The sequence below is a fragment of the Homalodisca vitripennis genome, chromosome 5, assembly GCF_021130785.1.
Source record: "Homalodisca vitripennis isolate AUS2020 chromosome 5, UT_GWSS_2.1, whole genome shotgun sequence".
Taxonomy (NCBI): Eukaryota; Metazoa; Arthropoda; class Insecta; order Hemiptera; family Cicadellidae; genus Homalodisca; species Homalodisca vitripennis.
The window spans coordinates 125,430,808-125,502,896 of NC_060211.1; the positions used below are offsets into that span (position 1 = coordinate 125,430,808).

The 72,089-nt window shown below is 32.1% G+C and overlaps 2 protein-coding genes across 2 annotated transcripts; one reads left to right on the plus strand and one right to left on the minus strand.

Annotated features, from left to right (window-relative positions):
• The first annotated feature begins 16,888 nt into the window (after positions 1 to 16,888).
• LOC124362828 (neuronal membrane glycoprotein M6-a) lies at positions 16,889 to 29,086 on the plus strand. The gene is made up of 6 exons (XM_046817663.1): positions 16,889 to 17,178; positions 17,702 to 17,861; positions 19,334 to 19,493; positions 21,347 to 21,497; positions 21,827 to 21,975; positions 24,474 to 29,086. The coding sequence occupies exons 1-6, from the start codon at positions 17,010 to 17,012 to the stop codon at positions 24,600 to 24,602; spliced, it is 918 nt and encodes a 305-aa protein (XP_046673619.1). The 5' UTR covers positions 16,889 to 17,009; the 3' UTR covers positions 24,603 to 29,086.
• A 913-nt stretch (positions 29,087 to 29,999) lies between these two features.
• Positions 30,000 to 48,546, minus strand: LOC124363603. The gene is made up of 5 exons (XM_046818859.1): positions 48,178 to 48,546; positions 39,033 to 39,193; positions 37,768 to 37,789; positions 37,524 to 37,661; positions 30,000 to 30,182 (listed from the first exon to the last, which is right to left on the minus strand). Exons 2-5 carry the CDS (start codon positions 39,179 to 39,181, stop codon positions 30,000 to 30,002), a joined length of 492 nt encoding a protein of 163 aa, XP_046674815.1. The 5' UTR covers positions 39,182 to 39,193; positions 48,178 to 48,546.
• Between the last annotated feature and the right edge of the window lie 23,543 nt (positions 48,547 to 72,089).

Sequence of the window (72,089 nt, forward strand, 5' to 3'; positions counted from 1 at the left end):
AAGGCATCATATTTTCTTATTCGCTCGCTGGCTAATTGCTTACCAATTTCTCTGCTCGCGCCTTGAGTAAAGAGAGCCCGAGAGAATACGAGAGCTCGTTATGTAGTTGTACAGTTTAACTCTGTACTGCGGGTTGTATAACTGGGTCACGTTAATGTTTAACTGTCTCGTGACATTAGAATGAGTTGTCACATTTAAAACTTACTACTTACTAATGGAAAGTTTTTAAAATTGAGAAATCTTAAATTTACTAAATTTAAAGATTTATTGTTAAATAATGTTTGTACTTATTTTACGTGTATAACCTAAATGCCTATAAAACATCTAAATAAATATAAACACAAGGGTAAAACTTAGAATTTTATCAATTTAATTCTGCCCGCTGTTTATATATCGTAGCTTTCTCACCAACATTTGGTAACTTTGAAATTGTGAGATTTTGGGTCATTCTGTAATTAGAAATGATCCGGGTTATGCAAACTATATTGTGAAAGCAATTATTTATGATTAATTGTTCAGACATCAGTTTTTAAACTATCATAGCTTTTAAGATCGCGGTGAAAAGTGTACAGGTGACAAATTACCAAAGAAAAGTTTGAGGTGTTGTACAGTTAATCTTATTTGGGCTTGCTTAAAAATTTTCTAAATCTGACAGGAGTTTTATTCATGTTTTATTTTCTCTTAAAATTATCTTAAAAGGCTTTTACTGAGAATAAACCAGAATAACCTTATGGAACACTTATTGCAAACTTAAAAGAACAGTGTCATAATTTTATTCACATATTCTTGGTGTCATAATTAGTTTGTAATTAATTAATAGTAAAATGTTAGTGGGACGTAATTTTACGTTTTATATTTGTACTAAAGAGCCTCTATTACTTTCAAAATTTATTTATTCAATATAATTTCACATTGGTATTGCTCTCTTGAAGTAAAATGTCAGATTTATCTCCAGAAAAAACGATGATCAATGCCATAAACTGTATGATAAAAGTAGGGGGGAACGAATTGGTTAATAATTCAATAGAAAGTAAAATATTACGTAAAATCTCTAAGATTTGTAAATGTTTTTGAGATTTTTGAATTCCAGTCACTTTTTTAAAGTGAAATATTTTAAGTCAAATATGTAGACGGTATTATCCATTTTCTTTTAAATCTACATAAAAAGGCGCAAAAAGTTTTTACCTGTCACAAAGCAATTGAGTAATCATCACTCTCCTGCCAGACTCCAATCGGGTTTGTCTTACACAGGCTGTCACGTCCTTTGTCCTCCGATTGAAATTTCGGTCGCTTGACAACCTCCTATCTTTTACTATGTATATATTTTACATGTATTCCGTTTCCAATATTTTGTGAGAAGTATAAGTAAAAATTACTAGTAAATATATGAGTATTAAATTGAAAATTATAACACAAACTATTCTCTAGTCATCGTGTTGATGAGTAGGGTTTTAAATGATCTAAATCTCAAATAAACGGTTAAACTGTAACAATATCGATATCTTACTTTAACTATCATTCATTACATTGCATTATTAAATCATATCAGATTTTCAGTAATTGATATATTCACGCCCGCGCACGGTGTGGAAATATTTAAAAGTAATCAATTCACTCGGAACTCGAATGATGTTGTTTACACAGAAAACCGTGGTATTAATATTTAGTATAGCGTTTTTAAAGCTACATTGGGTGATTTTTTTTATTTAAAACTTAAACTAAATGAAAATTTTTGGAAAAGAAATATTTTAATTTAATTTTAATTAGATTGTGAAAAGTTAGAATCAATACGAATATATAATCCTTTGGCAAGTTAGTGCTGGTAACTTTAAATTATTGGGAAGGCGGTTCACTGCCTTGAATTGATGAGAACTTGTCTTGTGTACTGCAGTTACGTCAGATCTGAGAGGGCTATTGTTTCTCAAGTTAAATACGACTGGGCCAATGAGAGAACGCCGCGGATGTCCATCAGAAGGGGGTGGAAGGGAAACTATATAAACTGCCAGCTCATAATTTTCGGCCCTTTTTGGTAATTATCGTGAGTCAAGACAGTAAATGACAGTGCGCGCCGTGGTTCCAAATTTCTTTCCACGAGGGATTTTGAGGTAAGCGCGAAATTTATTGTACGTTATATTGAAATAGTCTTCCAGATCTGATATTAAATTAATGTTGTTGTCTTTTTTATAGGAAAAATTAAATTTAAGTTACATTTGGTTCAAACTTGCAAGAGAAGTGAATTAAAAGTTAACTTTGTTAATAACTTTGATTTAATTTTGGAAATGTAGTAATTTATTAATATTTAATTTGAACTGTTATATGGTGAATTTTTTATGTGAAATAATTTAACTTTAATAATTGTTTGAGAGTGTTGTGTCTTAATTGCAAAGGCTTGAAAGTTAAGGTACAACTAGAGGAAATAGAAATTTTATTTTTATTTTTAATTTTGGTTGAACTTAGTAGTGAACATTTTTATTTTAGTTATTTCCAAGTGGTATTTGATTATTATTTGAAAACTTTATTATTTTATTTCAGAAGAGAGCTCTGATTTTTAGTTTGACATATTTGACTGAAATTTTTATTTCTTGTCTAAAGACCTTTTAATATTACTAAACGGTTTGTCAATTCTTTTGTGGAAAATATAGAGTGATGAACTTCTGAAGCATTGAACTATTTAATTTGCCATTTTAAATAAATCCATTATTTTTATTTAGAACTGTGATTTTTATTTTATAAAAACCAGATAATATTTAATAGTTAAAGATTTAGTAATAAATTTTACTGAATATTTACTCAGAGCTTACTAATCAAAACATATTTTATAGTGTCTTGGATGTCTGATTGATAATTTTATTCGTAATATTCTAGAATATTAATACCTATAATCCAAGTCGTTATATTTAGGATGCTATGTAATTTTGCATTCTTATGAGGTTCATCATAAAATTAAAACTATCCTCATATTCCATAAAACAAACCTAATAGTTAATAACTGTAGTCATAACGCGCTTTTTACCTTCTTAGCATCTTTGCTGGATATACAGCAACTGTCTAAGTCACGACAACTGTGATAACAGATTCCACGATGGAGGTTCCAAAGAGAAGGTCACTTGTCATCAAGAGGAAAGGGTGACCTCTATTCTATTAAATTCCATGATACTCGTGGATTATTTGTAACTTCCATTGTATCGTCCTTGAAATTGCACTTATCTTGCAGGTAACAAATTACTATTCTGAACCATAAGATTGAGCTATACAAGTCCTATTCTATTAAATTCCGTGATACTCGTGGATTATTTGTAACTTCCATTGTATCGTCCTTGAAATTGCACTTATCTTGCAGGTAACAAATTACTATTCTGAACCATAAGATTGAGCTATACAAGTCCTATTCTATTAAATTCCGTGATACTCGTGGATTATTTGTAACTTCCATTGTATCGTCCTTGAAATTGCACTTATCTTGCAGGTAACAAATTACTATTCTGAACCATAAGATTGAGCTATACAAGTCCTATTCTATTAAATTCCGTGATACTCGTGGATTATTTGTAACTTCCATTGTATCGTCCTTGAAATTGCACTTATCTTGCAGGTAACAAATTACTATTCTGAACCATAAGATTGAGCTATACAAGTCCTATTCTATTAAATTCCGTGATACTCGTGGATTATTTGTAACTTCCATTGTATCGTCCTTGAAATTGCACTTATCTTGCAGGTAACAAATTACTATTCTGAACCATAAGATTGAGCTATACAAGTCCTATTCTATTAAATTCCATGATACTCGTGGATTATTTGTAACTTCCATTGTATCGTCCTTGAAATTGCACTTATCTTGCAGGTAACAAATTACTATTCTGAACCATAAGATTGAGCTATACAAGTCCGAAATCTACTGAAGGTTTAAAGATTTTAAACACAATGGAATAACAATCTCACAAATTGTTTGTTCTTATTAAATAAATGTTTTCGTCAGTAAAGACATTCTTGCGATGCAATTTCTGACCAATGCGGAACTTCGTTAGGGTTACAGCCGGTAAGTAGTTAATATAAACTTGACTATGTACAAAGATCTTACTGAATATCTTAAAACTAAAAACACCTCTGGGGTTTCTAATCTTTCATTGTGGATAGTACTAATTCAATTATAATATAACAGCACTCTTATAATATGCACCTTTCTAACATAAAGTAATTCAAAACTCTTCGGCAACGCTCATGTATCGCCAATTTAACATTCCTAAATACTATATCGTATTACTTAACATTAGTACAATTTATAGAAATTTGCGTGTGTATTTTGACATTACGTGCCCTTGCACAGCTCTCAGTCAGACCAAAGCAAACATAGGTCAACGTTATTAATTCAACTATACTCAGTTAACCAGTATGACACGTTATCTCTAGATAACTGATGTGGAATCACGTTTTTACTATGTAGAAAAGGCATTAGTAGGAGAATTCAATGAACCATGAAAGTAACAAAGTAATTTCATTGAAAGCAAAAGAAAACCAACTTTAATCTTGCAAAGCAAACTTCGGGTGTAAAAGTTTCGATTAGGTCCTTATGAAGTCAAGTTCTTGTTTACGTCCTACACTTCAGGTTAAGCTAGTAACAACATAACACAAATTCTCTCAACACCTTATTCTACTGTACTAACACCTTTAATTCTCGCTTCTCAGTAAGGCCCTGGGACCAACTAAACTTATTTTGAAACTCTGACATATTAAACTCTAACTTATAAAAAGAGGTAAACAGTTCTTTAAAAAATAGCATTATTTCTTAAATAATTTACAAGTGTATTTCTATAGAATTATTACGTAACTAAACAACACTTTTCAATAAAGAAACTAAATTATTATGCTTTTGATTCAACCCCATTACTGAAAATGGGAAATATTCTCAGTACAGTATACAGGGTATACCTGTGTCTCTGGCCCACTGATTGTAGCGGGATAACAAGAGAAGATAGAAACTCTGTTTTTACTGTAACCCCCTTTATTTTGTGGCAAATAATTTGATAACATTATTTTTAACCCCTAAACAAATTTATAAGGGGTATTTTTGGGGGTTAGGAATTGTTTGATATAAGTGTGGCTCCTCATTTTAAAGGTCTTCTGGCAAAGATCATTTACAAAATTTATCTCGCTGTAAATAAACAGGGTTTAAAAATGTGAAAAATAGCTTTACCAGGTTTTATATTATTTAATTTATTAAACAATTTTGAAAATCCGAATGTCAACCAAAATAGTCCAGGACCTTTCCTGGCAAAAGAATCACTAAGAAATTTTAGTTTCCAAATAAATATAACACTCAAAATAATTTAAAATTCTAAAACACTTTTAAACATGTGCAATGACTCTTACTCTTGCACATCTACCGGTATTTGTTAAGATTCCAAGATAGCGACTTTCGGATTTTGGAAAGAAATGTGCCTTAAGGGACCTGGTTATGTAAAACAACAATATGCTCTACAGTTCTAAGTTTATTTACAATGCCTGGTCAATGTGATTTATGTCTCGTAATATTTTAATATTAAACATTTTGAGAAGCATACTATATTATCGAATCATTAAAATATATTAAGGATTGTAATTTTGGACAGTGACAAACAAAATCTATATGTTTATAAACTACCTGTTATTATTAAAATATTTATATCTTAGACGGTTTAAACATTATGAAGTATTATATGTTTTGTATTAACATGCCAAAAATGAGAGTCCACAGACCATCGTGTTGTAAAAATTAACCTCAATAACTAATAATGTATCACCAGTTTGGTATGTTAAGATGGCAGTCACGCGCATTCTCACTGAGCCGGAAGGAATATTTATATACCCAAATAAAAATTATGTGTAGAATATTAATTAATCATGAATGAAATATATGTATATATATATTCAATATTATATATATATATATATATATATATATATATATATATATTGTATTATATACATATATTTAATTCAAAATTAATATTCTATATATTACATATATATATATATATATATTACAAATATATTGAAATGTGTAAATGTTTAGCAGAATGTTAACTAAAATGGTTACGATGAAACAGTTAAAAGGTAATTACAACTTGAACTCTAAGCTTCATTAAAAAGTGTAATTGAGCGTATTATATTTAAAAGCATTCATGGAAGGGTGTAAGCAACAAAAATAATCACTTCAGTAAAACTAAAATGATTGTAGCTCATAGATTATTGGACGTATATGTTTAAAACTGTGTGTTCAGTTTGAGGTTACACTAAGACACTTGTAAATTATATAAAAGTCATACATTAAAAACGTACTGAAATGTTTTAGTATGTGGGTTAATAGGCGAAAGTAAATAAAAAGGTTTTTCTAACACTGTGGTCTATTTTGGTTCATCTAGCGTCTGTATGTTCGTCTGTGTTTTTAATTTAAAATAATCATAACAGAGAAAAGGTTCGGCTTGCTTATTTACATGTTTAACGTCCTATTAGGGTTTTACGTTCTGCTGAAAGAACAAACCATATGTTAATGGTTTCAATTTTGCATTTTAAAACGTTCAAAGCAAAATTTAGGGAAAAATTACGAGAAGAAAAAACTTAACATGGCACGTAAAAGATAGTTTCTATAAATACAAGAATGTGATGCTTTGTTATGAACGGGTGATAAATAACGGAATAAATATATATTTAATATTCTCGTGCAATATGTATCTGTATACCTATTGCATGTTGTGGACTATAATCAATTGATTTAATAAGTATAATATAATATTTCAGCAATGATAAATTATTGATCTAAACACAGTATAACCATACACCCCAAAACAATATAGATATGTTAGATACATTGTAAATTTTTGAAATTATCGTGGTTTAGTTTGAATTTGAACATGTATAAAAGGAGTCGCGAATCTCACTCAATCAGCACAAGGGATTATGAATACAACAGTTTCCTTTGAAAAGCACAGGGAATCATTAAAAAAGTCATACGTTTTATTGTTTGCTACCACCCTCAGTTTGAAGCGAGAGAACAACTCTTTGAAATTAAAGACCGATTCTGATTAAGATTCGATTCTACTTTCTTAACTTCCTCTTTTAACCCAGCTTAATCTGAGCGTAAATCCTTTTCCAGTCCATCTTCGACAATTTTTTTGATAGTCTGAATATTGTTTAACTATTTCTGTGTGTGTGTTTCTTTACAAAAGCTATAGTCTTAAGGACGTTTCTATAGTTTAATTCATAAAAAATAAAACTGTTTTGGAATTTCATTTTTATTGTGAGACATTTGAAAAGAGAAATATTAATATTAATGAAAATTCGTTAAGTTTAGGACAGTATCTCCATTAAAAAAGCAATATATATGATATATCTATCAACATATATATCATTCTGGATATCTCATAAGTATCTCTGGAAAATCTTCTTTTTTATCTCAGATGAAACCAAGGATTATTTCTCAAATTCTTCCATTCAGATATTTGAGAAGTATGCGAAAATGGAAATTTCTCATACTATTTTACCCTGTAAATCAAACTAATTACATTAATAGCATAGTTCTAACAGCTCCACAATTACAGGAAGTCGAGTGTTTTCAATTAATGTTTGGTATCCTTCGAGGCATGATTAAATATAGGAGTTAGTCTCCTGGCCACCTTTCAGGGTTTGGTTATTACGAGCAGTAACATACAGTATATAATAAATTTAATATTGTTTTACAAAGCGTATGATGTACGGATGGTGTGCATGAAGTTGGCAAACACTATGTTTGTTATGATTCATGGTAATGCGTGTCAGATGATTTGGTAATTTTGCAATCTTTGTTTATTTTAACCTAGGATGTTGTTACTGTATGTGTTACAGTCCAGAATCAAAGTGACAATGACGGGAGTAAACACACAACCTGTTATTTTGTATGAATTTGATAGATATATTGTTTTGAAAACAAATCTATTGTTAAAGACATCAGTTCTGATGAGGTCAAAGTTGGTCTGATTGGTCTGATATAAGTTTTATTGCAGTCGGTCAAATTGTTTTAATTGCATTAACATTATTAAAATTGAATGATGTTTAATATCACTGATTCATAAACACCATAAGTTATATTGGAAAGCATTAAACTCCCTTCAATTTTCTTTAACGACAATCCTAATTAGCTTTAAAGTTCATTGCTTTGATGTCTACTTAGTTTTACTGACTGTGTTATATGACAGAAGAAAATCAGACAATAGACTTAACTGCTCTGTGACAACAACCGTATTATTTGGTAACAATTTAAATTTTCATTAAATACTACGTAAATGTTTCCTTAATTTTAATTCTTTACACCTAACAGATCTTTAGACGTTACAACTACAAGATGCACGTTTTTACAGACTCATGAGTTATCAAGAATCTTAGGAATCGTTTTTGTATATATTTATTTACTTCCAAAGAAAAAGAAGCAATATTATTATTGTATTTAAATCGAGCAGTGATGTAAGAACTCCTTCAGGCCATAACATTTAAGGGTAGACGATATACATATACAGGGTATCTGTTCACTTGTCTCTATTTCTTACAAACGAATAAACCGCAAAACACCGCATCAGTATTCCGTCAACACAGTTACATAATACATTTTTATTTCCTAAATTACAAGTCAATGGGCCCCTCCCTCACAGTTATTATCTTTATCATTACAGTATTTGAGACATGTCCATCCCCTTAGCTTCGTATCCAAAGATTTGCAAGAGAATAGAAATATCTTGTACCAATGTCTCAACTGGAATCAGAACTGTAGGATGATTATTTTGGACCAAACATTAAAGGCCCATTGACCTTTAGATTAGATAAGAAAATTATACGTGTATAGTTGGCTGAAACATCAGTAGGCCACTGAATTCACTACAAAACTAAGTAAATAGAAGCAACACTATTTAGCACTGCGAAGTTTCTTAATAAATTAAATTTCTCAATAAATAAAAATATTTTCAATTTTACTATCATTACTTTACCCTGTCCTATAATAATCATCTGTGTATAGTTAAAAGTTATTTAATTTCAAGACTTCTCTTTAGATAATGATAATAATGTTGTAAGATCACAATATGGAATTTTATTTTACTAACGACCCTTGCATGAAGTGAGGCCGAAAAAAGAAATGATAAACATAAGTAGTAGAGCACAAATAATGGACCTAGCGAAAACCAATGGAAATTTGTTTAACCATCTGTTAATGTCAAACTATTTTTAACCATCTGTGTACTCAAAGAAAATGCTGGTACATGGCGATTATTCTAATGTCCTCAACGAAATACAGAGAGAGCGGAGCTGGCTTTGAGCTTTGTCCCGCTCTGCAGGCGCTCAGACGTAGTGAAGTGCAGGCGGCACGTTATTGTTGGATCTGGAAAACTTCGTCACGCAACCCGCAAATTTTATTGTGTTATCAGTTTTAATACGTGTAGATAAAGATCCATTTGTCGTTTATTAAACGTTTGTTTGTAAGCTATAAAATATTTTACAACGCGGTATGACAACAGAAACTGATTTATTGTTGTGTTCTTTTATAAAATTCCAATTTATATTCTTTTATTTTTATTCCCTTGATATTTTATGCACCGCGATTATGGTAATACTCTCATTTATTTAATTTGAGACTACCACTTATTTTAATTTCATTTGACTAGACAATACCAATAAATGTAAACAAGAGACGAAGAACACAAGTTTAAAATTTCAAAAGATGTTTTATGTAAATGAAAAAATTAACAGTACAGTTCCTAATGTTAAGTTTGAATTTTTACTAATAAGCCATTTAAACGTCATAATTACTCTTAACATGAAATGAATAAAAACGCGCATTCAAACGACAGAGTAGATCAAATTAAATAACGAGTTCATTTAAATCTTTGTTTTCATTCTTCTTCCAAACTCTACATTGAAACAAGCCGTTTTGATATAGTATTCGATAATAATATAAACTTTCACAATCAACATAATCAAATACAGCTCGTGTGGGCTGTAGTAAAATACTTGTGACACAATTTATTGCTTTTAAATAGTAACAGTTTTAAATTGGAGATTAAGTGGTACAGAAGACTTTTAATTCCTAACTTCGCCTCTGTAAATAAAGACATTTTACATTTCGTTTCATTTAAATACAATGGCGAGATGTAGGTTTTAAAATAAGAAAGAATAGAATATGTTTTAAATGTTGTAAAAAAATTGATCTTTGTGTTTTTAGATGTTGTTTTGGTAATTGGACAATTTGACTAATACGTATACAGAGCTAATTGCATATTTGTGTAAAGTCCATTCAAGCCTTAATGGGGAAGTGGTATATGGCATTTAGGTAAGGTAACATTGTCTGCTACGGGTGAATTTTTTTCAAAATTATAAAATCTGCTCTTAACCTTTAAATTTAGTGTAAGAATTATATTTTTTTAAGATTTAACAAACATATTGGTGTTTTATACACACACGACACATTTGAGCATATTCGAGTCAACGATGAAACATATTCAGTATACATATGAATGTGTACACACACAAACACACACATACAGCACAGACACATGCATTTTTAAAGAATCGTAAAATATTTCTACATAAAATCTCTACGAAGGGATGTAAAAATAGTACACACACACACACACACACACACACACACACACACACACACACACACACACACACACACACACACACACACACACTATCATCTGAATACAATCATTCATCCTGACGTTCATATTTAGACAGTCAGTTTAGTACATTCCAAAATGTATTGTACAATCCCTCTCCTACTAGTTTACATTTTATTAAATATTATCGGGAGTAACAGAACATAAATAAAAATATTTTATTTCGTCTAAATATAAGTTCAATATATCCCGAGTTTAATTCAAGAATCAAGTATGTAAACATATATTAATGTAACATTTTGATTTTAATTATAGATACAACAAATCCGGAGTTTCCTTAGAACACACGCAGGGGCTTGTCCTACTTGATATAATCATCTGAAGTTAAAGTGACTGCATTGGCCTAAACATTGAGAACAGTACTGTAACTTATCACGCTTTATAATGTTTACTGTCGGTTATTTATTTACTTATTCCCACGGTATCAGCATTGTTATCCCCGGGAAGATTCAATTCTGGATGGTGTATACCTTCCAGTTAAACCTACAATGGTTACAGCATTAAGCCGTTATTTCACTTAAATCTGGGCAAGCTTATTGTTGTCTAGTATCGACACATCACTAACCGTAAATGTCGAGAATCTGGGGTGCAAGTGTAGATCGATAGGTCTAGTCTACTGTAAGAGATGACAGTTGGAGCTGATGGGGCTTCCTAAGTGTCAAAGGTTCTTGTTAGTCTAGACATAAGGGCGTGCCACCCCCTGCCTGCTTTGACTGAAGAGGATGGTTCAGAACTGGCTTCCCCTTGTTCAAATGAGATATGACTGAGATAAATATCTTAAATGTTTCATAGTGGTTCTCGACAGGAGGTGGCCCCTGTCACAACATTCTGTCACTCTGGAAGCAGCGTAAATATTCTTTTATGACTACGTGAAATTTCTACGTTTCTTCTCCTAAGAGAACAAAAAAACCTCACCATTGTTACAATAATCGTTATTTTATCTAAAAGGATGATTAACAAAAGTCTAGTACCACAAATATGTGTTAGCAAACTACAGAAATCGAGTAATAACATTTAAAAAGGTGTTAAGTCAAAGCACGAGGGTCCTTGAGAGTTTTTTTTTTTTATATTCAACGTTTTTATTTGTTTTTCATGACTTCGGCGAGTTCATAGTTACATATTTACTAGTTTTTTACAACTTTTTGCAATGAAAAATATCTAAAATTTTGCGTCCTTAAAATTATCGATTAAAAATCATGTCATGAAACCTTGGCGATAGACCCCCCCCCCCCCACCCCCCCCCCCCCCCACCCCCCCCCCCCCCCACCCCCCCCCCCCCCCACCCCCCCCCCCCCCCACCCCCCCCCCCCCCCACCCCCCATTTTAAAATTAAAAAATTAAATTTTTCAATTTTTAAAAAAATTTTTTAAAAACCCCCCCCCCTTTTTTTTTCTTTTTTTTTTGAAATTGGGGAAAACAAAAAAAAGTTTTTTATTTTTGTTTTTTTAAACTTTTTTTTAAATTTTCTTTGAATTTAAAAAAAAAAATTTGTATTTTTAAATGAATTGTGGTTACAGGGAAAATGAGAATTTTTTTAAAATGAATTATAGGTTGCCCTTTTTTAAAAAACCTGGTTTAAGATAAAAAATTTTTTTTTTTATTTGAGGATAACCTAAAAGAAAAACAATTGAATAATTATTGTACACGAAATGTTTTTTTTTGACCGCATAAAAAATCCTTTCTAGAAATGAAAATGTAGGCTATTTAAGAAATTGTTAAATTTAGTAGCCTTATAAATCACCTAAGCTCTTGTAAAAGTTAAATTAAACTTTAAATCCATAATAACTACATGCCTATATCTCATAGTAGAAAAGATAGTAGATAGGGATAGAGGATTCATAAAAGCCTCTTTCGATTCTTTTAATTACTATTATGTTTTTGTTTATTTTGTTTTACTGACAACTATAATCATTTTAAATGTTATTATTTTAAATTAACTTTGTATTTTCAATAGTAAAGAAATTGGATAATGTTACTATAACCCGCGAGAAACTCGCGCTACAAGAAGTTACGCAAGAACTCGCGTTGTTAGATCGAATCTAACATCCTCCAACCAACTAAGAATGGCTTTTTCATGGTCTTCATTCATTGCAATAATTGTAAAGTCATAAAAAAGCATTCTACCTACGAAATATAACTCAAAAGCAAACTGAAAAACAAGAAAAATCACTAAACTGATGGATTTAAACTGGCAGTTACGCGATCACACTCGTGCCGTTAGATCGCTCCTAACACTGGGCTGACGTGATCACTCGCGCTGTTAGGTTGAAAACTAATAACCCACTAGGCCCCCCCCCCCACCATGAAGCCCCACCCCAGCGACTTCTACTGTCTAAACATGATGCAATACGCAGCAGACACCCATAGAAGCATAAATTAAGGGTTCAGTGTTGTAAGATAACAAATAAAAAAAATGTTATATAACACAAAAAATATGTTAGATTCAATCTAATAGCGCGAGTGCTCCCGGGTTAAAATGCCCTGTTACCTAAAACCACCTGTTTCAGCCTTTTTAAGAAGTTTTTAAAAATTTCCGGCTATCCAAAATTTAGTGTTTTTTTGTTGTTTTTATAAATGTACTTGTTAAGCATTTTTTCTTCTAAAAAACAACAAATAATGTTATGTAGCCTAGCTAAAGTTGATATATCATTTAATACATATAGTAAATAGATAGACAGAGGATTACATTGTTCGCTACATTTAATATATTTGGTTACTATTTCTAGATTGTTTTGTCTTATATTCTTGTTTTCCGTCACATATTTAACTAAAAATGTTCACTTTGTAAAATGTTTAACCCTATGCATTCGAAGGCAATATTTATAATCTGTTCTTGAAGCTTGTATGGCCAGCTCTACTGGCCGCCACCATTTTTGTCGGAAGCGAGGATTAATTTTTGCTGTAATATTATGTCAGCTTGTAAGGCCAGCACCACTGGCCACTAAACATAGCAGTTATTTTTCTAATATTCTCTTTGTTTTATAATTAATGGTGAGCGCTGAAACCTATGGAGCAGCTTTATTTTCAAGTAATTTTTAGGTAAAGCAGTAAATTTTAAATTGGCCTATAATTCTTTTCTAAACATTGACTGTGCACATAAGACAAATGAGGCGTAGTGGGCCTACACACTAAAATGATACATGGAATAGAAACCTAGAAAATTTTACAAAAAGACATGTGCTAACTATTCTTGACTAAACATAGGTTGTGTATTTTTAATGTTTTATTCCGTAAAAAAAATAAAAGACTGAGATAAATGTAAAATACTTCATGTCTGAGTATAACATAAACTTCTGTAAATGCTTACTTTATAATATTTTATTTACATATAAAATGTAAGTTAACAATATGCGTGTAAGAGTTAAATTTCCTAAATGAATGTTTATCTTTGTATTAGAAAGGTTCATTAAAAAGTATTTTAAATTATTTTTCATTTCTTCTTTAAATGTTTTAAACTACTATGCAAATAACACGAGGATATTGAAGAATAATTCTTATCTGGGGAGGCAAACCACAAATATAGCCACCGAGCTGCCAATGAAAGTAGTGCGGCCATCTGTACTGGCCATACAAGTTACAAGGACAAACTGCGGCAAAACTGACACGAGCTGTCTGCAATGTTGGTGTGGCCAGTGCTACTGCTGCTGGCCTATCGAGTGCAAACGGTTAAGTAGTAAACCAATTGAAGTTCATACAGTAATTATAGAGATTTACTGTGTTGTTATTGTGAGGATTAGCTTAATTTCTCAAAATTCCTCATGTTACGTTGAAGAGATAAAAACCAAATGCTTAGTCTTCAGAAATTCCATAATAAATTATAATTCCATAACAAATGTTATTATTGCTCAAAATTTGACTTCATAAATGTTATAAAGCATTAATGTGCAGTTTTATACTGAGCATTGCTTATTACTTATGGGGCTGGAAAAATTGTAATGCTGTCTGTTTGTTTGCCCATCTCTGTGTCTGCCCGTTTTATATCTAATAAACAAACTGACCTGTTTACTTGAAATTTTTAAAGAAGCTTCATTTCTATAAAAGTAACATGGACTTCATTATGGTGTAAGTCGCTCCATGGGATTTGGCAGAGCATTACTGATCATTTTTACATTGATCTTGTGTATAATGTTGATTGTAACAAGAAAATTGCAGAATAGATACTGTAAACTAACTGAGTACAATCATATGACATTTTATAATGTGTCATAGTAACACATGTATCTCTATACCTTAAATGTTGCTTGCAACCTCAGCAAAGCCCTGTTACATCATACTACTACGTTATAGTATCCTGAAGTATATTGCAATGTATATTCTAATCATCTGAGATATGGTATAGATGAATTGATGGAATGTTTTGAAATTTTCCAACATTTAGTCCAAACACATCTGGATGATAGTCTGGTATGCAGTCATTAATAGTTTAGTTGGTTAAAATGGTACTTTGATATTATCCTGAGGCCACTATTTCTGAAAGAGTTTCTTACCGAGGACCTAAAAAAAACTGCATTATTAGAAAAAACAGACTTTACAAGGGGGTTCCCAAAAGAAACTAAAATTATTTCTTAAAAGCTATATATTTTCAACTTTTTTACAAAATAACCTTATTCCCTTCAAAATACTCTCCATTACAACTAATACATTTGTCCTACAGGTGTTTCCACTGTTCAAAACATTTTTTTGTACCTCTCTTTAGAAATGGCTGACAACTTCTCCCTCTTTTTTTTACCTCTGATGTTGTCAAATTAATGTCCTTTCATACATGGAATAAGAAAAAGTTGCAGGTTACTAGGTCAGGCGAGTAAGGTGTGCGGGGCAGCAGAACCATACCATTTTTAGCCAAAAACTTAACAGAAATTACTGTGTGTATAGGTGCTTTGTCATAGTGGACGAACCAGTCTCCTGTCTGCCACAAATCGGGTCTTTTTTGACAAACACTGTTGCACATTCTTCTTAAAACTTCCAAATAAAAGGTGTGATTGGTGGTTTGGCCTGTGGGAACAAACTCTGAATAAACTATGTCCTTGCCACCAAAAAAGCAAATCAGCATTGTTTTGATGTTTGATTTGACGACAATTTTTGAATGGGGTGACGATGATATCTTCCAATGGCTTGACTGTTGCTCTGTTTCTGTATCGTAACCATAGCACCATGACTCATCACCACTAATGATCTTTGATAGAAAATCTGGATCAGTTTCAAGCTGTTGTTTCAAAACATGTCATGTTTCAACTCAATGTGTGTGCGATGTAAACACACACTCGGAGGTAGGGTACCGAAAGTTAGTAAACATTTCTCTGCAATGACTTTGAGGTTACAGCTTCAGTATGCTCAAAACCAACGTCTTTTTTACCAAATAAGAATTTTGTTTGAATTATTTCCTGTTGAACATCATTAAATCAGTGAATATAACATTTTCAGCTCAATAAAGCAATGTTTGATATTTATACAGGACAAAAATCTCTTATAATGCTTGCTTTTAATTATGTGGCCACCTACTCTCTCTAGTTCAGTTCATCGCCTGATCATATCCCAACCATTCTGCTGATAATGGTAAAAATATTTCCTGTCACCAGTGTGCACGATTTGGGTATTTTATTAGACATGTTTGTCTTTGGTAAGTTTGGATCCTTTCTATTTTTTTTTTTTTTTTTTTTTTTTTTTTTTTTTTTTTTTTTTTTTTTCAGGATTAAATATTGGCTGTTGTTAAATTATTAGGCAAGAGAGTAGGTGTTTTTATGAGTGGTTAGATTTCAAGGAGTTCATACTTGTTGGTTTGATGTCCAGAGTCTTATCATTTATGAATGAATTTGAAAGGCTTATCTTCTAATTTTGTATTTGTTATTTAATTATTAACATTATTAATAACACGGGTTCCAAAATTATACTGTTATGATATTTCATTTGTAATGAATAATAGTCTTGATTTGATGGCAAAGATTTTATTTCATGAACACGACGTACCTCATGTTTGTACTATCAGAGCTTATGTGATTGTGTAAAAGCCACCTTTATGCATTGTGACTGTCTGAATTATGTTTTGTGTATTCTCATACAACATCCATGCTTCTGTGCAGTCTTATTGTGGTCTCTCTGCTATAGCTGTGGGCTTATTATTTACTAAATTAGGATTTATGGTAAACCATTCTTCTTCTTAATTTATCCTATTTTCATTTAGCTCACAGCATGCTAGAGTAATAATTTAATTACATGTTTCTTGTGTGTATAGACTGGAACATGGCTATTTTCTGCAGTCTTTTTCGATGTGAATAAAATAAAATCAGGATTGGCAGTGTTATCTTGGAACAGTCATATCACAACAGCATTATGGGTAGATCAAGAAGGGCCAGCTCAGTTGAAGAAGTGGAAATGGTAGAGCCGTCCGTAACAGCTCCGTTGCGCCGATCCAGATATGGACTCTCTCATGAAAGCATTGGAAGATTTTCTGAACATTCTTTACATCGTCCATACCGAATACAAGATTACAGGTCTTGTGGTAAGTTTAGGTGTAATAGTGTCTATTCTGTCAATGGATTTATGTAAGCAACTTTGGGCCCCCAGCATATCAAACATAGCTTTTTTTGTTACAAAATCAATTTTGTTCAATTAAAAATAATGAGTTTGTAGCCATTTTTTATACAAAGCAAAGAAACTAGTTGGTTTATATTATTTAGATCAGTATCAATATGTGGAGTTATGAAAAAAATTGTTTAAAGTAATCTTATCAATTTAAACTGTAACTTATAAAAGGTATTACTATTAACTCATACCTGAGAGGAATCTTCCATTCATATCATCTTTCAACTGCCCCACCTCCCTTCCCTTTTACTAATAAAACTAGGGGATTGATATTAAACTAAGAGCTATACATTTGTCTGTAAAGGTCTCATTAGGCCATACTAGGCAATATCCAAACATCTCTGTCAATGTAATCGTACCAACTCTATATCACATTTTGCTATGCTGTACCCGTACATAAATAGAAGTAAGATTGCAAGTCTGAAGGTCTGTTGTTGCAGGAGCCAGGTGTGATGACTGTCTCACACGAATCCCCTACGCTACTCTCATCGCCACCATCATGTGTGTGTCTGGGGTCGGCATATTCTGCGGGACCATGCATAGAGGAGTCACACTCACTACACTTATGCTGGATGAAGTTTTCCATATGAGACTTGGATGGTAGGGTTACAAATTTACTATAAAAATAATAATAATAATAGTGCTATAATCCAGCTATTAAATTAAACAATGTTTTTGCAATATTTGACCAGTTAGGTATCTAATAATAGTTACCAAAACATTTACCTTTTTCTAAGTGTTTTATGTAGACAACATAGTTATTTGATCAAGTTTCATGATGTCTCATGTTGTAGGTTGCTTTTAATTTATGCATTTTATTGCCAAGCTACTGTAAGTTGTATTTCCAAAGTGAACAAATAATTTATTGTGGATGTTTAAACCTGTGTAACATATTCATTTTGCATTGATATTGTGAAAATGCAACATTAACATTATATAATTCAAAAGACTTGTAAGATTTTATAACAGTCTTTAAATGTATAGTAAAAGTTAGATCATAACTTTTTTCTTTTATGTATAATACTTAATATTTGCTAAAGATTTACAGTTATGGTATTTTTTTTTCTAAACCCGTTTATTTAATTGTCTGGATATTGTTTTACTCTGTGCTCAAGAGCAGTTGCAGATAAGATTGAAAATAAGAAGTGTTGTTACTATAAAAGCTACTTTCACACTAAAATGTAAACGAATTGAAATGAGTGGTTAAAATAATTAAACCTAAATGGTTGCGCTGTCGTAAAACAATGTTTACAGAATAGTTGATTACATTTAACACACTCAACTAATATAACTTTAGAGACCAAAGTGAGATCTTTTAATACTTTAGAGAGCAATGGGGTATAGCCCGGAGGGATTTTCGAAATAAGAATAAGCCTATATGCATACCAGGGACATGAAGAATGCCCATTTAAAATTTCAGTACATTTAGTTGAATAGTTTATGCGTGAAAGCAAAGCAAACAGTCATATTGGCGTAATTTGTTTGCAAAGTATGCAGTGGTACAGTTATATCTATGTTTATGTAATATGAAAGTAAACTGGAGATACAAATGAAAAAGCAAAGGAAAACATAATCCAAACTTGACCTTTACAGTAGATTGTCCATGCCAAATAGCCAAGATACAAAATTACAATTGAGTAATTTAAATTATATGTAAGTTTTTATTTTTTAACTAATGTGGGCAGGGCAAACATAATACAGACACATTTCTATATGTTATGTTGGTTTGCACATAACTAACGAAATATCTTGTTTATGACGCAGGCTGGAACCAGTTGAGATGCTGTTTGTGATCCTGTGTAGAACCAATCCTCTAACGAAACATCTTGTTTATGGCGCAGGCTGGAACCAGTTGAGATGCTGTTTGTGATCCTGTGTAGAACCAATCCTCAAACGAATTATCTTGTTTATGACGCAGGCTGGAACCAGTTGAGATGCTGTTTGTGATCCTGTGTAGAACCAATCCTCTAACGAAACATCTTGTTTATGACGCAGGCTGGAACCAGTTGAGATGCTGTTTGTGATCCTGGGTAGAACCAATCCTCTAACGAAACATCTTGTTTATGACACAGGCTGGAACCAGTTGAGATGCTGTTTGTGATCCTGGGTGGTTGTATGGCAGCACTGGGTCTCATGATACTGTTTGTGGGGTTCCTGGCTACTGGTGCCACTCGTCACAAAGTGTACAGGGCTTGGACTGCTCGAGTCAGTGGCAGGATCTCCTGTGCTGTGGTACAAAGCTTTTACATCATCCTTATAGAAAATATATGGCAGAGAGAAACTGTGTAACTGCTTTTGGGTATATCCTTTCCTGCCTCATCGTTTATGCAAATTGAATTTCTTAATGACATAACTCTTTGGGAACAAACTTTCAATATATTAGAAGTTAAGTAATAAATGGTTACATTTATTATGTAACACATTTTAATAAATTGGTTTTGAAAATCTGTAGGTAAATAACAAAACTGAGAAAAAATGGTAACTTGTAAACGACATGAAACTTGTATGGTTAGTGTTCATTTTCAAGCATCACTGCCTTTTTATGTGTGAAAAATAGCTAAGTAGTAAACATACAGTCACTAAAATGTGTTATGGTCTTACTTTGTATATGATAAACCGTAGCAGCAAACCAAATAGATAGATTTTGTAAATAATATTTGATTAGTTCATATTTCCTTTCTATGGTTCATGTACCATCACATATTTGCTGTGTCTATGTAAAGGCAACATTTTCTTGATGGTAAAGAAAACAAACAAACAAAAAACAGATGATTCAAAACTTGTTTATTTGTAAGTAACAGTGTGCAGACGCTTTTAGGAAAATCAATGTCACTGTTGATACTTACTGAGAGTAATGTCCAGTTAATAGAAATTAGATAGCTTGGAAACAATATAAGCTGCAATCAGAAAATTTAAATTAAAAGTGTACTAAAATAATAAATACAGGTAAGGGTCATACCTCAATATTTTCTTAATAAGACGCCTTGTCTTGTTCAGGCCAAATTAAAAAGGATAGAAAATAGATACCACACGTCCACCTTTGTATGAGATATGATTTATTTTTATGAATTATGTATTTTCCTAAAAAAATTGTGTTAACTCATTGTGAATGACATGGATTATGTATTTACAAATGTTAAAGGTATCCTCTCTCTACGCTTTTTGTCATATTTGATGTTTGTCATATTACAAATTTTCAAACATTAGAATAAAATATAACTGCTAACCTATCCTGGTGGTTGTTTTCCCGGCTCTGGATTTTTTCCTGGAAATAAGTTTACTCATAACAGGCTTTCTATTCTTTGATAATTAGGATATCTATCTTAACATTTTCTTCATCTTTTCTTATCAGATACCAATCAGTTAATAATTTTTTTTTTACCAAGGCTTTTTGTTTTTGCTACTAATATTAGAAGAAATCTAATGTGTGAGCTGTGTGACATATTTGTTATTTATAACGTCATTTTGCCAATGCAACCTCATTTTTTCGTTACTCTTGTAGTTTTGCAATACTATCTACATCTATTATTTTCAAAATAGATTACCTTATAGATAAAACTGTTGTTTATTGTGTTATACCACCAAAACCGTCATTCAGAAAAATATGTCACTTTATGTTGTTGGCAGACCCATTCAATTTATACATCCTTAATACTCAATAGTGAGTAGAATGTCTTTGTTAGTGGTTAACTGATCTTACATATTGCCAATTATCAAGAAATCAGTCATTTAGGGTGTGTATGGCTCAAATTCATATTGTTATATCCATAACTTCATTTTCTTGTTGTGCATAATTACTTACTATAAAATCTAATCAGTTCCAAATTTTTTAGATATTGAAGATCCGCATATTGGCTGCTTTAAAGAATCTTGTTTGAGATTCTCTGAGGAAGCTATGTATGTACTAAAGTTAATTGAAATGAGATGATCCCTTGGAAAATAAATTGTACCTTTCATTTATAGATCAATATTTTAAAATTGGTAAAAATGTATAAATACATGCGTTATGTTTTGTTAAAAATGTATAAATACATGAATTATGTTTTGTTAAAATGTTTAAATACATGAGTTATGTTTTGTTACAGTTTCTTGGCATAACCTACATCCTCCAGTTGGTTTGGCTGCTCATTTTTTGCTTCCTTCTCATAGTCACTGTGACCTTCACCATGTTCTGGGCCCTCTGCTCCTCCCATAGGGTGCAGGAGGAGCATCAGTGCATAGACTTCACACAGTTTGGTTAGTTGTGCTTCTTTTTATTTTTTCATATTCAAATTTTCCACTTTTTTAATGCTTATTATTTACTATATTCACTCTATTCTTTGAGTACAGTATTCACAGAAAAATATTTTGATAATAACTCAGTAGGTACGTAATTATGAGCTGTAATATGAATTACGAGCAGTAAATTGGTTTTCATAAACCTTGAAATCACCAATGTTTCAATTATCTGTATAATTTTTGTACCTGAACTTTTTCATTTTTGTATTTGTCTTCAAAAATATTACATCAATTTAAATATTTATACAAATAATCTAGTATACATTGTGTTTGTTTGTTTGTTGCAGATTTTATATTTCCACACAACACACGAGTGGAAGATATGAAAGTTTGTGAAGCTCATGAAATTAAACTCTTTTGCAAAGACTACGTAGAAAAAGCAGAAGTGATGTTTATATTTTCTACAATTGCTGGTTTCATAGTTATTTTGAGTCTGGTAAGATAATTATTGGATTCTTATATAACAATATTTTGTCTCTCATGACATTTTATGTTCAATAATTGAGCATTGAATTAACTTCAGAAGTTAACCCTGGAACTGGCCATCATTTTTCCCAAAATGGCAGGCACTTTTTGGTGATTTTGTAAGGGTTTTGTATTTTAATCACTTCTCATCTATTTTTTAAGATACAAACATTTTAAAAACATCAATATCTTTAGAAATAAATGTCGTTTCCCAAACAAATATTAAATATTGAATCATTTCAGTGTATTTTTATATTTTTACTGATTAACATAAAAATCTTAGTAAAGAATAAATTTTTCTCAAATGTATAGCACCCTCTCAGGTAATATGAAATTTTTTATAATAATTCTAAAATATACAAAAGTTTGCTTATATATCTGAATTACAAATTACAAAAAAAATATGTAGGTAAAAGAAGTTTATTGGTACTTTTGAATAATATGTCTATAAAAACTACAAAATCTGAAAAAAGTTTGTATAGCACTATTATGTATACCATTGTGACATTTTGGAATCTATTGGATGAACAAATATTTTTTTCTAAGTGATAAATATATGTAGAAGAGAAAAGTATGATATTTATAGAATTTTACATTGTATAAGATATTTTTTATATGGCATAACTTTTTTTAACATTTTTACTAAAGTCAAAATTGTGAAATAAATGCCTAACATTTTTAGCTAACAATTTTCTTTTCATCTAGAAATTATTTATATTGATAGTACATTTATTGAAGTTTACAAAAAATGTACACCAATGTATTTTTATCTCTATTATTTTTTTGTTAAAAAATTAAAACAAGCGATGGTCATAGAAATAAAACGCTAATACCTTCAGAAAAAGTAAAAAAAAATTACTGTCTAAAATACATGAATATGCTTTTATAATAAATACATTAATGTTTTAACACTCATTATATAAATAACTATAAATTGTCTACAAAATAATAAAACACTGAACCTACGTGAACATAGGCTTACTTTCAGTTTCACAAAAATCAAACCTTTTCACTAAAACTTAACCTAACCTCTACATTTTTCACTTCACTAATTTAAAAAAAAAAAAACACTAAACAAACTTTTATTTATACACACTAAATAACGAAAAGTCTAAAATATCCAAATAAATAGTAAGCAATACACTAATACCGGCAATGGCGTAATAACAACAGAGAAATCAACATGGCAACCAAGCGATGCGTTGTTCTTATCTACTGGCTGAGTCGGTGATTGTACAACAGAACAAAAATAAAATACTAGTTCATAGTCTTTGTTGACAATACTGTTGCTTAGAGCAATTCGTCTTCATTGTCTTGATATGATTTTCACTATTTCCAGACAACGATAAAGTAACAAAAATAATAAAATTTAATGAAGCTATTTTCGACGCATTAGGCATTTTGGGATTTTACAAAACATGAGCTTTTCAAACGCAAATTTTATAAACATTTATTTTTCTACTGGCTATTGAAAGGATGTTTCTGAAAGCCAAGAATACACCGTTTTCAATGACGACACTTACGATCGTGTAGAACGAAAAATCACGATAGGGAATTTTGACAAACATACGGTAATTTTAGCGTGTTCGGAAATTACGCAAACAAACGGCAATCGGAAATATGAAAATCCAAGTTTAGAATTTTATAATTAAATATTTAACGTAATTATAGGACGTTTTATGATATAATATGAAACCTTGGATCTTTATCTTTAGATTTACGTATGTTTTATGTTAAACAAAGTAAAAATAGGCTTGCTGTGAGAGATCATATTACGATATAGTTAATACGTCGAAAATAGCTTAGTGACATTTTGAAATTGTAGTTAATCGCTTAAAGCCAGTTGCAGGGTTAAAGGGTTTATAATAACTATATTTGTCAGCTGCGTGGTGATTACTGGCCAATTGTTTGGATGGAGAACAACGCAGTCTGAATGCAGCGAGTTTTTCCTACTGTTGAGATTGTGTAATGTCAGCCAAGTATACGTTAATCTCTTGCAGATCCCTCAAATAGAATGTTGAGCTGTGGATCTTGCAAAAGATATTACCAGACCTGTGAGAGAGGTGCAACCCTATTAAGGTTTGGAATTAGAAGGTGTGATTTGTGCTTCCTTTGAGGTCTGGTGGCTTGTTAGGAGGTTCATTCTGCCAAGATCTCTCTTTAATCTGCAATAGGATGGTATTATCTCAATGTAGTGAAATGTAATAACAGCACCAATCACAGCCCTTTTATTCAACCTTGTTCCAACTTCTGTTAGCTCCCTGACTATATATTGGTTAGTTGGACTAATTTATTGTTCTAAAATGCAAACTATTGTAGAATGTCATAAATAGGCTGTTTTCCAGTAAGGCTAACAAATTTGTATTAAATTGAAAATATGTTGAAAAATTTGTTTTTTAGTAAATGTTGATTGTGTAATTTTCTTCAATATAGCCTATTGCAGTTGCTAAGTTTGATTGTTTTTTACAGATACATTACATGATGAGTCTGGCAGCCAACTACGCACATATACGAGACCACGAGAAACTGCAGGAGCTACAAGAGTTGCAATACCTGTCTGATCCGGATGGTTTCACTTCCTCAAAAGATCGCTTCTAGGACAGGGCACAAGAAATCTTCAAAGGAGAAACACTTAGAGCTTCACGACAGTCTGTAATCTAGTTAGTTCCTCTACCTTCAGCAAGTTAAAACATTTCACAAAATCCATTGCATCGTTTTGAAAAAGTAGCGTTTCAACTTTTAGAAAATTTAGTTTTTTTTTTGTTTCGTGTTTATAACAGTATAAAGTTAACTTATTGTTCATTGTTAATGTTTTATTCTTATGTTTTCTATACTTTTATCTTTGATCCCGTAGACAACAATTTCAAAACCCTAATTCGTATCTTTCTATTAATTCTCATATTTAATAATTTTCTGTTCCAATTCAGATACTAAAACTATTAACAAGTTTTGAAATATCCTTTTTGCGTATTTATTAAGCATTTCATAAATTTTATATGTTTATTCTTTACTAATATTTTAAAATAAGAATATTGTATACTTTAGACCTTTATTCTTTTTAATTTATGCTAATGTGCTTGTTTCAGCTTGAATTTAATTAGCACTATAGTTGTTTTAACACTACATTTAATTATTAGTGAATTCAATTCAGTAATAACTAAACCAAATTTTATAATACATCATTAGTCAAATTAAGTATTTATAACATGTTTTATTTATTTATCGCATGCTACTTTTCTTTGTTTAACTTGCTGAGCTCAAACTACCTACAAAGTATGTAATGCTACTAATTATCCACTTGTAGTACATACCAGTAATGTGAATCCAGTCTTCTTTGATTATTTTGTGAAAGTACAATATGTTCCTGTTCTTGCAATTTACATTCCATTGTTGTACCTATTATAATTGATAGAATAACTTGGTATATTTTACTTTAAATCTGTATAAATTGTAACCATACAACGAAGCAATAAGTGTTCTTGATGAAGGTTTCTTGTGCTTTAAATGAGTTCCCAGTAGTGTCACTATTGATAAATTATAGTCTATAATGTTCTGGTCTGGGTATCAGTACATCGGGTAACATTTTAGTGATAAGAACCAAACACTTCAATTTAAGAGTCCATGACATTTTTGTAAGGAACTGTTAGTAGAAATAATGTTTGAAACAATTAGCTTCATCATCCACTGAATAGACTAAAATAACTGTTAAAGGTGTAAAACACACTGATTGTATATCACGATAATGGTATTATAAATATTAGTATACAGTTTTTTTTTACTATTATTGTTTAATAACAATAATAATGTACAACAAATCAATGTCATGTAGAGAATTTATCAGCTACAAGTTAGTGACTACAAACTGTAGCTCTAAGCATGAAATACTACTTTCGATTGAACACAAGCCTAAACTAGTTTTAAGGCAATTGTGTTGGTTTTTAATGTTGTTAACTAAAAATATATTGTCTTGTTAGATACATGTCCGTCCTAAATGCTGTTGTAATATTGTATTTGTTTTTTAGATATCTGAAGCAATGTTTGTTACACAGGAGACGTATGATAAAATATTTGAATGTTACGTAATGTCAATTTATATTTTATTTTCAGTTAGTTCATCTATATAGTAAATACCATTGTTAAGAGCATTATTAGCTCTTAGTCAAGTGTTGTTATAGTGGTAATGGCAATATTTAAAAATGTTATTGTTTGTTGGTATCAATTTTTAGTACCATATATACTTAAATATAAAAAATATGAGAAGATTTAATCTACTTTACGTTGAGAATGGTTATTCAATTTGTGTGTAACATATTTTTGATTTATATAATGAGGTGAGCATTGTAATATTTTATTACTTTATAAAGGGTGACCCGGTAAGAATGCTGGATTTGAACACCTTCGTATCTTTTCTGTTTTTTGTTAGAAAGTTCAAAATCTCCAGTGATATTATCGGTAATAGGTCCCATTTTCAGACATGAATTCGCTACAGACACAGATCAATGTCAATAGTTAAAGTTCATTTTAAATAAGGAGAATGTTTTGCTAAAATAGTGTAAGATCCACACGCTTCACCAAATGAGTCATCTGTTTGATTATTGATTATGAAATTTGAAAAAATTGTGTGGGATATAAAAAAAACCATGCATACTCAGGAATGTCAGTCTCTTGAACATATTGGAACCGTACGTGGTAGTGTAAAGGACAACTCAAATACATCATTTCGTCTGTGTAGTCATGAGTTTTGCTTAACTCTGAGCCATTTGCAAAGTATTTTGTAAAAAGGTCTTTACGTGTTCCCTTACAAGATTCAACTCACACAAGAGATCCTGTTAAAACGGCTTGATTTTGTAAATTGGATACTTAAAAATCAAGATGAAAATTACATGTTTTTTTTTTTTTTTTCATTAATATTTTTCTTTAGTAATGAAGCCCATTTTCACCTCATTGGTTAAACAAATAAGCAAAACTGTCAAATTTGGTGGAGTGAAAATCCTAGATTCATTAAATAAAACACATTGTATCCCTCAGGACAGATTGGTGTGGGTATTTGGCTAATGGAGTCATTGGCCAATTATTTCTTTGAGCACGTAGCCCAATCCACCCTGACTGTAATTGGTAAACGTTACCAGCCAATGATGAATTCTTTGGCCCCAGTTCAAGAGGATGAATGTGGAAAAATTGTTTAAGCAGGACGGTGCAACCTGTCATACTGTCTGAGATACAATTGATTTGCTCCACAAACGGTTCCCAGGAAGTGCAATTTCAAAAAACTGTGATCATACCTAGCCTGCAATATCATGTGATTTACCACCTTGTAGTTTCTTTTCTCTAGGGTTATTTGAAGTCGCTGGTACATGTCAGTAGTCCACAGACTAATCAAGCCCTCAAGTGTATCATGTTGTTAATGATATTCAGATGCAAGTGTGTGATGATGTGACAGAAAACATTGTCAGAAGAGTTAGAGCTGTCAGCAGGCTGCAGGTCGGCACTTATCAGATATAATATTCAAAAATAAATGGAAATATTGTGCATTAAGATCCATATTTCGTTTTGTAGATTTGAATTAAAAATATTAGGCTCGATTACATTTGAAATCCGGCGTTATTGTTGGGGCACTCTATATGTTATCTATACAGACAATTACAGCTTTTAGTCAACCTATAAGTATTAAGGCAAAAAAAGTATTTTTCTGTATTTATTTTGTTTCTGACAAAAATGAAATTTAGTTCTTTTAGAAGAAACTGCATTTGTACTTTTCATATTTTAAGGGGAAGTAATTTGGATACTAACTTATATCAATCCATTTGTTACGCTTGATTTTATATATACTTAGTACAATACAAAGCATAAAGCATATGTTTCCCCATTTATTATCAGATCTGGGAAAGGCTGGAACTGTTGCATTACAACATTATTTATTTTATATCAGTTAGACTGTTGTATATGAGAAAAATTGGAGTAGATTTTATGGAACTAATTCTCTAAACTGGTTTTGGGGTTTTTTTAATGAGGATCAAATAGTGCCTTTATCAGTGAAACGAACATGTTTTAATTTTATAATAAATCAAAGTATTCCTACTACTTAAATAAGTTTTCTCTTAGAAAATGCTTTAAAGTAGTATGTTATGTGTAACTTATGCTTGATCTCTTGCAAAGTTGTAGTTTTTCTATTTTAGTTTTAAGAATTCAATGAAGAAGTAATATATATGTTTTAGTTGTTTATATTATGCTTTATTTTAAATTAAGTGTAGTAACTTTCATAATTTGTACCACCTCAATATTACTATTTCATTTTATTGTGTGAAGTGACTTTATTAACTAAATAATATTTTGTATTGAATTTACACTGTTAAATCACATTTCAAATATTATCCACTGAGTTTTTAAGCAACACACTGATTACAAAGCCAAAATGTATACAGTATTATTTAATAGTTGTTATTTCAATGCACAGTTATTATATATTTTATATCTAGAATAATATGTTCACTCTTTTCTAAACAATGTCAGTTTTATTTTAAAATGTTGTTGGAAACCTTTAGTTTCTACTAATGGAAAATAAGTGCAATAATTATATTGTGACTATCAAAATAATTTTAAACACAATGGTTTTTATTATAATGTTCTGCCTATGTAGAAAAAAGCTTTTATAGTTGAATATATTGGATGCCTTTGATGCTGTTAAATGTCACTACTGATAATTTTGTAAAATTGAGAAAACCTGTCATGAAGACTCCGTAATTAAGATTTAAGTTGAGACTGATGTTTTGATTTACAAGACCATTGATGTGATACCATAATGTTCGTTAATACGAAACTGTGTTCAAACATGTTAGTGTTTAGTATTTCTCATTGCTAAGTATTTTATAAATCACATTCTTATGTCTATTGCTCAGTATTTTAAAAACAGTAAGGTTCTTTGTAACAGCACAATATTTTTATAAACTGATTTCATTCTGTTTTTGATAGAAAGTGCCTTTTATATATTAGCTGCTTCTTGATTCTCTTTTTATCTGATTGTTTACATAATAGTTATGTTATAGAATAGTTATTCTTTGAAATAAATATAGATTTTATAAATATTTGATTTTTATTTACTTTTCATGGTTTTTCAGAACCATTTTCCTAAGCTCAATGTTATATTGATGGGGAGGGGAAGTTCCCTGCTTAGGGATGCAGATGATGTTGGAGTTCCTTAATATTTTGTGCATTACAAGAGATTTAGTGCTATGGTTCATTAGGGGACTATAATGAGTTATTGCTATTGGTAACCAACAGATGATCGGTTTGGATGTCAATAATGGATGTAAAATTTTCAGATATGGTATATAACCCCTTCACGGTGTGTGACATAACAATACGTTCATAGCCATTGTGTAACAGTGTGCTACTGACATAATAATTACACATCATTATATTGTTGCTGTTTTATTCTGTTATCTGCTGTAATATTGGGCCAGAAACTTTTCTATGACAATCAAGTGTTGCTCAAGTAGTTCTGGTGTTTCCTATATGTATACTCTTCCTTGGTCCCTCGTCATTACTGTTTTTTCTTTTTGAGGAGAAAGTGTCTTAAGTCTGTGCACTTAGTCCTGTAGAGATCTTTGCTCCTCCCTCACTTTAAGTTTTACAGAAACCTATGAGATTTGAGGGCACCTGTTCTGATATTCTATGGGCTCAGGATATAAGCTCCTAGGAATTCTTTCCTGATTTTACAAGCGGCAGGACAGTTTGGCCATATGTGTTCTACTGATTCTTCTGCCTCTCCGCAGAGCCTGCATTCATCAGTCTGGCTTAGACCCACCCTCATCAAATTTTTCCTAAGACGTCAATATCCTGTCAGCATCCCAAGTACTCCTTGTATCCTCCTTGCTTGGATCTAGGAGTCTTAACCACCCTTTTGCATATGGAGAGATAAACAGTTGTGAATGCCTGAGAACTTTCTCTAAGTTCGGATCTAATCCTTTTTTCCCAAACACTTACTAGAACTTTATTCTAGGAGAAGGGTACTGGTTCACAGCCCGGATCTGGTCCTACCCAAAGGCTGTCAGAAGCAATCTTGGCAAGAGCGACAGCCACTTCATTTCCAGGAACACTTTTATGTCCCGGCACCCAGCCTAGGAGAATTTGTTCCTCTTTGCTAGTTCCATTAGTGGATTCTTGCATTCCCAATTCTGCCTTTAGAGTCAAAGGAGCAGGCGTTGAGCACCTTTAATAATGCCCGACTTTCTGAAAATATAAAAATAGTTTGCACCTTTAGACCTTTTTGTGGACTTTCTGGCGCATACTTCAACTGCTATGACTTCTGCTTGGGAAAACCGTGGCATTTTTCTCTAAGGGCATTGCCAATTTGGCTTATCCAATAAATCATCATCAGGTAAAAGCCCAGCCACCATGCTTCATACAAATTTAAACTTGACTGTCAGACACCATTAAATAATCCACCATGAGACAACTAGATAGACTGAAAGTCGCCAATTTCAGCCAAATAGTTGGGGTCTATGGTTAGCTGAAGCTGATTAAACTCTTCCTAAAAAAAGGAAAAAGAAAAGAAAATATGGATATGTGCTGATAGTCTTGAATAATTTTTACTTTGGAAATAAATCAACAGGAAACTACATTTGAATCTATTGGTTTTGTAAGACCTGGGTCTAGGACTAAGGAAGTTGTGGAAATGCATAATAATCTTAATCTTAATGGAGTACAAAGTGAGGATATGGTGGTTGTTATGGATGTGGCGAAGAACGAGTCTGTAGAAGCAATTGATGGAATTTCAAGTTTGCCTCAGAAAATTAATGGTATGCGCAAGATGCTTGTAGTAGACCTGCTAAAGAGGCATGACAGTGGAATGGCTGTGTGTTAATCCTGAAGTCAACAAAACCAACTCAGCTCTTAAAGAACGTTGTAAAAAGCATTCAAATGTTGTGCTAATTGAGGCTAGTAAGTCGAAGAGGATGTTTCATACCAGATATGAAATGCATTTAAATGGTAAAGGTAAAAAGTGGTTAGCTGGTGATATATTCAAGGATGTAAAATGTATAACAGAGGATTGTATCAAACTGGATGTAGAGAAAGAGGAGTCTAACAGTGAAATTTCTTCGGAAACTCCATTCACCCTTTCGGAAGTCCATTAATGTATTAAGGTGTGATATGCCAGCTGTCCCGAGCAACTCTAGTGTAACCTCAGTGACAGTTTTTCACCAGAGTGTTCAATCTTTACTAAATAAAATATAATTGGATCAAGTGGGAAATGATTGTAATATTAATTCTATGTATGTATGGAACATTGAATGTCAGAAGAAAGATTGAATGAAAATGCAGTCATTAATGACAGCCAACTAGTGCCTAGTTTTGGTAGGAAGCGAATTGGTCATGGAGGAACTGCCATCTTCTCTAGTTTCCCTTTACAACAAATCAAGGTAAATAGTTCAATTAGTTGAATTGGACGGTCAACTTTGTAGTGTAGAACTAGTTTCTTGTAACTGCCTACAGGAGCACTAATGAAGAAATTAATTTCCTTAGTATTATGGAACAAGTTTTATCTCACATTAATAGGTTGAACAAAAATTCTATCCTTTGTGGGGATTTCAATTTTTAAAAGGTGACAATGATGCTAACCAAATTCTTAACTTGTGTCTTTCATATGGTCTTTAAATGACTACCTGTGAACCTACGTGAGGTGGAAATTGTAGTGATAACTTTTTTACATCTTTGATCTTCCAACACTATTCTGCTAAAGTTATTAACTGTCATATAAGTGATCATTTGGGACAGCTATTCACTGTGCAGACTTAAACTCAAGAAAAAAAAACTCCTATCCTTCAAAAGAAATTTTACATACAGGGCCTAGCTTTAAGTGTGTATCTATTTTAAACAATTCCAATGTTAAAGTATTATCTAGAAAATGTATATGGAAATTGGAGTGATGTTTTCCTAGCTACCTTTTTCTCCAATGCTGTAAATGCACTGTTGCAAATGTTTTTAATGTTATTCATTATTATTATGAAATAAGTTTTAATAAAACAAATTAGAATTAATAACAGGCATAATAGTAATAGAGCTAGTTCTAAGGTAAATAAGTGGTATATTGATGAACTGTTGGCAAAAAAAAATGAGCTCAGCATGCTTTATGAATTGTTCAAATCATTTATGAGACCTGAAATGTATAGAATTAAAAAAAAATATTGCCAACAATCAAGTTCACTAAAAACAGTTCCACACAAAATTAATAAAATATTCAGAAAATCAGAGTAAAACCGTTTAGAAAATTGTTAAAAAACTATCAGCCCTGATAAATTTTCAGTAGACGAATTAGACTTTTATTGTGGGGTCACTTGAAATTAGTAGTTTTCACTGGTGTCCAAGACTTGAAAAATAGGATCACTACTGAGTACAGACGCTTAACCACAGAAACTTTTAGAAAGGTTAGGCAAGAATTTGAAAATAGGTAATTTGTTTGCTTAAACAACAATGGCTACCAATTTGAACATTTTATTTGAAGTTTACAAAGGATTTACAACAGTATTCAGTGAGTAATTTTGTTGTTATTAGCAGTAGTACAGTAGTTTGTAGACTAATAATCGTTGTGTAAGAAATTACATTATTGGCTGCTGACACCAAACAGCTTGGTCGATTTCAATTTTTTTAAACCAAAATACAGCATTTTTATGACTTTCAATTGGAGGTGTCACAGGGTATTTAGTTACCATTTCAAAGATTTGACTTTGGGTATGGGGGGTGAGCATCTCCATTTTGAAAATATGGCTTTTTTTGTTCCCCCAATTAGTACTATACACTCCCGTTTACAGAATTTTGATACTTGGGATGTAAGTCTTTTAATACAAGTTTGAATTTTTCAAATTAGTATTTTACAAATGTGTAATCAATTGTGTAGTAACTTGTTATTCTTCTATACTAAATCAGCTATAAATGACAACTAACTACGCAGTTTATTCTTGAGTGAGATGTGCTGTTTGACATTATTACTTAGTTATTTTATATTTATTTTTAAAGTATTTTTAAAAATTTAATATTAGTTTATTTAGGTTGACTAATAATCCTAGTAAGCTTTCAATTCCTGAAAAACTGGTCAATTATCGTTTTTTTTTTTTTTTTTTTTTTTTTTTTTTTGTAGTTAATAATCAATTTACACTTTGGTGCAGCTTGTTATTTTTAGCTGTACATTTGTATATACATCTCAAAATACTAAGTACGGTAACAAATTTGTTTATTTTTTTAATGTTATTTTTAGTACAATACATAGCAAGAATATATATTTCTCACTTACTAGAGTATAATTTATTATATTTCATGCTGAATAAAAAGAAAAATAGGCTAAATCTTGAAAATCACTTGAAAAATATGTAAACAAATATTTTTATCACAGAAGTCTGCAAAATAGAGATGGGATTTTTTTAGAGACATTGCAGTAAATCGTCAGGAATAGTTGGAGACATTTCACAAAATATTACTGGGATTGAGAGAGTTAACTACCCTTATCAATTAAAAAAATATGATCTGAGAAAAATATTGTTTAGTATTTTAACCTTTTTGACACCCTTCCTATATCAACCAAAACTAGCATTGCAGGCGATCAATTAAAAAAAATAAGATTATGTGCTTAGACAGTGCAAATTGACTCCTAGACTTTATGCAATACTAATTTGCCATAAAACACAATTATTATGACAATGTGTGTTTAAATAATGCCAGTGAGTACTTCAACAGGCTTTATTAATTCTTGTGAATTTGAAAACTGGAATCTAATAATAAACATTTTTACTCATAATATGTATTTTAAAATACAACAAACACATATATAATACAAAAGTAATAAAACACTAATTATTTCAATTTATAACTTTAACAACATTCTTAAAATTCTTAAGGGTTCTAAATGGTTCCACACACTATTTACATTAAGTTATATTATTATGTACATTATATACATTATTAATTTTTTAAATTAAAACATTTTAGATTGCACGTAGGTTAACTAAGTCCATTCTATTTTGTACATTGCCTAGGTAGCAATCGAACCTTAATAAATGTTAAATAAAAAGTTATGCTTATTATTATTCTTATGAAAAAAATCAACAATCCAATATAAAAAGTATAATAGAAGAATTGACTATATGTATGAAATAACATACATTGAATTTTGAAAATTCAATTGAATCAACCCTTCCTACCATAGCTATGTATATCATACTAGTTTTAATAACATACAATGTATTTAAGAATATAAATATAAGGTGTTGTACTCATATGAATTGATGGAACTGTATTAAAAATTTAATTCCCATTTCCACAGTACGGTAGCTTTCTTTAAGCATGAAATGTATTATTTGGTTTTGATTCACTATGAATGGCACATAACTATTCTCAATCATTTAATCTTGTAGTGTTCTTTGATTAAATTCACCAAAAACTGTACAACCTACATGAAGTGGCTATTACTAAAATACAGCTCAGACCGTGGTCACTATTGATTTTAGAATCTCACAGACCACTAAAAGTAAAGCCACGTTTAGTGTTATATTCTATTACAGTTTGGCTCTTGTAGTGGCTCCATAATATCCAATATAGGAGTCCAACTACTATCTATAATATCTACTTATCCATTTTTTTAAATATTTTTTGCTCTCTCTTTATGCTTGGAAAATGCGGAGCCAATTAAGTGAACTAATGTAAAACAACAGGATGATTAGCATGTCTTTATAATTTCTGTTGTGGCCAAGATGGACTGCTCTGTATTAATTGTAAAAAAATTTGTTATAATTAATTTTATAAATGGCACTATTATTTTCAAAGTACATACATCCTAGAACCATGTACAGATTTTAGCCAGTGTTAATAACATTGGAACATTATTCCATTGCCTAGGATTATCACCATTAGGTACGAGTGCACAGGAAATTGTAAACTTAATGGGCCAAAATTCTTCATGTCATTCAATACCAAAATTCTTCACGTCACCCAATAAAGAACGATGTTAGGAAATATATAAACCGCTTGGAATTGTAGTGATCATTGACAAACATTATGTCTTAAACTTCAATCTTACAATTATGAGGCAATTCATGATAAACTAAATTACTGCACTGCTACAATATACCTTGAGCGAGAAGTTTAAGGACAGACCTACGCCAATGCAATTTAGTAACCCCATTCAAGCTATTACAAGTAGTTTAAAACTTGTGTATAATGAAAAAATTGATTTGCATGATTTTAGTTTATCTATTTATAGGGAAATAGAAAGAAACATGTACAGTGTTCAAATAAATCCATCGATGTAGTGTATTATTATTGGCTGGGATATTGCCAAAATAATTTGAACACCTCCTATAGTTGGTGTTGATATTGTTACTAACCACAAATGTGTTAGTGTGAAATCAAACTAAGCAAAATAACTCCCTGAATTTCTTGCTGCTTTTACAGTTTACTTTTCAAATCTGAACCGCTACCATTTTGTAACAAATAAAGCTTTTGACGTGCAGTTTGTGACATACTTCTTTGCTTGACTAGCCACTTAAAATAATTTGCACATCAACCTATGCTTACATTAAACATTTTCTACTGACTCCTCGTGGACTGTTCCCATAGAAGAATAGCAGGATACTGAATACATCTTAAAATAGATGATTGTACAGTAATTATGTGAGAAGTTTTCTAGGTTCATCTGATATGGTTACAATAAAATTAAGCAATTCTTGAACTTACACATAAGATCAGTTTGTAATTAACCTTTTGACATCTAATTTGCGGCATAATGAGCTACTAATTAAGATCTTTAAAATGGTATACACATAGACCTATGTTTACATTTAAGATTTTTCACCGACTCCTTACAGGCCATCCCCCTGAGGTGGTGCAGAGCTACTGATTGCTTCAAAAATTTCAATTTTAAGCCCTATGTCACAGTACAAAGTGTTATGTTTGTACGTTTACGAAAAAGATAAAGATATTAGACCGTTTCAAGACTTTCCAGCACCCCTAAATGACTGATTTCTCTTGATAATGGCAATATGTAGAATCAGTTAACTACTAACAAAGACATCTAACTCACTATGAGTATTAAGGATGTATAAATTGAATGGGTCTGCCAACAACATAAAGTGACATATTTTTCTGAATGACGGTTTTGGTGGTATAACACAATAAACAACAGTTTTATCTATAAGGTAATCTATTTTGAAAAATAAGAACTGTAGATAGTATTGCAAACTACCAAGATAACGAAAAATGAGGTTGCATTGGCAAAATGACGTTATAAAAAAATAACAAATATGTCACACAGCTCACACATTAGATTTCTTCTAATATTAGTAGCCAAAACAAAAAGCCTGTAAAAAAAAATTGTTAAACAGATTGGTATCTGATAAGAAAAGATGAAGAAAATGTTAAGATAGATATCCTAATTATCAAAGAATAGAAAGCCCGTTATGAGTAAACTTATTTCCAGGAAAAAATCCAGAGCCGGGAAAACAACCACCAGGATAGGTTAGCAGTTAATATTTTATTCTAATGTTTGAAAATTTGTAATAATGACAAACATCAAATATGACAAAAAGCGTAAGAGAGAGGATATACCTTTAACATTTGTAAATACATAATCCATGTCATTCACCAATGAGTTAACACAATTTTTTTAGGAAAATACATAATTCATAAAAATAAAATCATATCTCATACAAAGGTGGACGTGGTATCTATTTTCTATCCTTTTTAATTTGGCTGAACAAGACAAGGCGTCCTTATTAAGAAAATATTGAGGTATGACACTTGCCTGTATTTATTATTTTAGCACACTTTTAAATTTAAATTTTCTGATTGCAGCATATATTGTTTTCCAAGCTATCTAATTTCTATTAACTGGACATTACTCTCAGTAAGTATCAACAGTGACATTGATTTTCCTAAAAGCGTCTTCTGACACACTGTTATTTAAAAATAAACAAGTTTTGAATCATCTGTTTTTTGTTTGTTTATTTTCTTTAACCATCAAGAAACTGTTGCCTTTACATATATACAGCAAATATGTGATGGTACATGAACCATAGAAAGGAAAAATATGAACTAATCAAATATTACTTACAAAATCTATCTATTTGGTTTGCTGCTACGGTTTATCATATACAAAGTAAGACCATAAACACATTTTAGTGACTGTATGTTTATTACTTAGCTATTGTTTCACACATAAAAAAGGCAGTGATGCTTGAAAATGAACACTAACCATAAAAGTTTCATGTCGTTTACAAGTTACCATTTTTTCTCAGTTTTGTTATTTTACCTACAGATTTTCAAAAACCAATTTATTAAAATATGTTACATAATAAATGTGACCATTTATTACTTAACTTCTAATATATTGAAAGTTTGTTCCCAAAGAGTTATAAGTCATTAAGAAATTCAATTTGCATAAACGATGAGGCAGGAAAGGATATACCCAAAAGCAGTTACACAGTTTCTCTCTGCCATATATTTTCTATAAGGATGATGTAAAAAGCTTTGTACCACAGCACAGGAGATCCTGCCACTGACTCGAGCAGTCCAAGCCCTGTACACTTTGTGACGAGTGGCACCAGTAGCCAGGAACCCCACAAACAGTATCATGAGACCCAGTGCTGCCATACAACCACCCAGGATCACAAACAGCATCTCAACTGGCCAGGATCACAAACAGCATCTCAACTGGTTCCAGCCTGCGTCATAAACAAGATAATTCGTTTGAGGATTGGTTCTACACAGGATCACAAACCAGCATCTCAACTGGTTCCAGCCTGCGCCATAAACAAGATGTTTCGTTAGAGGATTGGTTCTACACAGGATCACAAACAGCATCTCAACTGGTTCCAGCCCTGCATCATAAACAAGATATTTCGTTAGTTATGTGCAAACCAACATAACATATAGAAATGTGTCTGTATTATGTTTGCCCTGCCCACATTAGTTAAAAAATAAAAACTTACATATAATTTAAATTCCTCAATTGTAATTTTGTATCTTGGCTATTTGGCATGGACAATCTACTGTAAAGGTCAAGTTTGGATTATGTTTTTCCTTTGCTTTTTCATTTGTATCTCCAGTTTACTTTCATATTACATAAACATAGATATAACTGTACCACTGCATACTTTGCAAACAAATTACGCCAATATGACTGTTTGCTTTGCATTCACGCATAAACTATTCAACCAAACGTACTGAAATTTTAAATGGGCATTCTTCATGTCCCTGGTATGCATATAGGCTTATTCTTATTTCGAAAATCCCTCCGGGCTATACCCCATTGCTCTCTAAAGTATTAAAAGATCTCACTTTGGTCTCTAAAGTTATATTAGTTGAGTGTGTTAAATGTAATCAACTATTCTGTAAACACTGTTTTTACGACAGCGCAACCATTTATGTTTAATTATTTTAACCACTCATTTCAATTCGTTTACATTTTAGTGTGAAAGTAGCTTTTATAGTAACAACACTTCTTATTTTCAATCTTATCTGCAACTGCTCTTGAGCACAGAGTAAAACAATATCCAGACAATTAAATAAACGGGTTTAGAAAAAAAAATACCATAACTGTAAATCTTTAGCAAATATTAAGTATTATACATAAAAGAAAAAGTTATGATCTAACTTTTACTATACATTTAAAGACTGTTATAAAATCTTACAAGTCTTTTGAATTATATAATGTTAATGTTGCATTTTCACAATATCAATGCAAAATGAATATGTTACACAGGTTTAAACATCCACAATAAATTATTTGTTCACTTTGGATATACAACTTACAGTAGCTTGGCAATAAAATGCATAAATTAAAAGCAACCTACAACATGAGACATCATGAAACTTGATCAAATAACTATGTTGTCTACATAAAACACTTAGAAAAAGGTAAATGTTTTGGTAACTATTATTAGATACCTAACTGGTCAAATATTGCAAAAACATTGTTTAATTTAATAGCTGAATTATAGAACTATTATTATTATTATTTTTATAGTAAATTTGTAACCCTACCATCCAAGTCTCATATGGAAAACTTCATCCAGCATAAGTGTAGTGAGTGTGACTCCTCTATGCATGGTCCCGCAGAATATGCCGACCCCAGACACACACATGATGGTGGCGATGAGAGTAGCGATAGGGGATTCGTGTGAGACAGTCATCACACCTGGCTCCTGCAACAACAGTCCTTCAGACTTGCAATCTTACTTCTATTTATGTACGGGTACAGCATAGCGAAATGTGATATAGAGTTGGTACGATTACATTGACAGAGATGTTTGGATATTGCCTAGTATGGCCTAATGAGACCTTTACAGACAAATGTAATAGCTCTTAGTTTAATATCAATCCCCTAGTTTTTATTAGTAAAAGGGAAGGGAGGTGGGGCAATTGAAAGATGATATGAATGGAAGATTCCTCTCAGGTATGAGTTAATAGTAATACCTTTTATAAGTTACAGTTTAAATTGATAAAATTACTTTTAAACAATTTTTTTCATAAACTCCACATATTGATACTGATCTAAATAATATAAACCAACTAGTTTCTTTGCTTTGTATAAAAAATGGCTACAAACTCATTATTTTTAATTGAACAAAATTGATTTTGTAACAAAAAAAGCTATGTTTGATATGCTGGGGGCCCAAAGTTGCTTACATAAATCCATTGACAGAATAGACACTATTACACCTAAACTTACCACAAGACCTGTAATCTTGTATTCGGTATGGACGATGTAAAGAATGTTCAGAAAATCTTCCAATGCTTTCATGAGGACAGTCCATATCTGGATCGGCGCAACGGAGCTTGTTACGGACGGCTCTAACCATTTCCACTTCTTCAACTGAGCTGGCCCTTCTTGATCTACCCATAATGCTGTTGTGATATGACTGTTCCAAGATAACACTGCCAATCCTGATTTTATTTTATTCACATCGAAAAAGACTGCAGAAAATAGCCATGTTCCAGTCTATACACACAAGAAACATGTAATTAAATTATTACTCTAGCATGCTGTGAGCTAAATGAAAGTAGGATAAATTAAGAAGAAGAATGGTTTACCATAAATCCTAATTTAGTAAATAATAAGCCCACAGCTATAGCAGAGAGACCACAATAAGACTGCACAGAAGCATGGATGTTTGTATGAGAATACACAAAACATAATTCAGACAGTCACAATGCATAAAGGTGGGGTTTTACACAATCACATAAGCTCTGATAGTACAAACACGAAGTACGTTCTGTTCATGAAATCAAACCTTTGCCATCAAATCAAGACTATTATTCATTACAAATGAAATATCATAACAGTATAATTTTGGAACCTGTGTTATTAATAATTAAATAACAAATACAAAATTAGAAGATAAGCCTTTCAAATTCATTCATAAATGATAAGACTCTGGACATCAAACCAACAAGTATGAACTCCTTGAAATCTAACCACTCATAAAAACACCTACTCTTGCCTAATAATTTTAACAACAGTCAATATTTAATCCTGAAAAAAAAAAAAAAAAAAAAAAAAAAAAAAAAAAAAAAAAAAAAAATAGAAAGGATCCAAACTTACCAAAGACAAACATGTCTAATAAAATACCAAAATCGTGCACACTGGTGACAGGAAATATTTTTACCAATATCAGCAGAATGGTTGGGATATGAATCAGGCGATGAACTGAACTAGAGAGAGTAGGTGGCCACATAATTAAAAGCAAGCATTATAAGAGATTTTTGTCCTGTATAAATATCAAACATTGCTTGATTGAGCTGAAAATGTTATATTCACTGATTTAATGATGTTCAACAGGAAATAATTCAAACAAAATTCTTATTTGGTAGAAAAGACGTTGGTTTTGAGCATACTGAAGGTGTAACCTCAAAGTCATTGCAGAGAAATGTTTACTAACTTTCGGTATCCTACCTCCGAGTGTGTGTTTACATCGCACACACATTGAGTTGAAACATGACGTGTTTTGAAACAACAGCTTGAAACTGATCCAGATTTTCTATCAAAGATCATTAGTGGTGATGAGTCATGGTGCTATGGTTACGATACAGAAACAGAGCAACAGTCAAGCCATTGGAAGATATCATCGTCACCCCATTCAAAAATTGTTGTCAAATCAAACATCAAAACAATGCTGATTTGCTTTTTTGGTGGCAAGGACATAGTTTATTCAGAGTTTGCTCCCACAGGCCAAACCACCAATCACACCTTTTATTTGGAAGTTTTAAGAAGAATGTGCAACAGTGTTTGTCAAAAAAAGACCCGATTTGTGGCAGACAGGAGACTGGTTCGTCCACTATGACAAAGCACCTATACACACAGTAATTTTCTTCTGTTAAGTTTTTTGGCTAAAAATGGTATGGTTCTGCTGCCCCACATACCTTACTCGCCTGACCTAGTAACCTGCAACTTTTTCTTATTCCATGTATGAAAGGACATTAATTTGACAACATCAGAGGTAAAAAAAAGAGGGAGAAGTTGTCAGCCATTTCTAAAGAGAGGCACAAAAAATGTTTTGAACAGTGGAAACACCTGTAGGACAAATGTATTAGTTGTAATGGAGAGTATTTAGAAGGGGATAAGGTTATTTTGTAAAAAAGTTGAAAATATATAGCTTTTAAGAAATAATTGTAGTTTCTTTTGGGAACCCCCTTGTAAAGTCTGTTTTTTCTAATAATGCAGTTTTGTTTAGGTCCTCGGTAAGAAACTCTTTCAGAAATAGTGGCCTCAGGATAATATCAAAGTACCATTTTAACCAACTAAACTATTAATGACTGCATACCAGACTATCATCCAGATGTGTTTGGACTAAATGTTGGAAAATTTCAAAAACATTCCATCAATTCATCTATACCATATCTCAGATGATTAGAATATACATTGCAATATACTTCAGGATACTATAACGTAGTAGTATGATGTAACAGGGCTTTGCTGAGGTTGCAAGCAACATTTAAGGTATAGAGATACACGTGTTACTATGACACATTATAAAATGTCATATGATTGTACTCAGTTTGTTTACAGTATCTATTCTGCAATTTTCTTGTTACAATCAACATTATACACAAGATCAATGTAAAAATGTTCAGTAATGTTCTGCCAAATCCCATGGAGTGACTTACACCATAATGAAGTCCATGTTACTTTTATAGAAATGAAGCTTCTTTAAAAATTTCAAGTAAACAGGTCAGTTTGTTTATTAGATATAAAACGGGCAGACACAGAGATAGGCAAATAAACAGACAGCATTGAAATTTTTCTAGTCCCATAAGTAATAAGCAATGCTCAGCCAAAAATTGCACATTAATGCTTTATAAACATTTCTGAAGTCAAATTTTGAGCAATAACAACACATTTATTATGGAATTTCTGAAGACTAAGCATTTGATTTTTATCTCTTCAACATAACATGAGGAGTTTTGAGAAATTAAGCTAATTCTCACAATAACAACACAGTAAATCTCTATAATTACTGTACAAACTTCAATTGGTTTACAACTTAACCGTTTGCACTCGATAGGCCAGCAGCAGTAGCACTGGACACACCAGTATTGCAGACAGCTCGTGTCAGGTTGCTGCAGTTTTGTCCTTGTAACTTGTATGGCCAGTACAGATGGCCGCACTACTTTCATTGGCAGCTCGGTGGCTATATTTGTGGTTTGCCTCCCCAGATAAGAATTATTCTTCAATATCCTTGTGTTATTTGCATAGTAGTTTAAAACATTTAAAGAAGAAATGAAAAATAATTTAAAATACTTTTTAATGAACAACCTTTCTAATACAAAGATAAACATTCATTTAAGAAATTTAACTCTTACACGCATATTGTTAACTTACATTTTATATGTAAATAAAACATTATAAAGTAGGCATTTACAGAAGTTTATGTTATACTCAGACATAAAGTATTTTACATTTATCTCAGTCTTTTATTTTTTTTTACGGAATAAAACATTAAAAATACACAACCTATGTTTAGTCAAGAATAGTTAGCACATGTCTTTTTGTAAAATTTTCTAGGTTTCTATTCCATGTATCATTTTAGTGTATAGGCCCACTACGCCTCATTTGTCTTATGTGCCCAGTCAATGTTTAGAAAAGAATTATAGGCCAATTTAAAATTTACTGCTTTACCTAAAAATTACTTGAAAATAAAGCTGCTCCATAGGTTTCAGTGCTCACCATTAATTATAAAACAAAGAGAATATTAGAAAATAACTGCTATGTTTAGTGGCCAGTGGTGCTGGCCTTACAAGCTGACATAATATTACAGCAAAAATTAATCCTCGCTTCCGACAAAATGGTGGCGGCCAGTAGAGCTGGCCATACAAGCTTCAAGAACAGATTATAAATATTGCCTTCGAATGCTTAGGGTTAAACATTTTACAAAGTGAACATTTTTAGTTAAATATGTGACGAAAACAAGAATATAAGACAAAACAATCTATAAATAGTAACCAAATATATTAATGTAGCGAACAATGTAATCCTCTGTCTATCTATTTACTATATGTATTAAATGATATATCAACTTTAGCTAGGTTACATAACATTATTTGTTGTTTTTTAGAAGAAAAATGCTTAACAAGTACATTTATAAAAACAACAAAAAACACTAAACTTTGGATAGCCGGAAATTTTTAAAAACTTCTTAAAAAGGCTGAAACAGGTGGTTTTAGGTAACAGGGCATTTTAACCCGGGAGCACTCGCGCTATTAGATTGAATCTAACATATTTTTTGTGTTATATAACATTTTTTTATTTGTTATCTTACAACACTGAACCCTTAATTTATGCTTCTATGGGTGTCTGCTGCGTATTGCATCATGTTTAGACAGTAGAAGTCGCTGGGGTGGGGCTTCATGGTGGGGGGGGGGCCTAGTGGGTTATTAGTTTCAACCTAACAGCGCGAGTGATCACGTCAGCCCAGTGTTAGGAGCGATCTAACGGCACGAGTGATCGTGTAACTGCCAGTTTAAATCCATCAGTTTAGTGATTTTTCTTGTTTTTCAGTTTGCTTTTGAGTTATATTTCGTAGATTGCTTTTTTATGACTTTACAATTATTGCAATGAATGAAGACCATGAAAAAGCCATTCTTAGTTGGTTGGAGGATGTTGGATTCAATCTAACAACGCGAGTTCTTGCGTAACTTCTTGTAGCGCGAGTTCTCGTGGGTTATAGTAACATTATCCAATTTCTTTACTATTGAAATACAAAGTTAATTTAAATAATAACATTTAAAATGATTATAGTTGTCAGTAAAACAAAATAAACAAAACATAATAATAATTAAAAGAATCGAAAGAGGCTTTTATGAATCCTCTATCCCTATCTACTATCTTTTCTACTATGAGTTATAGGCATGTAGTTATTATGGATTTAAAGTTTAATTTAACTTTTACAAGAGCTTAGGTGATTTATAAGGCTACTAAATTTAACAATTTCTTAAATAGCCTACATTTTCATTTCTAGAAAGGATTTTTATGCAGTCAAAAAACATTTCGTGTACAATAATTATTCAATTGTTTTTCTTTTAGGTTATGCCTCGATTAGTCTATCAATCTTGGTGACCGCAAGGAATCGGGGGTTTCTGGGTGGGAGGATTAAAAACAAAAGAGGGGTAGGTATAAGAAGAGCAATAACAGGGTTGTAAACATTCACATGATAATTTGAGCAGAAAGATTCTTAGGTGAATTTGAATATAATTTAAGTTTTTTTGCACTTTTTCTGTTTTTTATCTTTTGACCAGTTTCTAGGCTTCTATGTACCAAGCTTTATGGAACTCTTTTGCACTTCACACAAGCAGTTCTGCACCTTCTTCCCCCCTCCCCCTTTAGCAAAGCTTACAGGACTACATACAACACATTCTCTTTCTTTTTTTTTCCAGGTAAGGTTTCAACACCAAACTGGTTGCTGAAGCCTACATTAATACCTTAGACCATCACCACTTCTGCTGTAACCATTCCTGAGCCAGTTCCTCAATAAAGCTGTTGTAAACTGAAGCCTGGTCAACTGCCTACTTACAGTTTTCCTTATACAGAATGTATGCGTTCAGGACCATTTCTAAAAATATATTTAATACAACTTTTGGTGAACGATTCGGCACTTATCTAAGTAGCAATACATCATCATCATCGATTAGATGTATCGATACCTTTCATGTACTGACTATAAGAATGAATCTTTTTCTGGTTTTGACTTTATAGTTTCAGCTATTTACTCTTATGTTTTGTAACTTGTACAGACTCAGCTTTGGATTTTGTCAAAACAATCTTGGGGACCGGGGGAATCGGGGTTTCTGGGTGGGGGAATAACAAGCTTTGCTAAATTGGAACTCAGATCATGTGAAAAAGGCTAAATCGAAATACCTCTGGCAAGCAATGTGGGTATGTTTGGCGCCACCTCTCGCACTGCTGGCAAAAGAATAAAAACATCCTCGAATAGTACCTAAATTCAAGCTCAGATCACATTTAAGTGCCCATATCTGCCCTTTCAAAAATTCGTTAATTATAATCCCACGTTAGAAAAGCAACCAGCCAATACAAGAATTAAAGTAATAAAAATTAAAACATCATTAGGTAAATAATCTTAAGATCAGCGACTACTGCTCCGATCGCCGTAATTTTTTGCATACTAACACAGGTTAACATAATTTCACCGAAAAAAAAAAAAAAAATAGTCCCGATTATCGCCGAAGCCGTTTACTCCCCCGCCCCCCAAAAAAATAAAAAAAAAACCTGACTGACAGTGCATTTATTCTTTTTTTGGTGTTATTAGTTCGTAGGGCAGTAGTCCAGGTACTACTTCTAGTATAAACTCGTCTTATCTTATCAGTGATAAACGCGTGCCGCTTATCTTTTGCCTGTATGAAACCTGCGTTAGTTCTGTCTGAGTTTTGTGTGTGTAAGCAGTCATGGCGTGATCTGGGATTGGACTTTGCAAGCTTGAGTTAATTTTTTTTCTAAAAGAGCAAGCATCACGTGATCTGAGTTTTTGAATAGGCAAGCTAGGGTCTTTTTAGCGTGTGACAAGAAGCATCGCACGCCATGTCAATAACTTCACTAATTATTCCTTGTCCATGTGGGTTTGTTTGTTTACGTCTGGCAGTCAATCGAAGCCGTCCTATAGGTCCCGTGATCCACCTGGCCAATCGGAAACTTTCCTGTTTGTCACGTGACTACTGTTAATTCATCAAAACGACCATGGTCGGCCATTGTTTTTAGTTTGATAGTTGAAAATCTTGTTATTTATGTGTTTTGTATTGCCAACATTGTACTGCCGAAAAACTGGTTTTTATATGTTAGCGATAATTGGGACTATTTTTTTCGGCGCAATTACGTTAACCTGTGGTAGTATGCAAAAAATTACGGCGATTGGAGCAGTAGTCGCTGATTTTAATATTTACCCATCATTAAAATAACAAATGAATAATAATAATAATAGCAATTTAAAAAATATTGAATAAAACAATGAAATAACAGTTTATAATTAACTACAGGACAATGGCCACCACACAATGAAGATCCGTTCAAAACTCTTGTTTCACAAAAAATGAAACAATTTGCGAATTGTTCATTGCATCGCTGTTGAAAAACTAAGTAAACACCCATTATACTTGTTGATCACTGGTTCAACCATTAAATCACTCGTTGAAGGTAATTCCAATGTTTTTAGCAACCCACGAAAACTTAACTGCACTTCAAAAGACGCTAACACAAAATGGCTAATGGTGACATGAAAACACAAAGCAAAGCGTCTTTATTTTGGGATGTACAACATAGAAAGTCTGACAAATCACGAAATAGCTGAAAATAACTAATCAATAGCGAAGCTAAATTGTAGAAAATATTACAAAAATAGAAACAGGAGCAGAGGAGAGGACAGAGAAATAAACGTCATCATAGAAGTAGAAATTGTTGCAAAAATGCCCGGACCTCTAAAATTTCTTCTCCTATAGCTTGTGTTGATGCTGATTATTCTCTCCACCTCTTTTCTACTCCTTCGTAGTTTGTTATCCCCCCACCCGAATCCCCCTGGTCCTAACCTAATAGTTGATACATATCAGTTATTGTGCAAATATGGATCGCAATCGCCTAAAAATTCTTTCTGGGTATGAAAACATACTATTATTAATTGATATATTTGATTTCAGATTATAGTATTAATTGTTTAATGTAAACAATAAACAACAAAAACTAGCTAATTTTTAGAATATTTGTAAATGGCGATGAAGATGAAGAAATTGTGTGAGATAAACTGATGAAGTTTCTTTGCGAACAGTCAAAAGAAGTTTGAGGGGTATTTATTTACAATACCGTGACCATGAAAAATGGACTTTTTTTTCATGGATTGGGCATTTATAGCCAAGTATTATTATCACAGGTGCATATAAACTGGGGGAAAGTATATCATTGTATTATATTGATGCCTTTCGGGCATTATTGCATTAAAGATGAAAAATAACCGACAAAATTTTGTCGAACAACACTTGGAGGGTTAAGGATTAGGGGCATCACGTGATCTGGGATTCGACTTTTGCAAGCTCGAGTTAATTTTTTTTTCTAAAAGAGCAAGCAGTGCGCAGCACTGCGCAGCGGGCAGGCATCGTTGACAGGATTAACGTCATAATTTCAGTAAAATTGCCAGAGGTACTGTCAAAAACAGACTTTTCAGAGGATTTCAAAAAATCGTAACTCCTTTGATTTTCGTTGCCGACGAATTTTTTCTTCACTATTGTTTTCAGGAAAAAATTGTAGTTTTCAGGAAAAAAAAATGAACATACCTTTCCATGGTCACGATATTGTAAATTGATACCGTTTGAGGAGTTATAATAATTTTAATGCATTATTTTTGTTGTTAATAAATTATAATGCATGTTGTGTACAATTAGTTTAAAATATTGAAGTTGGATATTACATTGAATTTGGTCGATAATAACAATCAACTACAGTAAGGATTGTAGGTTTGTTAAAAACAGCCTATAGCCATAGAGTGCATATGGCTAAAATAATGAACTACTTACAGGCTAGATCAGCTAAACTTAGTCAGAAATGATTCTGAGAACTAATTGATTCAGTTTATTCTTGCTTGGTACATTAAACATTAAAATTAAGCCTAATCTAGTGTAAAACGTAATGACTTACCCATATTGTTTACAGCAAACGAAGTGATTTATAAACCCTGGAAAGTAAAACTATAGAAATAAAATTTCAGACACTAATTTACTCAATTTAAAGTCTTGAATTCACTCATCAACCAATTAACTCTGATTTAGAACAATAAAGAGCTAAGATATGTGGGTGGAATGTTTGTTTACTAATTATTTACAGATTAAATAGAAATGCAAGGAATTGTGAATTAAATATGGTAAACTAATGACATTTTAAATTATTTACTTTTCCTTAACATTTCAAGAAAATAATTCATCAATGCAAATAAACGGGCTTTGTCACTCTCACACTAAGGAAAGAAAACATTCCTAACCCACGATTACGATTCACGTATTCATTGAAGTGAAGCAAAAGAGAAGAACAAGAACAAAAATGTTGTCAGTTAATAACAAGGTTGCCAACAGATAGAAGTTTTATTACCTTAAACTTTTCTAACATTACCGTACACTGCCCCAAATGTATTATCATACCTGAGATTTTATTCAATATTTAAGAAATACTGTATAATGCTTATTCTTCTCAGATATAGAACGCGACGTTAATTTGTTATCATCCGGAGGCTATTATTTTGGAAAGGTTTATCTTGCCGGGGACTTAAATAACTTAATTATTAAGAAATAACAGACCTTATTTAACGAACTGTGGAAATTACATGTAATTGGGACTATCAGTTCTTGTTTTCTCCCTCCTAAACGGAATTAATCTCGACGAGAAGGAGGCCGCTCTGTCCCTACCCAAAACTTGTTAATACGTGATATAAGTATGTTCAGATTAGGTTATCATAAATATGTGACTAGTAGTACCAAAGTTAAAGATAGCCTTTACCAGCATTCACCTGATCTCAGCTTGACTGTGGGTGCTATCTTTAGGGAAGTTATTATTTTTCTCCAAAATTGTGGGCCACCGGAACTCACACTGATGGCCAGTGGCATATCCGATCGGTACTATCCCAACCTCAGATCATCCAACTTTCTCTTTGTCAGATCATTGGACGATAATCTGAGGTCAGGATAGTACCGATCGCAAATTCCCCTGTCCATTAGTGCGGGCTTCGGTGGCGCCAACCCGCACTTCAGAAGAAAAGCTCACATCACGTGAGTGCTCGTTAACTTTCTATACAGGGTGGCGGATATGTCAGTTTCCCTAGAAGAAAAATTTAAAGGCGTGGTAGGTTAATTGAATAAAATACTTTTAGGCAAGAAAACAAATTCATTATATGAAATTATTTACACATTGCCATAAAATATTATAGCAGTTGTTTGAAATGTCCACCTTGACTTTGTATACACTTCATACAACGACTGAGAACAGAATCACACATTTTTAGCAAGAAAGGTTTATCGTTATTAACAAGTTCAAATGCATTTCTAATTAGGTTTCTGAGTTCGTCAAGATTTTGCGGTTTTGAAGCATACACAGTCTCCTTTATAACATCCCACAGAGAAAAATGACATGGAGTCAGATCTGGCGAACGCTCAGGTCAATCAATTGAACCTCGGTGACTAATCCATTCATTAAATGCGTTATTAAAAAAATCTCGAACTTGGATACCGAAATGTGCTGGGGCACCATCTTGTTTCCAGATGAACGAATGAATATTGAATACAGGATTGTTTATGAGCTCGGGAACTACTACTTCTTGCAGCAACCGTAAGTAACTTTCCGAGTTAACATTTCCTTGAGGAAAATAAGGACCGATCAGTGCAGTACTCGAAATACCACGTCATACCATAACACCAGACACTTTGAGTTCTGCTTGGATTACGTTATGAGGATTTACGTCCGACCAATACATGCAGTAATGCCGATTAACGCGTCCATTTCATTTGAAACATGCTTCATCACACCACAACATTGATCGCAAGAAATTTGGATCAGCCTCTGAGCGGATAAAGTATTGTCTCACATAATTCCAATCGCCTTTCGGAATCATCCTCGTGAAGCGCTTGGAGTAAAAATGGGCGGTATGGCTTAAATTTTAATTGCTTTAACATTCTTTGCACGCTTTTTCTTGATATTTCTAGTTCAGCAGATGCCTTACGAGTCGATTTACCGAGACTGGCTACAAAAGCTTGAGTAACTGACTGCAGGTTTTCTTAGTTGCAAATTGATGGTGGACGACCACACTTCGGGGCATTTAAAACGCTTCCTGTGTCTTAAAATGTGTTATTTAACTTCCGCATATACTGACGAGTGGGTATCGCGACACCTGGATATTTACCATTACATTCTTCAATTATTCTAGCAGTATTTTTATTATGCTTCCACCACAACTGAAGGATTGTTGTTAATGTGTAAACTCGTTGTTGGGTTTTAAATATTTTAAAAACAAACACAAACAAATAACAGACTTAAAGAGCGTCACATTACACTAGCTACTGGAACAGACAACAATGAACTTAGACCTACTCCGTGGTGCTGCCAAATTAAAATGTGTGAAAATATTGTTTCATTTTCAGTAACAGATACTTTTTCTCTTCTCGTGATACAATTTTAATTATTTCTCAGAATAGTCATATCTTTCGCCATCTAAATATTACATTTGGTTTTGAAAAATAAAAAGTAAAAATATTTGTATTTTTATTCAACACGTCACAGCATTTGGGAGTCAACAGCCTTTACCATTTTTAAGCAAATGGTTACTTCTTCGGTTTTAAATTACTCTGCAAAAATTGTTAGAATTTCAAATTTATAACGGGAATATGTTACGTTGAAGAAGTTGAGAAGCTAATCGCGACTACTACAGAATTATGGGGCCACTGTTAGTAGCCACCGTCGTTTGTTACCACAGATAACATACTCTTATAAAGCCGGGAGTCGAAATCTGAAACAAAATTATTGAGAAACCTAAATTTTGACTATGGTCCTTAAAATGTTAATAACATAATTTGGACCGCTTTTATCTATTGCAATCTTTGAAGCAATAATAAACCCAATATTGTCTAATCAAATAGATTTGGTGATCGGTGTGGTAGTACCGATCCCCCCTTAATTAATTGATAACAGCTCGCACTGTTGTGCAATCGCCTCAGAACGGAGTGTTATTGAATTTGGCTGTTAATCAGTCAACCTCATAAAATATGTCGTTTTAAGTTATGGTAAATTACCTTCATTGTAAACCGTCTCCTAAAATAACTGAACTATTTTCAAACATAATAATATAATTCTTATAGACACGAATTTCTAAAATTGTATCTTGTATATTTGTTTGTCTTGCAGCGATAAGAGCGAAAACAGATGGGGGAAAGAATACAAACTGGATAGGAAATTAATGATACTAAAGATAGCAAATTATGATAGTAAAGAAACGGTTTTTGCTAATTTCAGAGCCATTTTAATTCACCCTGCTTCTTCTGGTTTTAATTAGTCCATTTAATATTTTTAATTTCACTCGAGACCTCATTTGATAAATTAATAAAGAAAGATTAGTTTAAAGGTTTTTTGTTTATCCTTTTCTACGTTGGCTCTAGATTATATTCAACTTCCCATTGACCACAACATATTCATTAATTTAGTTTTAATAATATTAGAACCATATTATGTTGTTATAAAAATTAAACAATTAATTTCTTCTTTGCTTATTAAACAGTTAATATGGGCAGAATAGTTAAAACTTCTATTCCCAACTAACAGATTTTTAACTGTAATGAGCTTTCTGACTAATCGATTCACGAAATTCGAAGGGCCTTCTTGCCATTATCAGTGCAAGCACGAGTACAACTTGCAGAGGTTTCGGGACTTTTCCACACGTCAACCGACCGCGAGTAATCCTCCGCCTCGGACTGAAACACTTTCTGCGGACTAGTTCGATGTCCTCGTTCCACCAGTACACTGGAACTCTATCGTGTCTCGAGACTCACGATCTTAGTACTAATACACCTTACACCGTTACATCCCATCACGATACGCTCCATCGTAGAATTTACTGCGTCACCGGCGTCCCTTGTCACTTCCAAGACATCGTCCTTTCCCCTGACGATAATCCCAGTTAGGGTAACTTCGCTTAGCCTGGCAACGTTTCAACATTGAGATCGTTGGGTTTGTCCAGATCGGAACTCTTGATTCCTTGCCACGATACAGAAGGATATGTACTAGTAATCAGATCCGATAAAGTTCTCCATCACTCTCTAATCCGTGATTCTTCAGAAGAGGTTTTCCACCGCAAAAGTTATATCCGGGATTGTAAAGGTGTATCCCGCCCGTCGGTATTCCCCCAATTTACGACAACCGGACCAACCTATGTAGCGATCTCCGTAATGCGACGACCTCTAGAGTCAGTCACTAGCATTTCCCATTTGACTGCTTTTGCGATAAATCGCCAGCAACAATCAAAATTCCACCGATGAGGAAGAGTATGGATTATTTGCTTGCCCAGCAAATAGGCTACATTTCCATTGGGTGTGAAATAGCAGCTGATGAGAGTGGCCTCATCGCTACTCACCCAAACGAAGCCCCGACAGGTACCATGACTCTTAACGAACACGTTCTGTTAGCACCTATATTTTAACGATCCCAGGGTATCATGAAACCGGCAAGGGCCTTAAATTCCATGGTACTGCTCGCTTATTGTGACAATGTCGATATCGTGTTCCCGAACGAGCTGCAACAGGAAATTGTCTGTAACTATACTTCGGTGGAGCTTTCATTGAAGGAATTGTATCCTCTTACATTTATACGGGCTTTGTCCAGAGCCTGTCGGAAGACATAATAGGCCCTTGTGCTGAGAAGGTGTTACAGGTTTTTAGGGGATACGTTCAGTCCCACGCATAGACAATACCGGACTTCCGCCTTTTACTCGATCCGCTTGTTACCCATCTATATACACTCCAAACAAATGCATAGTATGTTGGTCCTCTGCAGTCTACCTGGAGAGGGCTGACTCACCTGCAGCAGTTCATCACTTCCAATCTCCGACGGATCCTCCAATTGACTCCACAGACTTTTATCCAGGTCTTTTCCAGAAGCCAGTTGGCCGCACGACCCGTTAGGTACACTGTGCAAGTTCAAAAAAACACCTCCAGTTCTTGTATGCCAGACGGCCGAACCTTGGAACAATATCCCATAGCTTGATTGATCAGTATTTGACAATAACAAGAAAAATGGCAAGATTTTCGCTCTATTATAGAACTGATTATGGTGAGTAATTTTTAATTCGTTATACCGTCACTGTTCCATTTTTATACAACAAAAACACCTTTGACATAATTCAGGAACAGCAACAAACATCAGTTCCTATTTAATTTTTATTTATAAATTAAGAGAAAAATAAATCCTATTTATTCTTATCCTTATTCTATTATGTCTATATACATTGTTTTTGTAATATTATACGAAGTGTATCCAGTATGGAATCATATTTATTCTTAGACTTACGTGGCAGTTGTCATTATTTTATTTTATGTTCTAACAGCAAACATCATTACTACCATGATTTCATCTAAGTATTACGATTTATTTAACGTCGGAATATTGTTAACATGATTAAAGTCTTGAAATATTTCAGCCTCGCTACGAAAAGCAATCAACAATAGTTTAACTCTGTTACTTAAAGATGGTTCTTTATGTAGCCTAATAGTCTATGTGAAGATAGACTACAACATACAATGCTAAAATCTGTATGAAATCTAGCAGCAGACGAAAAACAGCTACTATCCTACATATATTATAGAAAAATATTAAATATATTGTATTGAGTAAACTCTCACAACACTAATACTCAACATTTTAAACATACTTTTTACAAATGAGGTAATTACTATAAGATTAAAATATATTAAATTTCGAAACAAAGCATTTAATATAGTAGCGCCATCCACACAATACTGGACAGAACTAGCTTTATTGAAAACATCTTCCGCCACTCAATTCCAATATTGATGCAAGATGTATTCTTTTTAAGGTCAAAGATCGTGTCCAGCAGAGCCAGCTGTTGCATAAGCTCTTGCATATTCATGAGGAACAACAATGGATATGTAATAAAGAACAAAAGGTTCTAAGTAATGATTTGGCTACGGTTCCATGTTTGGCTAACAAAGAAGTAGAATAGAATGTCGAACTAAGATTATCTAAACTAAATATTTAGTGATGTATTCACTGTATTAAAATGACCGAACAAACTATCAAGGTTTTATTCAAATAACTAGTCTTAAAAGTATTATTTGAATCTAGTTATATAAATATTAATTATATAACAATATAAAAAATTAACTTTAGTCGATTATATTAAAAATACAAACATATGAATTAAAGATATTTAAATTCATGTTGTTTGCAGATATAATTACGAAACAGCTTTAGAAAACACACAAAAATGAAGCGTTATCAACAGTTTTTCCTGAAATCTGTAGACATTCGATTATAATGGTTGCAAAATTAGATGTTATCCCTATTTGAGTGAAATGGCAGTTTTGTTTGTTTTCTTGGTGTAAAAGAACCTAGTTTTCATCTTTGATTCCAACCTTCATTATCCTCCTTACACTTATTACATTTTGATTACAGTTTGAATCAAATATCGCTCTTGAAACAATTAAATATTTAATGTAGTTGAACTTTATGAAATATGTTCATAAATATAATAATAACATAATATTAAATTATGGGGTAGGGGCCTATTGTTTTCAACATCCATTTCAATAATGTTTTATTCAATTTATAAATAAAATATAATATAACCTGTTATTAATGAAATCGCCTGTTTTGATATAAGCTACAGTGTCGTAAAATTGATGTTATATTGTGATTAAGATTCAGTGGTATATCGATAGATTGATTTGATCCTCTTTGTTTGTTTCGTTAGCCCAGAGCAAAAACTTAGCCATTGATTTTGTTGTGAATTGTTAGTTTAGTAATATTTTTATGTTAGTTTGGGATGTAGTTTATAATTTATCAAACATTGCGTACCAATGTGTGGTTCAGAAAGTTATAACTATATAACATATACCGGTATATACTGCGAAACTACTATATTATTCCCACTTAAACTATGGGTATGTATTTCTATCAGTCGTTTTGGTATTATCCGTAGGCTACTAGTTTTAGAATAGTTTTTCTTTAAAAAAAAAAACCTACATGTGAAAACTATCTTATTAGAAATAATAGGCTTTATAGACTTACTGTGAAATTTTTGACGACCTTTTCTTATATGTTGTCTCCCAAAAGGATGCGATGTCGGCGAAGAGGCATCTCTGTTCCTATCTACTACTTGTTATAAAGCTATTATTGTCGTCTTGATTCCAAATTTTATAACTTTATAAATTTTATAAGATGAAGACACAACTGTAAAATTTAACAATGGAATAAAAGAATATTTCTTAGAAGAAGGTCCAAGAAAGACATCAACATGGGAACCCTAAACTTACTAGGTCCAAAAATACCATAGGCACCAATTTTTTAGATACTAACGAAAATTCACAAACCTTCAAGACCACCTCCAGGAAGACCCGTTGTTTCCGCCTAGGAATCTCCAACAGAACGCATTTCTAGTTATGTGAATGAACTATTACAACTCTTTGTCAAAAACATGAACTCCTACATTAAAAACACACATCATTTTATTGAAAGACTCGGTGAGATTAAAGAATCACTTCCAAATGACATTTTGTTAGTGACTATTGATGTGCAATCACTATACACCAGCATTCCTCACAGTGAAGATAAACAGTAAGTAACTTTATTCTTAAACAATAGGGCTAGACATTCTATACCTAGCACTAACTTCGTAGTCGCTTTAATTAACGTGGTACTAAAAATGAATCATTTAAATATAGGGAACAAAATTACCTATAAGTCAATAGTACCACAATGGGAACTAGGAAGCCACCTGTCTATGCACATCCATTCATGGGTAAGCTGGAAGATAATTTTCTGAAATCTCAGCCACACCGATCTCTTATTTGGCTGAGATTTATAGATGATATTTTCATGATATGGGAACATGGTAATTCTTTATTGGAACCATTTTCAAAACATCTCAATACATTTGCGTTTCTTAAATTTACTTGGAATTTTTCTCCTAAAACTGTAATCTGTTTTGACATAGATATTTTTCTATAACGCGGCTACCTAAAAAAATTTCATGTAAAGAAAACTAATACCATGCAATACCTGCACTATAACAGTTGCCATCCTGTTCACATTAAAAAGTTCATACCAAAAGGTTATGAATCCGAGCCAAAGAGTTGTGTTAAAAAACTCGGATTATCGTAATTAAATAGAAAAATTATCTTAAGCATTCATTGCTAGGAAATATCCTGCAAAGATAATTAAAAATCAAATTCACGAGCCTAAAAATATAAACAGCAACACCAGTAGGAGAAATTATACAGACGATCTTAAGTTTATTACACAATACTTTCCTGGGCTACATAAAACCAATAATATCTCATAAACTGCTTACAACATTTTAGAATCAGCTTCCTTGACACGCAACCTGTTTTCAAGGGATTTTAAAAACCTCTTAAAATTATATTTATCAATGCCCCTATTTGAAGAACCGTCTGGTGCGATCTACATTATTGCCTAACCAAATTCCCAATTCCAATGCTAATACAAAACTGTTTAGGTTGTCATTCTTGCGAAGACAAAACGTTGTGCTACAAGCAAATTTCTAAATCCCCTAAGTAAAACAACTGATAAAACATATCAAATTTCAAATATCAACCACCGTAAATCTAAGAATGTAATCTATCAGTTGTTTTGCAAATTTTGTCCTAAGGACTATATTGGTTTATCTACAAATCTCTTACACATAAAGATGAATAACCATCGGTCTTCATCTAACAGGCGAGACGGAAAATTGGTTTCACAACAAGCATGGGTCACAACGAAACATTTAACAATTGCTAATCATTAAAATGGATTTGTAAAGTACCAGAATATTCTTCCAAAATTAGATAATTCAGAACAAGACTATCTATTGGTCACTAAATCAAAATTAACTTTTGGTCTAAGTAAGCGATGATCTGTTCATAATTGTCTCAATTACGTAAAACAAATAATAGTTAAAATTCATTCTATGTACTTGTTTTAAATTTGAATTATATATGTACATTTAAAAAACTACAAATATTGTTAAAATTTAATATTTATTTTTATTTTTACTTGAGTAGAAGACATTTGTAGTTTGTATTATAATATTTAAGACAAATTGCAAAAAATGTTTTATAGTGCATCAAGGAGTATATAATTACAGAAGAACATTTATTTAAAGTAATATTAAAATAATGTAGCTGATACGAAATATTATGTGTTTAGTTTTTATTTTTTGTTTGTTCACATTATTATCTTTTACATCCTTTTTGGCGACAATTTAGTCAAAATTTAGTCAAAATATTAAAGGATTGTGAAGAAGTATTTTTCTTGAGATATATATATATATATATATATATATATATATATATATATATATACTATATGTATACTAGACTTATTATAAATAAATCAGGGAGGCGCATATGTCAGTTTCCTCATAAATTGAGATATTTTGTTTCGATAGGTTGGTAACAATGTTAAGGAGATATTGTCGAATTAATTGGAAAGCTAATTAGAGGTGTGTAAATTAAGTAATTCTTAATTTAGTGTCACCTACACCGAAAATGCGTCGTAGTTTATAATTTATTTATTTTTAGAATATGAAACAATAAAACACTGAGGATGAATGTTTTCAAAGACAAAAGATAATTGGGTTTGAATGTAATTGAAGATCCGTATATAACTCGTGTCATCAAAAGCATATTTAAATTTAAACTAATCGATGTTTCATTGAAATCATAGCCTACCTATATTTACCGAAAATATCCAAAATGATAAAAGAATATAGAATAATGATTGTTATTTGAGTTATTCCTGTTTACAGAAAGTCTTAAAAAGTTGGTATTCTAAAGCACTATCAGTACATGGATGTACGAGTATAGTCGTAATAAAAACCTATAGGAACTAAATTATGTCAAAACAGCTGATACCTGATATTTGTTGCTCCCGTCTTGTGCAAACGTACCTTAGCTGGTTCAAGTGAATTATATTTCGACACCGATGTTGTTTGCCTTGTTCCTACTCAAAATATATTTTTCTATAGTATTGTAATTTAGTAATCGGGCTAAAGCGGTCGTGCTCGCTTATGCGTTGACGGATTTCGTTTAAAAAAGTACCGTTGGAATTATAATATACATTGAAAAATAGTGAGTATCTTGTAAATGTTTTGTAACTATAGTGGTGTTTTTGTTATTCGACTTAAAAATTTCAACAGTCACCATTTTGTAAACATTAAAGCGAATCACACAATATTTTTTAAAACCTATGTGAAAAGGTTTGTATCTGTGGCTTTACTAGTTCTAAAGATATTAATGTATTTATATAAAGTATAAAATAGTAGTCAGCGGCCCATATTTATGTCACGTTTTTGTTTGAAGTCATAAATACAATCAGTTACAGAAGTTTGTGACACTCTTTTCTAAACACCTTGTGTGTATTATAATGATATCTGTTCTTTTTAAAACTCCAAATAAGTTGAAACGTACAAAATTTGATCTTATACATGACGAGTGCGTTCGTTGGTAAGCTTGAATCGCTAATATCGTTGCAATATTGTGACATGTAAAAGTTTACAAGTCAATTATTTATATACCTAGAAAAAGAGTCAAAAGTGTTCTTGATTGCATACAAAATTTCCTATGTCGTTTGTTAGAAATCTTTTTTATCTCGGAAGGTTTTCAAGATATCGGTTACATTTTAAATCTCATGAGGAATTTCCGATCATCAAGAATTGAGAAATCAACTTGTAATTATCTTGGCTAAGTTAATATTCCAAGTTGGTTGCTACACAATTTCTTCTTTCAATATGACGGTCGCTAAAACTAAAAATTCACAATTCTGTTATTTTTTAACTCCAGGGAAAAATTGTTTTTCTACAAATGTAGTTAGAATCCTGTACTTATAAATAAACATAACAAAATTTTCATTATAATAAATAACTATACTCATGAAAAGGAGTTGACAGATCAGGAAGAGCATGCCCTTACAATCAAAACTGCAAGACTTATCCGTGCAAACACAGAAAATATCATAACAGTTAATCTGTCTCTCAGAGTAATGTCTAGTAATATTATTTATTTATGTTATAGAGAATAGATAATGCTATGGGCAAAGTTTTTATAGTGGGAATATAACGGTCTCTGACCCAAGTTGGGGAGAGACTGAGCAATACCCCCTTAGGCAGTCGATCGATTGAACATTAAAAAAGGTTTAAGGTTCGTGTGAACTATCACCTGGTATTAAGTGCATTCAATTCTATTGATAAGTTCATCATGAGCCGTTGGGAACTTTGACAATAAAAATAGGGCTATATCTTCTCTTGCGGTTTTCAGTGGGATACAGTTCAGATCTTGTGTATTTTGCACTTTTTACGATATTTTTTCTGAAAACAGGAAAAATATAACAATTTTTAATCATTCAACAAGAAATTGCATACATATTTATTGACTAAACGTTAACGAAGCTTAAGGTGGCTAGCAAATTTTATCTTCTGTCGGACTCTCCGCAAGATATCTCGAGAACAAACTGGCCTATAGTTTTGAAATTTTGGATGGAGCTTCATTTATATATAGGAAACACTGAGTTCGATGATGATACATTTCAATCTTGTGAGATTTGTCTGAGCATTAATGAACATTTTACATTGGTCTTATGGGTAACCGTGATGGCAATGAGAAAGTCGGAAAATTATATGGTATTTTATCAGTTATACGATATTTGGTGGATTTGATTGATAAGACTTTCGTTACATTCTGTCGAATCCTTCGATATTTCAATGTATCAGTGTATTTGCTTATAGACAAGACTAGCTGTTTCCCGCGGCTTCGCACGCGTCTCTTAAGCTTTGCCCGTATATTTCTTTGCCTTCAAATAGTGTTTGGATATTTTAATATACGTAACTACTGTGTTGTAATTGCAGTTTATAATGTGCAGGCGCTTTGATAACTTTTATATCTTGCAGTACAGCCTGGTGGTTAGTTACATCAATGGGCATTGCGTATAAACCTTCTACATAGAAAAATACAAATTTTCATAGTGATCGGTCCAATAGTTTCTGAGTCTATAAAGGACAAACACACAAACATTCATTTTTATATATTATGATTGCAGAAACAGTTTAAACAAAATTTGTCGTTTCTCTTAAGCTTACTCTATGCTTTAAAACTATAAGTGTAAAGAAATTTATATATAAATATATTTTTTGTCGCATTATATATGTTTACAAAGAACAGCTGATTAAAAATTTGAAAAGACTCTTTCACTTAATAACATATGTTTGCTGCAATGCATTTCTTACGGGTATTTCTGTAACCAGTGGGGCGGAATCCTGAATCGGTAAAGGGATAAAAAGTATCCTATAACCTTCTACAGATCAAGACAAACAAATTAAAAAAAAATTAGGCGAATCCGTCCAGCCGTTTGTGAGTGATGCTGTTACACACGAACAGTTTCATTTTTATATATATAGATAGAATGCGATGATGGTGCAAAGTCTTTTACTCTTGATATTTTAAGAATGAATTGAATTATATACGTAGAATGTTGTATATATGGGTATCACTAAGAGTTCTGGAAAAATGTTTCTTCAGTCTGTCTGTCTAACTGCCTGTGTGTTTGTTTCCCGCTAAATATCTCCAGAACGAATTGAATTGTGGACTTGCAGTTTTACATGAAATATCACTTATTTATACATAAGCAACGCCGTGTTTGATGATGGACATATTCCTTGAAGGGGTTTGGCTCATCATTTCTGTGGTTTAACTGTCCACAAAATATATCGAGAAAGATTTTGGCTTTGTACAAAAGTTTCCTTCAAATTTATTTTTAAATATACAAGAATTAGTTCTATGATGGTGCATGTCCATCCATGATATTTGGCTGAGCGCCGTTCATTGACCACCACTCAATATGCTTGCACAGTTTTCCTTTTGTCTCCCCGGATAACATTTCTATTCTGTTTGTTAGTCTGCACATCCAAGATTGAAATGAGCTATAAACTTGACATTTTTCATGCAACCTAAACGAAGCTTGCTACACGTGGCGTGGTGTACTCCTACCTCGTTTTACAATTATTTTGTCACAGACATTCGAAATAGTTTCTCTGGAGACAGAGAACATAAAACATTTTAAAACATTCTACAACGGATTATAGCCATTTACATTAATCATTTGGGCCATCTTGAAGGCCCGAATTCGATGACACCTCTGTTGAAACCCAACTATTGCGGGCCATGTAAGCACAATGAAATGAGAGAGAATACGGACATGGAGATTGCTCCAGTGACTATTGTTAAATCATTATTTGTTGAGATATTTTGGAGACACCGCCATACTGTTAAAGTTTCTGGAGCTCATTTGCTTTCTGAACTGGTGTAGTATGTGTGGATTTCTATCAATAACCATATCTGACAGGTATTTGGGGAAGTCACGGTATACAGATAGTTAAGCTCCTGTTAAAGCAGGAGAGACAGAGCTACATGGAGAGTGCAAGTTGTAATTAACTTGGTGTATTGGTAATGAAAATTGAACAAAAATAAAAACTGTGGAAGAGGCTAAGAGTACCTTTTGTTGGCATGTTATGTAAGGTAAGGTCATACGACGTAAAATTGCGTCGTTTTGTAAGAGAGATATAGTTTCATACCCTACCCCATCGTGTTGACATATTAACCACAGGAAATATGAAGAAGTAGAATGTTTATTGGAATATTAGTAGCTTACTCCAAAGTGACAATAAGCAATATCCATTGTACTATTTTCAATAACATCATGTCCATTCCAAAATCTTTCCAGAAATGTGAATGTAAAAAACCTACAGTGCTACGTCTATGGTTAAAGGCAACCTTATAGATTTTTAAACAACGTACTCATTCTTAATGACATCTGACTTAGTTAATACCGGGAAAATTTAGTTAACATAAAACATTAAAGAAAATAATATTTTAATTACAGTGGTGTTCATACGGTACTTAATGGGTAGCACAATTCCTGATTGGGTATAACTATTTGGTCCATCCTTGATGAATATTGTTTAAATATGAATGTTGCTCTTGAAGAAAGAGCAGTCGGTATATATATATATATATATATATATATATATATATATATATATATATATATATATATATACCGTTGTCAGTTTTAACTTAGGTATATAATTTAAATAAACATTGAATCACAAAAAGTACTTGCTCCGCCGGGACTCGAACCCGGATATCTCACTTGCCGGGTGAATGTGCTACCATTACACCACAAAGCCCTTACTGTTTACAATTCAATAATTTTGTATTTGGCCGTAATATATTTACTATATATTACGGCCAAATACAAAATTATATAATATATATATTATATATATGTATATAAAATAATATAATAATAATAATAATATATATATAAACACAATGTAAGGATGTAAGGGAAAGTGTAAGACAACATTATTGCGGATGTACAACATCCACCTGGCCAACTCCCATTAGCGGGAGTACTGTAGCTGCATGGAGTCGGTACTGGAATTGGAGCTGTAACTGGAGTGAATATTCAAAGCCTACATTTGGCTCTCTCTCAGGTACCGCTTGTAAATGCCATCATTATCATCTGTCCTGCTTTCGTAAGAATTCTGGAGATCTGAGTACTCCAGCTGGCTGGAACGTTTTATAATTTTAGCTATAAATAGTCTATAGCATTGTGTGTTGTAGATTAATTTTGTAACAATATTCTTGTGCTTTGATGGAATGTTATCACATTATCGGTTTGTTGTTCTAGGATTTAAAATAACAGATAATAAAAATATATTCGAGTATACAAAGCTTTTAGGATAAGGTTGTGTTTTATTTGTGATTTATTAGATTATAATTAGACAAATATGATTGGTGTTTGGCTTATTTTGAGTTTTTAGTGGGACAGTTGGCCGTCACTTAATATTTATACCAATACATTTTTGTAGCGTTTTGTTGAAAAAAATGTAAATAAACAAACATTTTACACCAAACGAAGGATTTATCTTTATTGGTTTTCTAAATATTTAGCACTTAAATTTAAGTTTTATGCATTTAAACATTCATATATTTGTGCAAAAGTTTAGCTGGAGACACGCTTTATTACGCATTATTTAACAACGTGCAGTGTTCTTAACATTTTGGATATAAAAGTACAGGTCAAACACACCATTATGTGCCTTTAACACATAGTAAAATAAATACACGAAATTGATTTTCACATTTACTTATGGTTAAAAATTATGATTGGAAAATTTTCGTGGTTTTGAATTTCAAGCGTGCTTCGTACGTTAAACAGTTTTTACTTTTAGCTTACATTTCTCTCAATATTATGCGTGAATCGGTCAAATCGTAGTTTTGCCTTCTTAATACACGAATAAAAATGAAAAATCCAGTTTGTATAGGTATCCAGTGTAGCTTTTAGGTTTTTGTTCCATTTCCAATGATGTACCATAAATATGAGTATGCCTCCAGAGCCGGCACTTCCTTAAATGTTACCAAAAGTCATATTCCGCGTTAATTGAGGAAGATAGCTCATATTTTATTTTTCTACCTTGAATAATTTGAAAGTTTAGAAGAGAGGGCACTTTTTGATCTCCCTGTATAATGAGGTAGGAACTTATCTAATACTTTAGTCAGTGTCATGCCAATGAAAACAGTACAAAATAGTTTCTTAAAAAATAGAAAGAAATTAACTATTCATTTAGTTAAAAATTGGACATTTGTGCTTTATTTTACTGAATATTGAGCTGAAATACATTATTTGATTAACTGTAATCACCAATACCAGGGGAGAAAAGACTACCGATGTTTTCGTCTTGGATTAAAGAACTTAGAAATTAAAATGTTTTCTTGGAGGGCTGAATTTTGGACAACTCATTTCTTGGCAAATGAAAGTTACTGTACCAGTAAAGTCGGCTATTGATAACTCCAAGACCATGACAAAGTATGATGACTGACTCGGCTCTGACAGTGGCATTGTTGTAACCCGGTATCTCCCTCAGACATCGCTGGCTCTGCCCCCCCCCCCACTACTATTATATCCACCCGCATATTTCATCTCGTAATCGGTCTCCCACCCTGCGATTGTTTGCCAAATTCATCGGTCATTTCCCCTTTGTTATCTCCCAAAAGATGCTATTCCTGTAATATCGGACCCATTAGTTATCCGGATTTATCACAATTCGGTAAATTTTCTCTAGTACTTACAATATGGACTACTAGTTGCGGTTTTGATTGGTCTAGTATTAATTAATTTTTATTGCATTCTCAACAATCACAGTTAAATAAACTAATAAAAAAGTTAAAAATACTCTGACAAGTAAAAGTAAGTAATAAGATTGACAGTGTTGTCGTTAACCTCAACTGAAAATGGCTAATGACGTTGTACAGGTATGATATTAAAATTTTGCAAAAAGCATTTGTAGTAATATATTAAAGCCTTCAGAATGTTTAAATATTATAGTATAACTAATTTGTATAATCGCTAATGGTGTAATTCAATTTACATGCTGTAAATAATATTGATTATACATACTGCACCATAAATATAAATGTAAGCTAAATTCTCCAGTTGAAAGGGAAGTGTTAATTCTGATTTTCTATGGAATGACCCAGTTTATAGTTCGTGATCTTAATTTTACGTAGTTGAGGTTAGGATAGCTTATTACAGCAATAGCCCCCCTTCCAAGAGAATATTCTAATTTTCCATTTTTTTTATTCAGAGTAAAAATTTATTTGTCTCAACACTAAACCGCAACATTAGTAACATAAAAAAACCAATACACCCTATCTTCAGAAACGGAAGTCTATTATTGTTTTACATTCATAAAAGTACTACTGTATAACAGTGGAATACCATACCGTGTAGTAATATGTCAATCAAATAAAACTTGTCTAAGATTAAGATTCTGGCAACAAAAATCTTACCGTTGTAAAATATTAAATTGCTAGTGTAAATTTAAAAATATATTTTCTCAGGATCGAAAAAATTCTAAAATTAGATGATATTTATAAAATATCTATAAAATTTTCAAGATATACAACAGACAGAGTTTATTTCCTTACAAAAATTAATAATTATTAGAACGTTCAGTAAATTGATCTAATAGCAAGTTCCACAATCATTTCAGACTTTTAAAATCTCACACAATAGTTTTGAACTATGTAGAGATTTAAAATAGGCTCGTAGGACAGTGACAAAATTAATTAATGTCATAATCGAATTAAATACCTTGTTAATAGGAGAAGGGAGTATACATGTCGAAGGGGGTATATATATATATATATATATATATATATATATATATATATATATATATATATATATATATATATATATATATATAAGGAAAGGAATGCCTGACTCACCAAAGTTGCCTTCATCTGTCACACGCAGCATGGCACAAGTTAGGATCGTTTCCTCACTCCAAAAGGACTGTCACAGGGTCGACACACAAGCTTATGTACGCAACACAGTTCTCAGGAGTTAAGAGTCACTTGACATACAATAAAGTTAAAGTTGTCCACCTCTTTACGCATGGACAATTACACGGAAGTATCCATAAGCTACAATCACAGCAGGTCGAGAGAGACAAAATCCACAATCTTCTACTAGTAAAGCGGTACAAGGAAGAATAATCCCTCGCCTTGTACCGTGTAGGGCAACGACGACATGTGCTCGGTCCCAACAGAGCGACACTTTCTCAGATGTAGCCTACTCACATACGATTCATAGTCAAGAATGAGAGGGAAGTAAGACGCGACACCTCAACAACGTCCGCATATCTTAAATTGGTCAGACCAACAGAGAGCATATATAAATAAAAACCTATGTACTATTGTTCAGTACTTCACTCCTCTATGTCTGATATGTAGTTTAGGTTACAGTGAGACTTTGGAACATATTTTTTACGTTCCCTGCACATGGCCATGCTAGAAGCCAAGGTTTAAAATCAATTAAGAATAAGTATGGGATGAATGTTTAAAACTGAGCTAAAATTCTCCAGTCAAATGATCTTTTTAAAGAATTCCTTGAATTTTTAAGCTCAATTACAAAAATGTATTAAAAAAATAACTCTCTGCAGATTGGTAACATAAATGTATCTTTGATAAGGTGCTTCATCCAAGGGAGCCTGATGGAACCTTAGCGAGAAGTTATCCTAGATCCTTACAAGACTCCTACGTCAAGAATTAAATAGTACATTGAGGCGGCATGGGGTGTCCCGAAGTCTATTAGCCTAGAGCTAACAGAGACGAACAATAAAAAAACAGAGAGCGATCACCTGATCCTATTCAATTGTCTATTTCTGCGCAGCCAACCAATGCAATCCATTGCATATTATATAAAAATACAAATGTAAAACAAATCTAAGAGTGGTATTATATCTTATATTGTGAAGGAACAAAATTATAAATATTTATACATGTTTAAAACATTCCGTATGATGAAAAAATACCATAACATTTTTATTCCTTTATCAAAACTATACTAAAAAAACTTGCTAACAGCAAGTTTTAGTCTAACGTATGATGCGTATTACAATTCTATATTCATACTATACTCTTTACGGTATTCTTAGTATCTTATTGCCTTTAAAATTATGTTCATCCGGTCTAAATCTTTCTGCTTTTGAATTTATTAATTTTGTTCTATTTCGGGTGCCTTCCTCACTCAGAGAATACCTTAGCTAATCAACGTAACTAACTTCGAGCTTTGAAATGACATCTGTCCCATCCAGTACTGATTGGGCACAGAGATCTCGATGTAGCGTAATTGATTGAGAGTTCTAGATCAAGAGCTTTCTTCAGCAGAAGAATTCTTTAGCTAATCCACGTACAAGGGTGTGTCAAATATATAATAAAGAACTCGTTTCTTATTCTAACTTTATATAATTATTTAAGAAAAATATGTATATTCGTAAGTAATAATAATTATATATATATAAATTGTTGTACAATATATGTAGATTGTTGTTAATATGTTTACCTATTTACCTATATATCTTGAAAATGTCTTGTTAAGACGAAATACATAATTATGTATACATATACATACATATGAAAATATATAACATATTACATTATATATATGTATATCAAAACACACACACCACACACATTATATATATATATATATATATATATATATATATATATATACATTTCTTTATTTATTTACTTAAATTTGTATTTTGTATTTGTACAAGTTCGTTCCCTTCAAAGAAAATTAATAAAATGTGGAGTTGTGATACTGTATTAGTTTGAAACAAAAGTTACAACAGCTCTCAATTTCTGTTAGATTTATTTTTAGCTATTCAAAACTAATTGTAGTACTGAATTTGTATGGCTATAATACATTTGGTAGAAATGACAATGTAAAAATACTAAAATGCAAATTAAAAACTACAATGGATGTTTTTTTAATAGATCGTCTTAAACATTATTAATGTAGCCTAATGATTTTTTTGTTACAAAAGGATTTCAGTTTGTTTAAGTTCTTGGTTATTCCTTAATGAGGTTATTAATTTGGTTGGATATTTTGTTTGTCCACGAATGTCCACGTACGTACAGTTGTGAAACACAGATGATTTTCGTTAGTTTTTATTTGAGAAAGGGAGCTATTGGGATATATCTAATTTTAAAATTAGGAGGAATCTCCTGCAAGCCCCAATAAGAAAGATATTTCAATTGCTTGCATTCTTTGTCCAAAGTTAATTAATTTCTACGTCACGCAAGAAAGACGAACAGATAAGTACGGTACATTCGATAACGTTGTGTTTATGTCGTAGGCCTATGAAATATTCCTGCATGTTGTGATCGTTATTGATATTTTTCGGAATTTACAAAAAGTACAATTTATTAATGTGCCTGAAAACATTTTGTCATAAACTCAAATGTAACTTATAGCAGAGGTGCGCTGAAAGAAATTACCTAACAAGCATAGACTGCGTACGAAGTATACATTAAACGGTCAATTTATAATTACATGGAAATATGCAAGCACATTTTCCCAGAAAGTGAATTTTACATTGGCAACAACATAAACGAAAACTAACGGGAAAAGGGATGATAAAATGAGAGAAAGACAGGAAGTTTGGGATGAACAGTTGGCACAGCCTAGACTGTCACACCACGGTACTTAGGGAACACATTTCCGAATTTTTCGTACTTTTTTATTACGATACTTTAATTGTGTTTACTTTAATAGAAAATATAAAACACACACACACATAATGTATGGCTGTATCTCACTGTTGAATTCCATAGAATATTTTTACTTGTAAACTTAAAAAATTAAATAATTGATAGTCTCTTTTTTGTACTCTAACCTTGGACACGGTTAAAGATAAATTATATCTAGTAGTTAAAATTATTAAATTTATTGAATTAAGTTTCCAAAATACGTCATTAATATGGAGTCCCTAATAACTGATAATTGGCGAGTCACCTAAATATTATTGTTATTAACGTCATATTTTACTTTTTTTATTATAACGAATTGAATAGTACATGTCATGATTTATGATACGACCTTTAACGCGTTTTACTTTAAGAAACGGTTGTGCCGGCGGCCATCTTGGTTTTGATCTATACAAGAACAATTTTAAACGTCGATCAATTTCATGTTGAGTTATGGAAGATGTCATGTTTTAAAAATGTAATTAATAAACATTTAATTCGTTTAAGATTTTTTCCGCTGCTGTAAATGTTTATTGAAAGGAAAACTGTAAACAAATATTTTGGAGTCAAGTTAAAAAAGTACACACACACTTAACAAGACGCTATAAGAAATATTTGCATGTGCACTAATTATATGTCTAAAATGAGATATCTCCCATAGTTATAAGACCAACAATACGGTCATAATATTGTTTGAAATTAACTTTGTTCTAATGAGGCAAAACTCATAATAATAGAACTACCACTTCAAAGTATAGAGACTACTATTTTTTTGCTTTACTAACGTTCATAGTTTAGTGTAGAGACAAATACATTTCTACTTTGAATAAAAAATGGACAATCTGACTATTCTTTACAGATGGAAGATATTTGAGTTGCACAAAAACCAACCCTAACGTTAACTACGTAAAATTACAATCATCGAATATAAACTGGACCATTCAACAGAAAATCAGTGTAAACACTTCGTTTTCAATTGGAGGATTTATATTAACCCAGCCTGTATTTATAGTGCTATTTAAAATTGAATTACCACATTAGCGATTACATAAGTTAGCTATATCATTTTTTTTAAATTTGTAGCCTTTGATAACAAAATTACAGCAAATGCTTTTTAAATATTTTTATAGCATATACACGACATTTACTACTCTCGGTTAACATGAACGACGTTGTCAATCTTGGTGATGAAATAAACCACTGGAAATTTTTTTATGAATTAAATTGTTGTCCCGTAGGAAAAAGAACTATTGATCCTTTTATCTTAATGAAAGTGAAATGGCATCCTTGACCATTTTGCTAGTTAATTCAACCTATTTTAGTTTTAATTAATAAGATCAGTGCAATAGAAGTATGAAGGTATGTATTTTGTGTATTACAGACCAAGGTTCAATTTACTTGAGTAATAACGTTGGCGAATAGTTGGGAACATCATTATTGACATATTTCTATGTAACCCATTTTGGTACAGAAGACATCGTGAACAAAACCGAAGATACTAGGTGAAATTTGACATATCCATACAATGTGGTGGTGTTGGTAATATTTGACATTGATGGTCCAGATGGGGGGTGGTGGGCGGGCGGGGTGTGGACTGTGTGGGCCAGTGTGCCGCGAACTCCGCTCAGTGTTGTGCTGTATAGTGTCGCGAGTACACCCCTGTGCGCGCCCTCTACCGCCGCCTGCTGCACCCCGGCACTCTATCTCGCTCACTCTACACTCTACACTCTACAGTCACTGGGTTACAACAAGGTTCGTCGCGTCATTACAGTTTTACTTCACATACAGCCAATGTTGTTGTGCTATGGAATGGTATTTTAATTATGTTTAATGCAATTAACCAATTAACAGCCACTAATTTGTATTAATTGAAAGCCTTTTTTGTTTATTTTAAAATAGATGCACAAATATGTTTAGTAAGAGATAGTGAATGCGAGTAAGAGATTCTGATGGAGGAAAGTGAAACCGGAAGCAGCAGAGGCTGTGTAGTGGGAACAAACCTTCGGAGATAGCTTATTCCTGTGAAATTACCTCATTGTTTTTTCTCAATCCTATCGATCCACATAAAGAGAACATACATACAAGGTCTACATTATTAACTAAATGAGAATGGTAAGACAAGTTAATTACAGAAAAATGACATAGAACATGTTATTCTCTATTTTTGGAAATGGGAGCACACATAAATAATGCAGAACAGAGGCTAATCTAAGATACATAAATAAACTAACCATTTCATATAGGTTTTAGATAGGTGCATGAGTTTACGTATATGCCATATATAAATATGTATCATATTAGAGTTTATATAATTTTGTGTATAAAAATAAAGGGGTAAGTTCCGTTACAATATTTGAACTTTTATTGTTAGCCTGTGTTCATAATTACTTTTATTATTACTGGCTTTTAATAATAAACTCTCAGTTCGACTACGAGTTTGGTGTTTTGATTTTAGTACAGTTTACTGATATTTATTCCCATAACATGAAGATCGTTTTTACTACACGAGAAAATTTAGTGTACCTCAATCAGCTAGTGTTAAAGAAAAGTGAAACATTACTGTATATTTAAAACGTTCTCACATCACTCGTACTGTTCAAATGTCAAACAGCAAACCAATATTGAGACCTAAGATAATGAATTGATACAAGAAATGTTGTCGTTCGCATTGAATTATTCCAAAGAGAAATATTGTACTTTGCACCAAGGAGTAATTAAAAATGAAGCGGTAATTGGAGACATTTGATAGATAACTGATGAACCCAGCGTTTCTCGACTAGAATAAAAACACACGATTTCAAATACAGACCAAGATTTGATATTATAATACAAATAAGTTATTTGTCGGATTATTCAATCTTCGAATTGATTACAACAAGTATATCCATGGTAATGATTTAAAATTTTAAGTTGTTAACAAATCATAAATTACTGCGAGTACAATAGAAATATGATACCAAATAATATAACAATAAGAAATTTAGGACTGATATATTATTTGTATTTTTATGTTGTGTGCATTTAATTACTTTCAACTGTGATACTTTTTTCTCTGTGTTATCAAAGCATATTTTAAATTTGTGTTATTTTATTGTTTTACTTCATTACTTTCAAAACCAAGCGGAATAGATGGTAAACTTAAACATGAAACATGATTATAAAATAGTTAGTATTATTAAAACGTTAATTAACAAAATTACGCATAAAGGTAAAACAAATCCAAAATATCAATAAAGCAGTGATTATTTATAACGAACTATAATCAAGAGTGTTGAAATATACTTTGTAAAACGTGGCTACAGCAATGTTCCGGTTACCTATTCAATTAATAAAAGAAATACTGACATTAAGTTTTGAATACACAGAATACATGATTTAAATCTGACTCAGTTATTTTACATTTGTGTGAAAAAATATACTCATTAAAATTTGGCTTAGTAAGAAGAAAATCTAAATTTAAAATTTAACTATTTTAAGTATAAAATACAAGGTAGCTCGACCACTGGTCGAAACATCTTCACAGAGGTTCAAATGTGCAAAATGTGCAAAATTTCAGATTTATAGCTCATTTCACTCTCAAGATGTCCTGAGGACAGATAGACAGTCGGATAATCATACAGAAAGAAATCGATTCGAAAATGACACATCGTAGAATCCATTGTTGTAAAAATGAAGTTTCAT

Coding starts and splice junctions, on each gene's coding strand:
- LOC124362828 (XM_046817663.1), top strand. CDS start 17,010: ATGGGTAGATCAAGAAGGGCCAGCTCAGTTGAAGAAGTGGAAATGGTA. Junction 17,179..17,701: donor ACAAGATTACAGGTCTTGTG/GTAAGTTTAGGT, acceptor CTGTTGTTGCAG/GAGCCAGGTGTGATGACTGT. Junction 19,494..21,346: donor GCAGGATCTCCTGTGCTGTG/GTACAAAGCTTT, acceptor GTTTTGTTACAG/TTTCTTGGCATAACCTACAT.
- LOC124363603 (XM_046818859.1), bottom strand. CDS start 39,181: ATGACTGTCTCACACGAATCCCCTATCGCTACTCTCATCGCCACCATC. Junction 37,790..39,032: donor TTCCATATGAGACTTGGATG/GTAGGGTTACAA, acceptor TTTATGGCGCAG/GCTGGAACCAGTTGAGATGC. Junction 37,662..37,767: donor TGGAACCAGTTGAGATGCTG/GTTTGTGATCCT, acceptor GTTGAGATGCTG/TTTGTGATCCTGGGTGGTTG.